We start from the raw sequence: 52960 nt of genomic DNA on the forward strand, positions 1-52960 counted from the left end.
GCACTTACGACTGCAACCATCATTTCTATTTTATAATTCCCTAGTTCCCCCTGTGATCAGTTAGGAGAGGTTTGAATAGTGAGTTGAGATGTGATGAGATGAAAGTTAAATAAAATATTATTAGAATATTATTTTTTAATATAATTTTTATTTTGGGATTTGAAAAAAGTTAAATTTTTTATTATATTTTGTGTAGGAATTTAGAGAAGTTGTAATTAGATGAGGTGAGTAATTGAGAGAACCTCTCAATCGAGTAATGCTACATAAAATCGTAGAGTGTGCAAGCGCCGCTCAATCGCTTTGAAAAATAGTGGAATCTACTATTAAAAAATTAATTTTTTTTCATGTGGTCCCGTATTTATACTTATTTTTTTCAAAATGATTGTACGACACTTGTACATTTCACGACTACAAATATTATTTTTCATATATATATATATATATATATAAGCTCTAAAATAGGAAACTATGATAATAGTATATTTGTTTTACACCAACATTACATGTAGGAAAGAGAGTAAGTACCAAAGAAACCCAGAGAGCATATTCATAGGAAAATAATATAACCGAATCTACATGTGAATACCTATGAAGTTTTGGCAAAATACTCGCCGCAAACAGAGGCAAATTATGCCATCTTACAGAGAGAGAGAGAGATAAAAGTATCATGCGTGACACCCAAGTTGACAGTACTACTTGTTTTCTCATGTTCTGCTTTCCATCTTTATTTACACGCCAACCTTTCGGCTTTCTATTCTATTAATCTTGAGGTTAGTTGTTTATATCCTATGTTTGGATAGGGAGTTGAACTTAGATTATTATCTATGAATAGTAATAAAAAAATTATGATAAAATATTAAATAGTAGTTAAAATAATGTGAAAAGTAATGATAAAATATTGAACAGTGGTGGAGTGATCTCTCCACTATCTAAATACAGCCTTAGGCTGTGTTTGGTTGCAAGACTCAGCTGAGCTCAATCTAATTTTAAGCTGAGTCTAACATCCAAATACTCAACTCTCAAATTATTAAATTCATCTCAACTCAAAATCTCATTACACGTGGGATCCACAACCTTTTTCAACTTAACACATCTTTATATATAGGACCCACAACCTTTTTCAACTTCACATAAAAAGTATTAAACTTATTTTAACATCCAAACACACTTTAAACTCAATTTAGATGGGTCTCACATAACTTCATCCACTACTTAACTCATTATTATTCATAAAGAACTGAACTCAGCTTAACATCCAAATGCAGCCTTAGAATATTTGAAAGTATCTGTGAATAGTAGTGGGTTAAGATATTTAAATGAGTTTTGTGTAAGAGTGTTGATTCCATTGAAAAAGTGAATATATAGTAGTGAGTTTGGATGTATAAAATAAATTAAGATATATTTAAGTTTTCATGAGAAGTTGAAAAAGTGGTAGATCCCATCAATTGAAATGAATGAAGTTGTGTTTAGGATTGTTAGTGTATCTACACAGGACTCTGTTCAAGATAATGATCTTATCTCCAATTCAAATGTAAAACCAGATTTACTCAAAGAAGATTAGCAAAGTCGATAATAGTGGCTTATCTGTTAGTTATGGCTTATCCATTAGTTGTATCTTTATTTGAATTCAAATGTATTGTAACTTAGTCCTCCTCATTTGTACTTCTATAAATATATCAATATACTTTTAGATTGGTATCTTGCCAAATCCCATTTTATTTCATTCTGTTACTTGGTATCAGAGCCGTCACTAGCTCATGCTCTTCGATCCTCTCATGGCTATCCAACTTCTACAACCTCATGTCCTCAATTTTTCATTCTCAACTGCTCTCAACCTATTTCTATGAAGCTTGACAACAGTAACTATCTTCTTTGGCTATCCCAATTTCTTCCTATACTACGAGCAAATGATTTGATGGGTATTATTGATGGTGCTGAGCCGTGCCCATCAAAGTTCTTACCTGATGATCAAGGTAAAGACACTCTTAATCCAGCCTTCCTCCTTTGGAATAAAAAGGATTAGTGTATACTCACCTGGATTAATGTTACCTTGTCTGAAAGTGTTCTTTTGATTGTTTATGGTCTTAACACTTCACGACAAGTATGGATTGTTCTTGCAAATAGATTTGCTTCTCAGTCCTGTTCTCAGATTACTCACTTGAAACGGCAACTACAAAACTTGAATCAGGGCTCAAAGTCCAGTATTTATTATCTTCAATCTGCCAAAAATTGGGCAAATCAATTAGCTGCTGTTGGAAAACCCATAGATGATGAAGATTTGATCTCTTTCATTGTAAGTGGTCTAAATCCTTCATTCAATTCCTTCATTACCTCATTCTCTTTTGCCACTCGAGAAAATCCTTTAACATTCCATGATTCTTAAGATGAATTACTTGGCCATGAAATGCTTCTAAACTAATAAGTTGCTACCTCTACAACCACCTCATCATACTTCTCGGTCACATCCCTTTCCTCATTTTCTACAACTACCAAAACTCCTTGCCAAATCTGTGGTAAGAACAGCCATCAGGCCCTGGACCGTTTTCATAGGATGGATTATGCCTATCAAGGTCGTCATCCTCCTAATCACCTTGCAGCTATGGTGGCTCAGACTAATGCACAATTTGAGGATCAATGGATTGCAAACAATAGTGCTAATGTTCATATAACTAAAGAGCTAGAAAACTTGACTTTTCAACAACCTCTTCAAAGTGATGAAACAACAGATGTTGGCAATGGTGGTGGCCTTCACATTGAAAATACTGGTTCCTCTATTCTTCAATCTTCTCTCTCAAACTCGAAATTTTATCTTAACAATATTATGCATTGTCTACAGGCAACAACGAATTTACTGTCCATTAGACAATTTTGTCTTGACAATCACTGTTATTTTATCCTAATTATTTCCTATTTTCTTGTGAAAGATCTTTAGACGCATGCAATACTCTTGACAGACAGAAGTGAGAATGGACTTTACCCCTTCAGTTGCAAAATAAGTCTCTCAAGCATAAAGCCACCTTCTAAGCATTTTTTGGTGTTAAAACATTCTCGTATGGATGACATTCTAGATTAGGTCATTGCTCCTATAATGTACTTTCCAGAATTATTCAAGATTTTCCTTTGTCTTTGTCTTCTAAAAATTTCAATAAAAATGTAGTTTGTCTTCTTGCCAATTGGGTAAATGTAAACGATTGCCTTTCTCTCCTTCTTCTCAGGTATCTTCTCATCCATTACAACTCATACACACAGATGTTTGGGCATCTCCTGTCCTATCAATGAGTGGTTTTAAATATTATGTGTTGTTTTCTGATGACTACTCTTGATATTCATGGATCTATCCACTTCACACTAAATCTGAAGTGTTTGATCATTTTGTTACGTTCAAACTACTCATTGAAAATCAATTTTCAACCACAATTAAACAGTTGCAATCAGATGGTGGTGGCGAATATAACTCTATCCCTTTTCAATCTTTTCTCACTAGTCATGGGATACTCCATAGGAAAACATGTCCACATACATCTCAGCAAAATGGTTTAGCTGAGAGAAAGCTTCAACACATTCTTGAAACAGGTCTAACCCTACTTGCTCATTCTGACTTATCAAACAAATACTAGGTTGATACTTTTCTCACTGCTACATACATTATCAATCACCTTCCCATACCAATACTTGATAATAAATCATCATTCTTCACACTTTATAACAAAGATCCAGATTACACCATTTTTAGAACCTTTGGTTGCAAGTGCTATCCTCTTCTTCGTCCATATGGCTTGCACAAACTTGAGTACAAATCTAAACCTTGCATCTTTATAGGTTATCACAATGCTGGATACAAATGTTTAGATCCTGTCACTAACAAAGTTTTCCTCTCTCGCCATGTTGCCTTTGATGAGACTTCTTTTCCAGTCAAGGATCAAGCTTCATCTCTGTTGCCATCCAAGATAAATGTATCGACTGATACTCCATTCACACTTCCTATAAGTATGTCTTTTCCTATATCTAACAATGCATCTTCACATTCAGACTATTCTCATAAGTCTCCTATTGACTTGAATTCTCATTCCACATCATCCTCATTTCCAGAACCTTCCATGTTAGCCTGTCCTATTATCACAGATCACAACCATAGCTCTCAATCAGTTTCTGCACCTTCAGCAGAGTCTTCACCTGAACCTATACCATATTTTTCTCCTTTTCCCCCACCTTTACCTCAATCCTCTCATTCCATGCAAACTAGATTTAAAATTGGTTCCTTGCATCCTAAACAATTCCCTAATTATAAGCTTGTTTCCTCTACAGGCCATCCCTTGCATTCCTTTCATACTATTCTCCAAGAGGTCAAACCATCTTGTTACACTAAAACTATTCGTGATTCACGATGGAGGGATGCTATGAGTCAAGAATTTTCAGCTTTGCAGCTTAATAGCACCTGGACTTTGTGTCCACGACCATCAAACCACAATGTTATTCGAAGTAAGTGGGTGTTCAAAATAAAACAGAAGCAAGATGGCTCTATTGACAGGTTCAAGGCTAGGTTGGTTGCTAAGGGGTTTGAAAAACAGAGTGGTATCAATTATAATGAGACTTTTAGTCATGTTATTAAACCTTCTACAATTCGTGTGTTACTTAGCTTAGCAGTTCATTTTGATTGGCCAATTCATCAGTTGGACATCTCTAATACATTTCTGCATGTTCTTCTTGGAGAAGATGTATATATGGAACAGCCCCAAGGGTTTGTTGACATATCCTTTCCTGATTATGTTTGCAAGCTACAAAAGGCTCTTTATGGTCTTAAAAAAGCTCCACGAGCTTGGTTTATACGTCTATCAACGTTTTTGCTTGAGCTTGGTTTTACAACATCTTTGGTAGACATTTCACTCTTTCTTTATCATCACAATCATGTTACAATTTATATCTTGATTTATGTGGATGAAATTCTCATCACTGGAACACATCCTGGCTATATAACATCCTTGATCAAGCAGCTTCAACATGAGTTTTCATTGAGAGACTTGGGTAGTCTTGGTTTTTTTCTTGGCATTTAAGCCACTCGGACCTGCTTAGCTCTTCATCTATGTGAAAACATGTACATCTATGATCTTTTGAATCGAACTCACATGTCTAATGCCAAACCAGCTAAGTCTCCATGTGCTTTTGGTTCTAAGCTATCCAAGTATGATGGCACAGCATTGTCAGATCCTACTGAGTATCGACAAGTTGTTGGTGCTCTTCAATTTTGTACTATCACTCGCCTAGAGATAGCCTTTGCTATCAAACAACTTTGTCAACATATGCATGATCCTACAACTGCTCACTAGGCTGCAGCCTGCAGCTAAGCGAGTTCTCAGGTATTTAAAGGGTTCCATTGATCATGGTTTAATTTATACAAAAGGCTCACTACAATTATCAGGTTACTGTAACTCTAATTGGGTGGGCAACCTTGATGATTGTCGATCAACCTCTGGTCTGGCCATTTTTCTTGGCCCTTGCCTCATTTCATGGAGTTCAAAGAAACAATCAATTGTTTTCTCAATTATCCACAGAAGCTGAATATCATTCCCTTGCACTCACAACTGCTGAACTTTTTTGGCTTCGTATGCTTTTTAAAGAGCTTAAGCTCCCTCTTACATTAGTCCTACTCTATGGTGAGATAATGTTAGTGCTCTTGCTCTTTCTTCCAATCCTGTCTTTCATACTCGAACTAAGCATATTGAGGTTGATTATCATTTCATCCGAGGAAATGTGTTTTTTTTTTATATAGGAAATAGACATCATTTCATTCATTTATAAGGAAGTTACATCTGTGACTCAAGGTACAAGTCAAACTAAACTCTTGTTGTAAGCTTCTCCGTACACAAATATTATGTGACGGACATTGTCTGAACTTCATAAAACTCTCAAAAGAGAGTATTAATCTCTGTATAAAACAGAGATTAAAAAAAACCAGCATCCAAACTCCATCCACCAAAAGGGGGAGTATAGAAAAACACCCATCCTCCTGACCGGAGGAGGGAGGAACCCACAATGCTATGGACATAGGTCCAATAGCCTATTTCACTTTATATTTCCTACAAACAAAAACAACAAGTACCAACAAAAAAAACACACCGACATTAAGTCGGAAACACAGAAATAGAAACAACAAAACAACCATCAAACATGCAGAAACTGAAAAGCAGTAAAGGGAATCGGTGGTGCGCATGAATGACACGCGTCACTCTGGGGAGGAGCCAATCGGCCGGTCGAAGCAGTGCCAGTGAACTGGGCCCTAAGCTGCCGCACATGGCACCGACGTAGTGTGATACGCGGTGGCTCGAGAGTACCACGCGTTCTCTGAGATCCGCGCGTGGGTGCGACGCGCCACTCCGAATGGCACCCAAAATGGACGGCTGCAAGATCGGCGGGTGAGAGTTCTCCCGGTAGTGCGCGTGTAGGAAAATGGTCATCGAAGAAGTTCAGATCGACTACCCTCCCCTTATTCGGCCGAAAACTTGAAAAAGCAAAAAAATACACAAAACTCGTCGGAGACGACGGTAAAGAGGGAGGAGAGGGAGAGGAAAAGGGAGCCGAAACTCCCCCTCCCTCAGCTGTGGTCGGACGAGAGAGTTTTAGAGAGAGAGGGTCTGGCTTTTGAGTTTTAGAGAGAGAGGGTCTCGGAAGTAAAACGGGAAAGGTGTTGAATGGTGATATCATGCTTAAATATATCTCCTCTGATGATCAAATTGATGATGTTTTGACCAAAGGACGTAGTTCTACTCACTTCTCTCGTTTGAAGTCCAAGCTAATGATTGTTGCTCCTCCCATCTGCTTGAGGGAGGCTGTTAGTGTATCTACATAGGACTCTATTCAAGATAATGATCCTATCTCCAATTCCAAATGTAAAATCAAATTTACTCAAAGAAGATCAGCAAAGGCAATAACAGTGGTTTATCTGTTAGTTATGGCTTATCCATTAGTTGTATCTTTATTTGAATTCAAATGTATTGTAACTTATCTGATCCTCCTCATTTGTACCTCTATAAATATATCAATATACTTTTGGATTGGTATCTTGTCAAATCTCATTTTACTTCATTTTGTTACAGGGATGAGGGTATTCTCATCCATACAAAAATATCTTAAAAGATCTCAGATATTCTCTCTACCCAAACGCAACCTAGCTAACTATTTTAGAGGAGGCAACAAAACAAAAAATAAGGGGATAATTTGCATTATTATAGGTTTTGTTTATGATTTCACATCATTGTAGAAGTTGTGACAATGACGAGGAGAGGAGCAAGTAGATAATATATTAGTTCTCAGTTCACCTATAAATTAGGGTACCAGCTTGTCAAGAGATGAGATCAAAACAATTTAAATGTGAAGCTTCAAGAGATAAAGATGGTTAAAGAAAAACCCAGCTCTAGTACGTCACAAGCATTGAAGAAACCCTCTAGAGGGTTGAAAAGCTTTTTGAAGATTTTAGTAGTACTGTGCTTAAGCACCTAGAGAGCCTTTGGGTTGTTTTGGGCGAATTTGTATATCTTAAAATTGAAATATTCTTTTTGTATTACTACAATTACTTGCAAAAACAAAGTTGTGACAATGTTATATATATATATATATATATATATATATATACACACATAATAGCGGATGGAGTCGTACGTTATTATAATTGGGAGTGCTTCAGAATGAATTTGGGGATTACTTTACATTCGATAGCGATCGAGTTGAATACAAAATTTTACTATAAGAAAAATGAACGTTTATAACGAGTTATTTGTAACGAAAATAACTATTTATAACGAGAATTAATTCATTTTAATAAAAAATAATCATTTTAACAAAAATAACAGACAACAATGTGAACAAACAAACACTTTTCTTGTAATGAATTTCTTTTTTTGTTTTAAAAATATTATTTTTCATTTGTCATCTTCTTTCATACTTATTGACAACACACATTATAAAGTTATAGAGAGAGGAGGGATTAAGAGGGTAGCCGCCGTCCGGACCCACCTAACTAATTTCTCTAAATGGGAAGAAGATTTGTAGTACTCATCCATAAAATCAATTCAATTTTTAGAGAAGCTAAACCCTAATGCATGCCCATATCAACTAATTGAGTAGGGTCATTAGTAGCTTGGAGATCTCCTGTATATGAATTTATGGATCGTATAAAAATGCATCTACAAAGAGATCATCACTAAGAAATAAAATAATATATATATATATATATATATATATATATAGGGGCCCCTCTAATTAACCAAATAAAAAACGTGCAGTCTAATAAAAACATCCACAAATTAAGTACAATTGAAAGTAAAGAATATGAAATAACATATGGTTGAATCGGTGAAATATTGATAGGAGGAGACATTAATTCAACGGTGAATCCCTTATAAGGACATAATTAGTTGCATCATCCACCTTTATAAATTATAAATGGTAGTAGTTTTATATTTAAAGAATTACAATTAAGAGAACTGTATCAATTTATTATATATTTTATTTAATTTTGCATGCAAACGCTTTGCACATGATGGTAATCAATATGGACCCCTGACCAATGTACAAGAATCATGAAGATCTGGCGTGGATGAGCAAATTATATCCATGGTTGGAGTTGGCCCGGCCTGTTAAGTCGTCATCATCATCTCAGATTATGGAGAGAGACGTCGAGAGAATTTCTTTTAAGAAATAAGAGGGCAATTGAGAATTATTATAAGATAAATACTATATAATGCATCATCATATACGAATGATGAGTAGAAAAATAGTTCTTTTGAGAGAACTGGATATCTATTTAAGATGCATGCTTGCTGGTTTTCTTCCTTTCATTAATTGTATATATTTACAGACGGCACACCAGAAAAGAGTTGTAGAAATGGCATCAATCACTCGAAAGATGCATGCTGACACAAACAGCTTCTGAAAATACAACGGTATTCACAGAACAGAAAACTTCGAAAGATGGTCAAAATCCAACTGCAAGTCGAGTATCTGAACGCCACTTGTTACAATAAAGAAACAATCACAGCATTGTAAAAGACTTTTAGTCGCCAAGCCAACTTAAGAGATATGTACAATCAAATGCCTCCCAATGGGAATGACAGCAGTTATTGCCAACATCCCAGCAATTATTGCCACGGCCGTCGATGGCAAACGCTCCAGCAATCTCCTCACTGACTCATTTGTTTGGCCGACATAACTAGTAGTTTTGGTACTTGCAATCATCCAAAAACCGCTTCAACTTCTAATAACGGGACCCCTGTACAGCCCCCTCTGGACCACCAAGTTTTCAGGAGGTTGAATCTCTTCCAGCCAAGCCACTTCAGAAGGTTCTATACCACATAGTTCATCAATATCTTTAGGAGAACAAAAGAAACAGAAATGGTTAGTTCAGGGCATTAGAAGTAAACAAAGCATTTATCTCTCACGCAGAAAGAGGGATGGGGAGAGATGATACCTGGTAGATCTCTCCTAGGGGATTTCCTGAAATAAGAGCAGTGCCGGCCATCTTCCGAGGAGTATGGGGGTGAAAGGATATCGAAGATAGCGCAGGGAGTCAAGGCTTTAAAACAGTGAATATTGCCACCGCTGCTTGGATGTAGGATTGTTGTATCACAAGGTGCACTCATCTCACAATCTCTAACAAGTTTAGCAGGTCTGGCTGCAAATTTCCACTAATCCACAATCAGTGAATCCTACTGATCCACAGTCGGTTCATTTTCAGTTACAGGTGGACAAATATTTTATTCCCGGCAATCTATCAATACCGAAATCAAACCTCTATATTCTTTATCTGAGTTTCTTCCATAATGAATGGTAGTTGAAGATATATCTATATATATATATATATATATATATATATATATATATTTTGAAGTAAATACTAAAAAATTAAAGATACAGTTTATCAACAAGATGAGGAGCAAAAAGAAGACATAAATAACAAGTATACTACTGCTCGAGTAAGAGTAAGAAGGCATTCATCATACATGGAAACAAACAAGGTGACAAGGATGAGAACTGAAGAAATAAGTTTTAATCGTGGAAAGCATCAAATTGGCTGAATAAAATATCCAAGGATCCTATAAAAGGAGAGAGTACACTTTGTGACTTTGCACCCCAAAACAGTTACCCTTTTGCAATGTGGTACCTGAACTACTACTTTTGACACATTGCATCCTCAAGCTATTAAAATATTATAATGTGGTTATAAAAAAAATGTTGTAATGTGGGCATTCCGTTAAGATCCAACCATAGAGATTGTGTCATGTCACCAATTTCTCGTCCACATTAACATACAGGTAATAGACAAGAAAAAATTAATGGACATGCATTAGAATGGATTCAACCAAGCCAGTTGCACAGAAGAACCTCTGCACCATGGAGCAGAATGAGAGAGACTATGATTGATGATATCTTGAAGGCTAAGTAATTTGCGAAGAAACAAATTAGACATGAATAAGATTCTAATATATGGTATTGATTAAGGAGTTATCCATTATTAAACTTGTTTCATTTTCACTTTTTCAGGATTTTTCAAAAGGCAACAAGTGAGATTTTTATTGCACAATAATAGCAAGATGGTGATACCCTATTGATATTAATGATTTTACTGTTTAAAAAAACAACAGATCATATTATTTTGACCAAAATATTTATATTACAAATAAAAGAGGAATATCAGTCCAAATCACCATCACAGAGCCATAATGTAATCTTGAAATACAATAAGGTTATTTAAGATGGGCACCTTGAGATAGATCTGCAGAACCTGAACCGGGAATATCAAGCCAATCATATGACCTCACGTGTAACGAGCCATAAAGAAGCTTGCTCAACACAGTCATTCCAGGATGATTATGAAGCGGTATGATAGAGCCAGGTAGCATGCAGAAAATTCCAATCTGAGACAAGGTCCAAAAATTTTCCAAGTACAAGTCACAATCCAGCTTTGATTACAAATACCCAATCTACTCAACCAAAACCAAGTGTAAGAAAATCATTAAGTTCCAAATGTAAAATATAATCGTTAATGTCCTAACATGATTCAAATTGCTTACAGACAATTTGGCACATTCATGCAAGTGCAGATATTTAATTGGTGGTGGCCACTGATGACAGCCATTAGGCCCATTACGCCCTTTTTTCCCATTGCTACCTTTCACAGAAGCTTTCCATTGACGTGCTAATTGTGCCTCCTGCTCGAGACCCACATTAGAAGGCTTCAATTCATCTGGAATGGCATTATATGGAAGCGTTAAATCACAGTACGATAAACTTGGCTTGGACCAAGTGCAAGTAAACTAGGTTCATGAAAACGAGACAAATATGATTCAAGTTTCTTAATCCTCCTACCTAAACTAGAACGAACTTTTCGAAGAGCTTCTTCCGATACCGGACCATCATTAGAGAATGACACCTTGCAGGCGTCATATAGCTTCTGAACAACTGGCATGGTATGAAGAACGTAGCAGTCTAACAATGAATTGATCTGAATATCCCAGTAACTGAATTCTTAATTATCGGTAACCAAAACAGTGGAGTAGATCAAGCATCTAAATCATAAGAACCAATTGGGTTGCTCCGGGTTAAGCAAGTGCATTAAAAAACAACTTTCTTTCTCTGCAACAATTCCAAAATCCAGCCCTACGTGAACCCAAGGGACAGCAATAGATATGCATGGTAGTCAGTTAACCCCGTCCAAGGTTAGCTCAAAGCACCTAGCAAACCAACGTAACGAAAGCATCATGTCGTAAATTTCTGAAAATATTAGAAACAACTCTAGTTCATACGTCTGTTTTCTCTCAAAATGGGCAGACGTACAATGAAGAACCATTCTTAATGCTCCAATTATAATCTCTGAGAAAAAATAAAAGATATTACTCCATTTGATATGTGGTGGAAATTAGTATTATCGAAAAAACCGGGTCAATTAAACGACCCAAAATAAATAAATAAAAAAAAAATCAGATGAGCTTTCTTTTGCCTTATCTTTCTCAGCAGCCAAAAGCCCACGAAATTACTCAAACATATGAAACAAAACACCGTCAAAGTTAAATTAGAGGGAAAAAAATAGACTCAATCCCAAGAACGGGTCAGGCATATTCAGAATTCTTAAAGCTACGAAAGCACCGAAGACAAAGAAATACTCGAGAGAGAGAGAGAGAGGGAGGGAGGGAGGGAGTACCTGAGGTTCTTCTCTGAGACAGAGATCAGAAAGGACTGTCTGTGAGGAAGAAGACGGGAGTTTCAGGAGAGAGGACTTTTAACAAGAAATGAAAATAATGATGCCATTCTGAAACGACGTCACTCAGCTAATGAGCTTTATAGGTATATGTATAGCATGGCCAAGTGCAATGTTTTTTCTGCGGGGGAGCGGCCCTATGCAAATGATGACAACTTCTGTTTGATTTGCGGCGGATCACTCATTCACCCTTCTCGCTCTCGGTGGGTAAATTCATTGAATCTCTTGGATTAAAATTTATTATTCTTGAGAAACTTGGACCAATGATATTCAATACTATTCTAAAATGTCACTCCTTAGTTTCATTGAAACTATCGAATAATATCACATATAAGTTAAGCTATACGTATTCTTTAAAAGAAAATGAGGTCCTATTAGGTGTAAGATGAGAAAGGCTCAACCTACTGGATGAACTTATCATGAGTAAGAGGGAAAAGAAGGAATGAACAAGACAAAACAGCAAAGCGTCATACACACAAAGGGAGATGATGAAGACCCCGTTTGGTTGTTAAATTTATTTGAGTTCAACTTAATTCAGTCTAATTTCAAGTTAAGTCTAATATTTAAATACATAACTTTCAAATTGCTAAACTCATCTTAATTCAAAATCTCTTTACACGTAGGACTCACAATATTTTTCAATTCAACACTTCTTTACACTTGAAACCCATAACATTTTTCAACTTCTCAATACATCTAAACTCATCTTAACATCTAAACACATTTAAACTAATTTTAAGTGGATCCCACAAAAATCATTCTACTATCTTAACTCACTACTATTCATCAAGAGCTCAACTCAACTCAACATCCAAACTCAACCGAAATTACATAAAGTTGACATTTCTCACCAACCACTCCCAAAGTCTCAATAAAGGAGGTTTTCCTACTTAAGAAATGGGGATCTTATCGGAGAGAAACTTCTGGGTGACTCTAGCTAGATTACTCAAAGAGCTTCTACAACCTCAACCTGAGAAACTTCATAAATATAACATTAAATTTTAAAATCCTATTATTCATGTATAATAATAATCTAATAACATAAAATTAATATAACATTTGATATAACATAAAATTAATCTTATAAATCTTAATATAACATTTGATATGACATTATCATTAAAAAATTTAATTTTATAAAATTAAATTAATATAACATGAAACTTTAATCTTAAACGTGAACACTTTTATCATACGTTATTAATATAAACTATATATATTAAGGATAAATATATTTTATAGCATAATAAATTGTAATATGTATTCTTTTTTATAAATATATTTCTATACATTTGATTGTATACACTCATATAAAAAGTGTATGTAGCCATCATATTATCACTAACATACATAATCAAATATATAAATAAGTTAGACAGTAACATATTATCACTAGCATATTATTACTAACATGCATAATTACATACTATGTCACTATATGATTCTATTATATATATATATATATATATATATATATATATATATATATATATATAATACTAATACTATTAGTAATCCACTATATATAAATAACTATATATTATCATGATAGTCTCTAGTATTAGTCGTTATACGAATGCTATATAAAGTTAGTCTTCTCTCTTTTTTTTCTCTCTCTAAAAGGAAGTTGAGGTGAAGTGGGGTCCATCGAGATTCTAACAAAATCAGAAGAGGTTGGGAGTGGAGGGCCAACATAACGAATATTTTCCATTATTTGCAAGTGATTGAACAAGGTAGTTACTGAGTTGTTTTTTTTTTTTTTTTTTGTGGCGAAAGAAGGATTACGGTTGTAAGTATGGGATTCTGGTGGTGAGAGTAGGATTTTGGTGGCGAGAGTGGGATTCTGGTGGTGGCGAAGATGGACGAAATTGAGGATCGATGGGAGAAGTTGAAGTTGTTGAAGGAGGAAGCTGTGAATATTGATTTTGGTGACGTTGAATCAACAGAACTGAAATACAAAGAAGAAGTGAGTCTGGTAGGGAAAGTCTGGGTAGAGAGGAGAATCAATAAGGTCGTGATCGAAACAATGATAGCAAAAATATGGAGGACTAGCAGAAGGACAAAGTTCCATGAAGTGGGTCTGAATGTTTTTGTGGTGGAGTTTGCTAATCAAGCGGATAAACAGAGAATATTGAAGGGGAGACCATGGCTATTCGACAATCAATTGTTCAAGTTGTTGAACTTTGATGGCTTTACACCTCCACAAAAGATGTAGTTCAATACCGAAAGATTATGGGTCCAACTGCATGATTTGCCTTTAAAATGCATGAACAAGGAAAATGGGAGATCCTAGGTAGAACAATTGGCAAGGTAGTGGAGGTTGATACAGAGGAAGATGGGAAGGATGGAGTTATTTCTCAAAGTATTAATTGAAATAGATCTTCACAAACCACTGGCAAGAGGGAGGGCCATTAATATGAAGGGGAAAGCTTACTGGATCCCTGCAAGGTACGAAAAAATTCTTCACTTATGTTTTAAATGTGGATGTATTGTACATGAAGATTCGGGATGCAAGGGAAATATGGATGGTGAGTATCAGTTTGGTGCATGGTTGAGAGCAGGGGTAGAATAAAAAATAAGGAATGATCGAGGAGCTTGGAGAGGGTTACCAAAAAATATATAGAAGAAAGAAATAGTGGGGATAGTAAAGAAAAAACAGATAAGAAAAGGTTAGAAAAAGAGAGGGAATGAGCTATGGGGGAAGAGGTAGAAATGGTTCCTGCTATTCAGGAATGTGAGCTTAACAAAAGGGTGAGTAGTGAGGACAAAAGGGGGAGGTTGTGCATGAGGAGAAGAGTAGCTCAAGATAGATGGGAACGCAACTTCTGAAGTAGAGAGGGAAGAAAGGGAAGAGGTGTTGTAAGTCAAGAAAAACTTGGAGAAAGGAAAGGGGGTGGATGGGAGCAACTAGTTGAATGAAAATAATATTAGAAAGAAGGTGAAAGGAGTATGGAAAAGAAGGGCTAGGGAACAAGTTAAGAAGAGTGAGTTAATTATTGACCTATCACCTATAAAGAGGCTGTTGAGATCTGGGGTTGATAAAGAAGAGGAGGAGAGAGTGGGTAAAAAAATAAAAGGGGTGGAAGGAAGTATGGCTAAAACAATGGAGGGAAGCTTAACTGATATGGTGGAGGTTGTAAAGCAACCCCACCTATTATTATGAAAATCTTGAGTTTGAACTGTCGAAGGCTTGGGAACTCTCGGACATTTGAAAACCTTTGGCACTTGGTAGAGGAGAAGATGCCCAATGTTGTGTTCCTAATGGAGACTAAATTGAGGAAAGCTAAATGCGAGAAGATTAGAAGAAGGTTGAAGTTTGAAGGTTGTTTGGTAATTGAACCAATAGGATTGAAGGGTGGGTTGATGCTGCTATGGAAACAACTTTTAGAAGTAAAGGTGGTGAACTACTCTAAATGGCATATTAGTGCTTGGATAAAAGAAGTTTATGGAAATGCTAAATGGCTACTAACAGGGTTTTAAGGACAGCCAGAAACCAATATGAGAGAAGAGACATGGAGATTTCTAAGCTCATTAAAACCACTAGATGATAAGGGGTGGTGTGTGGTGGGTGATTTCAATGAGATATTAGTACATGATGAGAAGAGAAGGGGAAGCAGAAAACAGAAAGACATACGGCTCGTTTCAGATAGGTTTTGGAGTTAGGAGGGTTTGTTTGATCTGGGGTGGAGAAGGGACAAATACACATGAAGTAACAAGCACGGGGATGAGTCTTTTACAAAAGAAAGACTTGACAAGGCTGTAGCCAATCTAAAATGGAAGGAATACTATGCAGAAGGGTGGGTGGAAGTATTGGTGGCAAGGTGTTCAGATCATAGACCTATCCTGTTGTGTATGAACCAGAAATTAGAGAAAGTATGGAGGCATAAGAGATTGTTTAGTTATGAAGCTTGTTGGTCCTTAGAAAAGAATTGTGAAGAAGTTTTAAAAACAGTAGGGCAAAAGGGATTTCAAGGGGTGGGGAACCATCTATGGGGGTACCTCATAAGTTGAATGAAGCAAAAGGAGCTCTGTTGAGATGGAGTAAACAAATAGTTTTTTATCAGAAAAGAGCTTTGACAAATAAGACTGCATTGTTAAGGGAGTTACAAAAAACTAAGGGTAGCCATAATATTGCAAAAAAGATTTACATAGGGAGATTAGGGTCATGTTAGAGAATGAGGACTTGAGGTGGAAGCAAAGAACTAAGGTGAATTGGTATCAATTAGGGGATAAAAATACAAAGTTTTTTCATAATTGTGCTAATCAGAGGAGAAAGCATAACAAGATTCTATTGATAGTAGATGAGCATAATAGGAGACGCACGAGTCCAGAAGGCTTGGAAGGGGTTTTCAAAAGTTTTTTTGAGAAATTGTATACCTCCTCAGAACCTAAAAGGGGAGATATTGAGGACTGTTTGAAGAGCATGACACCGTGTGTTACAAGAGGGATGAATGACCATCTTTCAAAAGCTTACACTCGAGAAGAAGTAAAAGAAGCAGTAAGACATATGGCTCCTCTCAAATCCCCAAGACTCAATGGATTTGGTGCCTGTTTCTATCAGAAGTACTGGCATTTAATTGGTGTGGAAGTCAGCAATTTTGTGTTGGCTTGGCTGAATGGTAACTCCTTTAACTTCCCTTGCAAATTTCACTTATATAGCTCTTATCCCTAACATAACAGAACCCAAAATGGCTAGTGATTTCAAACCCATCAGTTTGTGCAATGTAGCTTATAAGATAATGGCTAAAGTGATGGCTAATTGACTGAAGAGTGTTTTAAATTATATTATTTCCCCTAATCAAAGTGCTTTCATACCTGGGAAGTTAATCACTGATAACATTATGGTAGCATATGAGGTTTTACATACTATAAAAGTGAGAAAAAAAGGGAAAGTGGGGAGTGTGTGATATGAACCCGCGGGAATGAAATCCCTTGAACCCACAATCAATTTGAAAACTTTCCAAGAAAGCCAAAATCAAGTCAACGGATGAAGAACCTAGACCCAATGAGAACTCGTTTCAAGAACCTAGATTATATTAAAATCTAGACCCGTTGAAGAACCAGTCTCAAGAACCCAGATTACAAAGGAGGAACGCCAAGGTTGTGATTTACCTTTGATAAGTTCAAAAGTTCAATTAAGAACAAGAGGAGTAAAACTCAACTCACAATGAATAAATTCATCAAATTTCATAAACTTAAAATGAGGGAACATAGAGTATTTAAACCAAACCTAATTAAAACCCTAGCCAAAATAATGCCCCAACTTCCAAAAATACCCCTGAGTGAACAGTGCCGTGTCTACAGTACGGCGCTGCAGTAACTCGGCTATAGTACTAATCCTCTAACCCTAGTTCAATAAAATAATAACTTTCCCAACATGCTCTTGCATAGGCCCCCCTTAAGTCCTTCACTTAATAAACTCAATTATTGTAAACTAATAAAATAAGTCATTTAAATGAATCAAACAAGTTGAAAGCCTTCAAGTGCCCAAAGCCTTTAAGTCATGTTGTTGCCCTCTTCTATAGCATATCATATGAATCAAAAGTTGATCTCCATCCTTCAAGCCCATCTTGAATATTAGGCTCTTGCTAAACTCGTCCCAAGTGGATTGCATCAATCCTTGCATTCTCTCATTAATCTTCTTGGCTCATCTAGAAATTGCAAAGGATCTTTAAGACTAAGCCCATCTTAGTTTCCATCATTCGCTATCAAGCTTGACATGTCTAAAGCTTATTATAGAATTGAATGGTCTTACTGGCAAGCAATTATGGAAAAAATGGGTTTTTGTAATAAATGGATAGAGCTAACCATGAAGTGCATGTCAACTGTTTCTTATTCAATTTTTGTTAATGGTAAACTAGGTGGGAGAATAAAGCCCTCAAGAGATTTAAGGCACGGAGACCCTTTGTCTCCCTATTTGTTCATCCTATGTGCTGAGGAGCTTAACTCTTTGTTTAACAACTCAAATCTAAGGGGAGAGACAAGGGGAGTGACTGTTTCAAGAGGTGGAACTCGAGTAAATCATTTACTTTTTGTTGATGACTGCATACTCTTTGGTAGAGTTGAGGTAGAGGAATGGGTTAAAATCCAAGGTTTGCTATGGCAATAGGAAAAAGCATCTGGTCAATTTTTAAACAAGGATAAAACAACTATTTTTTTCAACTCCAATTCAAGAGAGGAAGACAAAAGGAGGATAATGGAGGGAAGAGGAGCAGTGATGAAAGGAAATTATGAGAAATATCTGGGGCTGCCTGTAGTTGTAGGGAATTCAAAGTACAATGCTTTTAGAAGTATAAAGGAGAGAGTGTGGAAAAAGATAAAAAAAAAAATTGGAAAAATTATTTCCTGTCAACTGCAGGGAAAGAGGTTTTAATCAAAACTATCATTCAAGCTATGTCCACTTACACAATGAGTGTGTTTCAACTTCCAAAGCAAATGTGCAAGGAGTTTAATGTTATGCTTGGCAAGTTTTGGTGGGGTAATCATCAAAAGGGGAGTGGTGTACGATGGTGCTGTTGGGAGAGAATGAGGAAACATAAAGGGAAAGGGGGTCTGGGCTATAGGGATATAGAGAGTTTCAACATGGCTCTTTTGGCTAAACAGGGGTGGAGGTTGCTATAGAATGAGACAAGTATGACTGCAAAGATCCTGAAAGATAAGTATTTCAAAGATAAATCACTTCTAGAAGCAAGATTGGGTCACAGACCATCATATTTGTGGAGAAGTGTGTGGAATGCAGTGAGTCTTTTGGAGAGGGATTGAGATGGAGGGTTGGGAATGGGGAAAAAATAAAAACTTGGGGACGAAGATGGCTGGCAACACCCTCATCTTTCTCAATACAGTCTCCAGTTTCTGTTTTGGATAATGAAGTAATAATGTGTGAGCTGATGCAATGTAGATGGGAGTAGAATGTACCATTGATTCGAAGAATTTTTAGTAAAGAGGAGGCTGCTCAGATTTGCAGTATACCATCAAGCAGCATGGAGATGGATGATAAAATAATTTGGGGACCATAAAAAAAAATGTCTATTTTTTGTAAGGAGTGCATACCATTTGGACATTGAAAGGAAGTAGGCCAATAAAGGAGAAAATTCAAGGCATCAAGAGAGGGATTAAAGCTAGGAAAGTATATGGAAAATGAATGTTTCAGGGAAAGTTAAGCTTTTTCTTTGGAAAGCTATCAATGAGTTCCTAGCTACTAGGAAAAATCTGTTTTTGAAGAAAATAACAGACAATCCCTATTGCCCCATTTGTAAAAGAGATAAGGAAACAATTATGCCTATGGTTTGGCAATGCCCTACAGCTTATGATGTGTGGTCAGAATCGTCGAGTAAATTGCAGAAGATGAAGATTGAAGAGTCTAATATGCTGGCTTTGTGGGAAAAACTTATAGAAAAGATGAATGATTCAGAAATAGAGGAGGTAACTGTTGTGATGAGGAGCCTATGGTTGAGAAGAAATAAGAGCATTTTCGAAGATAAATTCAAATCTCCAAGCCAAGTAATAAGAATTTCTAAACATGATTTGACAGAATATCAACAGGCTCAACAGACTGATAAGGCAAGCTTAAGAAGGAATGAAGAGAGTTGTAGCAAAACTATGAGGTGGGAAAAACCAAGATCAGGCTATGTTAAAACTAACTGGGATGCAACAGTAGATAAGAAGGAAAGGAATGTGGGCATAGGAGTTGTAATTCGAGATGAAGATGGGAAATGTTAGTTGTTGTGGAGGGACAGAAGTATGATGTTGATCAACCTGCTGTTGCTAAAGCTTATGCTCTGTGGAAAGCACTGGACGTATGCAGAGAACTAAATTTTGACAAGGTATTGTTAAGGAAGATGTTGAAGTAGTTGTCAAAGCTGTTAACAACGCAAGTGAAGATTTATTATTCTATGGAAGTCTAATAGAAGGCATGAAATAGTTACTAAAGCATAGGAAAGATTGGATAGTACAGTTTACTCATAGAATAAACAATGAGGCAGCACATACATTAACAAAAGAAAGTTTATCTTTACGGTCTGAATTGATTTGGATGGAAGATATACATGATTGTATTCAAAGAATTGTAGAGAATGAGAGTTATTGTAATGACTAATACAAAGTGATCAATGAAGATAGTTTTATTTTAGAATAAAAATAAAAATACTATATCACTATATAATAAACAATTCAATTATTTCAAATTATAAAATAAAAATAATATTACAAAAATAATATTCTAATAATATTTTATTTAACTTTTAATTTTTATCTCAACTCATCTAATCTCAGCTCAATATCTCATCTACTCAATTTTAATCCTTTGACTGAGTTGGGGTTCTTATGACACGGCTTCCGTTTGTTGATGTTGTTTAGCATACAATTGAGACATAATTCTTAGCAGTTGGTGGAGTCACGTGGAAAAATTACGACATATCACTAAAAAACTTGGAATTTGAGAGTGTGAGAGGGTCGGTTGGGATTTCATGAATTGAATTCGGTTGATTATTACATAGTTTGAGGATACCGACAGATAATATTATATCTTATCGTAGGATGTCATGATAATTAAAATTTATATTTATGTAAATAATTTTAATTATATACAATGTAGTGATAAGATGAGAATTTTTTTTTTTTTTATGAAGAGCCAAGAATCACCTGTCCACGAGTGATCCCGTCCTGATTATATTAATAAACCCTCACTTATGGCGGAGGAAAACCATGGTTACATACCAATACCCGGCGTTACAATATAAAAATCCGAAACCAGATATTAAAAAAACCTAGTATATCTAGAGAAAATTACAAAAACAACCTCCTCACCTGCAAAAAAACCATTAGTACAACAAACATATACAATAAAATCTAACCAAACCAACACAACAACTAAATAGAACCAGATTTTTAATTCTGACAGCACCTCAAAGAAGGTAACCCAAGTTTATCCAACAGAAGTAAACCTCGAGGGACCCTAGGCAATTCTCCAGCCATATTCCAATCCATATTAAGACCAGCTGCCCCACTCTGAACCAACCAGTCAGCAACTTTATTACCTTCCCTATAAACATGCCTAACTGTGCAAACCATCGAATCCATAAGAGCAAGAGTATCCTCCCAAAAATCTTTCAAATACCATATGCCACATCTTCACCTATTCCACCAAGAGATTACCACTTGAGAGTCTAATTCTATTTCCACAAAAATAATCCCTAGATTTGTACAAGCTTTAAGACCCTGCAGCAATGCTAACAATTCAGCTCTATTATTGGAACCAAAACCAATATAAGAATTAAAAGCATGAACCAAGTGACCCTGATCATTTCTAATAATACCACCCACCCCCAAAGGTTCTGGATTTCCTAGACTACTACCAACTGTATTCAATTTAAACCACCCTGGAGCAGGTTTTTGCCAAGTCACAATTTTAATAAACTGTCTCACAGGGACTTTAGAAGAAATATGCAAAGCATGTAAAATCTGAAGATCATACATAGAACATTTTTTTACCTTTTTCATATCATGGCTACAAGAGCTCATCCAATTTTTGATCATTTGCCAAACCACACTAACAGATTGAATCCGCCCCTCCATACGGGCAGTGCATCTTCTATGCCAAAGATGCCAACTAATAATCGACGGAAGTAACCCCACAAGAATCCCCACTTGAGAATCAGTTGACGCACGTCTTAACCAAGCCGTCACTGTCTCCATCCAAGTATGACCAAGAGGTAAACCAAAAATATTAGCACAATAACACCATATATTAAATGCAAACTCTCCTCCAAACAAAACATGATTTTGGTCCTCATACTTACCTTCTTCACAGCAATCACAACGAGAGACAATCGGGACCCCAATCCTTCTAAGACTATCATCAACACTCAAAACTATGTTCCATGCCCTCCACATAAAAACCAAAATTTTAAGAGGCAACAACCTATGCCATATCCATGGATGCCAATCCAAAGTAGAACCTCTAATTCTAATACAATCTCATGCTGATTTAGTAGAAAAATTTCCACTCTCATGTTTAGTCCAGATTAACACGTCCAAACCCTCCTTACAACCGGCTAAAGCTTCAACAATATCGTCAACATTCTCTTGACCAACTAAAGAAATCAAAAGGTCCATATCCCAACTATTATTCAACATACACTCCTTTACTGTAATCCGTGGATTCCCCATCATCTGGACCTCTTCCAATAAAGGACCCCTATCTTTCCATTTATCATACCAGAAAAAAATATTCCCCTCCCTCACTTTCCATCTTGAATTATTAAGCACATCGGGAATACTCTTCATAATCATTTTCCAAAATCTAGAATCTTTTTTAGTATCAATGAGAGACCAAGGAGAAGATCCCACATATTTTCCTTTAAAAAAATTTGCCCATAAGGATTTATCCTGAATTAAATTCCATGCAAGCCGCATATGCAATGATTTTTGCATGTCCTCTAATTTACGCAATCCTAGGCCCCCTTCCTTTTCTGGCTTACAAATATTTTCCCACGACACCCACTTTTTTTTACTTTTACCATTAACCTCCCCCCAAAAAAATGTACTCATCATACGATTTAGAGCTTTAATAATTGATTGAGGAACCTGCAAAACAGCAAATAAATGTAAAGCCATACTAGAAAGCACGTGCTGAAGAAGTATTAGACGGCCACCTGATGAAAGTATCTTCATGTTCCAACCACTAATTTTTTTCCAAACTTTGTTAACCATTTCCTCCAAATGCACATGCTTTAGACGCCACAATACAATCGGAACCCCTAGATATTTAAAGGGAAAGGAACCTTCTGAGAACCCTGTCAGTCTTTTTAGGGCTCTCTTACGAGCAACAGAAATTTTTGAAGAAAAATATATGGCTGTTTTCTCTTTATTAATCATCTGACCCGACCATGTTTCATACTTTTCAAAAACCAACAAAAGTTTCTTAACAGATTTTTTTCCCTCATTCAAAAAAATCACAATATCATCTGCGTACATAAGGTGTGAGATCTGAGGAGTACCTCTAGGTTGGGAGGAATTACCAATCTTATGTGATGACACACTTTGCTTCAAAAGACGAGAAAGGACTTCCTGAATAATAATAAAAAGATAAGGCGATAATGGGTCCCCCTGACATAACCCACGACCACCTTGGAAGAAACCTCTCATCGTTCCATTAAGCAAAACAGAATACCAAATATTCGAAATGCAAGCACGGATTAAATCACAAAAAGAGGGAGAGAATCCAAAACAGTGAAAAACCTTCAACAAAAAATTCCAATCTACTCGATCGTATGCTTTAGCCATATCAACTTTAATCATAATATTTCCTCCATAAGTGTCCTTATTCAAGGAATGAACCATTTCCTGAGTAATACTAATATTCTCAAAAATATTCCTCCCAGGTATAAAGGCTCCTTGTTCAAGGGATATTAATTTGGGAAGATAATTTGCCGGACGATTTACTATAATTTTTGAACAAATTTTATAAAAAACCGAACACAGACTTATAGGCCTAAATTTTTCAAAACCAGTGGGCACATCTGTCTTCAGAATTAGCACAATAAAAGAAGCCAAAAAGAACTTTGGAAGCTTTTTGAAAATAAAAAATTCAGAAACGGCTGCGAAGACATCCATCTTAATCACCTCCCAACAAGTTTTAAAAAAACCTGCTCCAAAACCATCTGGCCCAGGAGAACTGGTTATAGGAATCGAAGAAAGAGCCTCCTTTACTTCATCCAATGAAGGGGTACGACAAAGACAAGTACAATCCTCAACATCAATAACTGGTGAAATCAAATCTGATAAATCCGGAAGTACTCGTGACTGGTTAGTATTTTTAAGAAAATCCGCAAAATACTCAACAGCTCCATTATGAATTTCTTCTGGCGAGTTAAACTCTACCCCATCCGGAGTTCTCATCCCTTTGATTCTTTTACGTCGTTTATTAGCTAACCATACATGAAAAAATTTTGAATTACGATCACCTTCCATATTCTATTTTATTTTAGCCATTTGAGCTAATCTGATATCTTCCCTACGTCTCCAAGAATTTAATTCATCCGAAGCCAGCACGAGCTCCCTCTCGACATCAATATCCCACTCTCTTTGCAGACAACCTTCCAGACCCTCAACCTTCGCTTCCAAAGATTCAATATGGGTATTAGTCCTACCAAACACTCGCTTATTTCATTCACGAAGAGCCACTTTCACCTTTTTAAGCTTACAAGCAAGAATGACAAGCCCCGTCCCAATCACCGGCACATCCCACACCTGCTTTATAAAACCAATAAATTCTGGATGCTCAACCCACATTTGCTGAAATCTAAATGGAGGAGGACCATAGGAATAAGTATCCTTAAAAAATTCAACCAACATAGGGCAATGGTCTGAAGTCGTCCTTGATAAGTACGAACAAGACGCCGTAGGGAACAAAGACAATAAATTTGCATCCAATAAAACACGATCCAGCTTCGCCCAAGCTCTAGCTAAACCACTCTGGCCATTACACCAAGAAAAATTACTACCTTGAGCACTTAAATCAATTAAACCACCTTCATGGATCCATTGGTTAAAATCATCCATCGCCGCTATTGGCCTAGGACGACCACCCCGTCTTTCCAAATTCGTACGAATAATATTAAAATCGCCAGCAAACAAACAATGATCATTATTCATACTATTCCACCTCAAATCCTCCCATAGAACTCGCCTATCCATCATATTACACTTTGCATAAATAAAATTACCCAAAAATTGAAATTGACCCTCAACTATCCTTAGAGACAAAAACTGTGAGGTCATCCGCATAATCTGTACATTTAAATCATTCATCCACAAGACCCATATTTTCTCACCAACTTCTTCATTAGAAATTACATTATCAAAATGAAGAGTCCGCATGTATGATTGAGCTTTAACAAAATTTTGGAAAGTCTTCATTAAAACAATCATCTTGCAATTCAACTTTCTTTGCAGTATTTTTAAACGACCTATAGAGGAACCTAGTCCCCTAATATTCCACACCAAAATAGAACCTATCATAGGGACAATTTTGTGGCTCGAGTAATCACTCGATTAGAACTCCTAATTTTCTGAAATTTTTTTTCCTATATTTCCTCTTCCCAGTTTCTTCCTCTATGTCCGAATGATACTCCTTATCCTGCGAAAAAACTTCTGCATGAATATCAGGTTCCGGATCCGATAAAGACCCTTCTTCCAAATAAAAAGCATCATCAGTCCGCTGGGCCTCTTCCGTAATCATTGTTTCTTCCTCCGCCAAATGCTCTGTTTCCGTAACCTGCTCTGTCTCTCGCGTGACTGCCTTCGATTGCAAACTAGCATCCGTTTGCCTCACCTCAGCAAGACTCTCCGTATTTACTGCCTCTCCAATTTCTATGTCCACTACTAATTCCTCTATCATCAAAGTAGAATCAGGGGCCCCTAAAACCAAATTAACATCCACGTATTCTGCATCAACTTGTTCTGCATGATTTCTTGGAAAGGCTAAAACCGAAGACCCAAGAACCAACTTAGATTGATCTTCCACCCCAGGTTCCTCCGTAACTGGTTCTTTAGGCTCTTCCAATACTGTTACTCTAGGCTCTTCCCTATCTGGTTCTTGATCACCATCTGTTGGTTGTTGCCGAACCCACATTTTCTTTTCTGGTTTCTGTTTTCTAGCCCGACATGTACGCACATTGTGCCCCTGAATTTTACAAATGGAACAGAAAGCAGGCAGTGTTTCATACACAATCTCCTGCTTTCGACTAGAACCCAACCCCGGCATGCCAATCCAAAAATGTGAAATAGGCTCAATGGCCGCATCCATCTCCACACAGAGACGCGCACCATCAGTGCGAGTCGCACAACGTGTGGGGTTATCACGCCTAATAAATCTACCGATTGGAGCTATCAAGATTTTAAGCAATGATTCATGATAAAAATTAGGAGGCAAACCTGGTAAAGCAATCCAAACCGGCACTATTGATGGTTCTTCCTCCTCCTTAAACTCTGGCGTCCAGTGAAAGGCATGATAAGGAATACCGTCCATATCGCATGCCTCCCTTGATAAAGCTTTCATGCAGTCCTCCTCCGAAACCATACGAACGAAAAAATTTCTCGGACGCCTCATGGTTGAAACAACTGGAGTACCTTCCAAGCCCCATCGATTCCGAATGAAGTTTCGAATAGCATCCAAAGATGGCCGGTTACGGAGAAACTTCAAAACTATTGAGAACTTGAATGGTTCTCCCGAACGGAATATCTCCTCCTTGGAGAACTGAAAGAAAAATTCTCCATCCTTGATTTTTGGCGCACGGTGAGACACGGCCAAAGAGGATGAGGAACCACCGAAACTAAATCTACAAATCGTCTACCAACTTCATCAGCGGCTGCCATGCAGCCTTACGTAAATTTGGGAACAAAACTATGCAAAAAAAAAAACTCAATGAGAGTTTTCAAGAAGCCACATCATTTCTTGGAGCATTTCTTGGAGCTAATATTGCTACTTAAAGAGTATAAGATGAGAATATCACTTCATTGTATTTCGGAAATATCTCATAATTTTTGGTTAAATTTTAGGTCTTTTCTTTTTTTTTTTAGTTAGAATCATGTTCGTGTTACTATTTTTTATAAGTTATATTATTTACAAATTATTTCATTTGTTTTTAAAGATAAAATGAATTGAATTGAGATTAAAATTAAAAAATTAAATAAAATATTATTAAAATATATTTTTTACAAATTTAGTGCATAGCACTATTTACAATAAAATCCATTACATTCATGAAATGAATCGAAGTACCAATACCTTCTAATGTAAACTAATTTAGCAAGCTTCCAAATCATCAACGACGTGGTTGGTATACCAACAACTTTTAAATTTATTCGTTTTTTTCTAATAAATATTTAATTTTAAAGAAAAGGAGATCAACTTTCGTCCATTATGCTATTGTCCATTAATTATAAATATTAAAAAAAAAAGAGTTGAAGCAAGATTATAAGCAATGCTACATCAATACGTTACTCAATAATTCTTGGCAATTGTATCATAATTTTTTTTTTAATAATAATATTAATAGGAAAATTTTACTATACACGTAATTTATACTACTCAATTTGTCCTCTTGACGTGACATCAAAATGTGGTGTCATGTGACTTAATAAAAACTTAAAAAATATATATTCAAAACAAAATTTCACGCAAAAATATAAAAAGATGAAAACTAAAATTCTAGATTCTCTTTATCTTTTTATGCATGTGCTTTTAATTTTTTTTAATAAGTGACATTACATTGTCACATCAAGAATGCAAATTAAGTGGTACAAATTAGGAAGCATAATAGCATTGTCTATAATAATAATAATGTATATGTTTGGCAACCACATCATCAATGATCAGTTAATTACGACTAATCAATTCTACTTAATAAAAAAAGATTATGGGGAAATAGTATTTAAATTTTAAGGCAGTACATACCAACATTGCCCAGCTTTATTTTTATTATTTTTTAAAGAACAAAGATATAAGAATTCATTTCCTCCGTACTCTCTCAACTAACCAAATAAACGAGAAAGCATACTCCTCTCTCAACCAACCAAAAAATAATAATAATAAAAAACATTTTCCTTTTCTTTCCTCTCTTTTATAAATGTATTTATTTTTATAAAATTGTTAATTCTTTTAGAGTTTTTAAATTCTATTAATTATTAAACTACATGACTGAGATATTACAACCTTAACAAACTAAATAACTAATAAAAAATAAAAAATTTCAATATAAATCTCAATATATCACTCGTGAGTTAGTTCTTAATTCAAAGTTAATAATTAGTTAAAAAAGTGAAAAGAAATCTTGATCCCCCTACCTTTGTTTTTTCAATTCTCTAAATGATTCCAAACAATGTTAGACCAAGAAGAAATTATTTAGCCACAAAATCATTTCATAAAAATAAATTTATAAATTGATATAGTTTAATGTGTTGCTTTAGCTTGTAGAATTACTTTTATTATAAAATAGATCTAACATATCATATGAAATTATATCAGTTTATAGATTTATTTCTATGGAATCTCTTTATAGTTGTAGTATTTCTCTAGACCAAATAATCTAAGAGTAATGCTACTTTACCTCTCTAATTATACCGCTCAGTTTATCTCATTGACATGACACTATCATGCGATTTCACGTGACTTATTAAAAAATTTTAAAACACAAATATTAAAAGAGTAGAGAGAATTTAGTAGAGGATCAGTCTTCTTCTTTTTGTATTTTTAGACACTATGAAGTCATTTCTCTTTAAATCTACACGGCTTCTAATATCACATAATATTTTATAAAGTGGTTCATGATGGATTTAATGTCACTTAGAATGAGAGTTCTTTATCTTTTCTAATAAATTAAGTGATTTTAATAGGGATTTAATGTCACTTAGAATGTGAGTTCTTTATTTTATAAATTTACTGCAAGTTGGGGATTTGGGTCATAGTTCGTGATTGAGAGGGAAAAATTATGACTACAATGAGGATGAGAAGAGATTTGGGTCATGGTAGAATCTAAAGGCCATTGAAACAGCACAGAAATGCTACTCTGAGATATAAGACAACTGCTCAAAAGTTTTATTCATTGGTCTGTAAAGTATACTACATATCACTAGGGATGCGATTGGAGTTGCTCATGTTTTTTTCTATTATAAGCTTATTGATTTGGAGGATATTCTTCGTTGTATTCAATCTTTGTTATAGATATTTATGGTTTGTTTGGTAGAGAAATCATCTCATCTCATCTCATCTCATCGTTATAATTTTTTTAAATTTTTATATAAAATATAATAAATAATTTAACTTTTTTTAAATTTCAAAATAATAATAATATTAAAAAATAATATTCTAATAATATTTTATTCAATTTATTTAAAATTATTTTAACTCATCTCACCTCTCCAAACCAACCAAATTTGATATGTTACTAAAAAAAAAAATCAGAAACATTCCCAATCCTTGTGAATTGTGATGGCATGCTGCTGGTCTTGACTCTTATATCGTCTGGAAAATAATAATAATGAAAATTTAATAAAATAATAAATATGACGGTAGGAAAGGAGGGAAGAGAGGCGGGCACGAAAGGACGGTGGGCCCAGTCAACGGTTATTAAAAAATAATAATAAAAGAAGGAAAAGCGCGTCCGAGTACACCGCAAGCGGGATAATCATCATACCACTCTCGCGCGGGCGCGCTTGCTTGCACGCGCACTTCCCATAACGAGAAAAATTGCCACAATCGATTACTAGCTCCCGCCGATCAAAAACCTTTGCGACCCACAAACCAAATAAACGAAACTGAGCCCAAACAAAAAGAAAACGGAACACAGCTGGTGTGGGTGACGGGTGTGGCTGGTGGGGGTTAGAGCGAGAGAGAGAGAGACAGAGACAGAGACAGAAAGCAGAGGAAGAGAGAGAGACCCAAAGATGGTCGAAGGGAAAGTCCTCTGAGATCATCCTGAGAAGAAAAGGGCAGTAATTTTTTTTAAAAAAAGGGGAGGAAGAGAATTAAATGTTATTTAATTTGTGATATTATTGTTCGAATCAATATATTTTTTTCTTTGCTGCCTTTTGAAGTCTCGATCTCCCCTACCTATCACCACTCCTAACCTCCATTCATTCGTTTCAACAACATTTTCCATTGTTTCTGCACCCCAAGAAAATTTGCATTATTACCCTCCCACAGCAGTAGCAGCAGCTGAGAAAAAAATCCTTGTTCCCTTGTACTTTTTTTATGGGCTTTCTTCATGGTAAATCCTCTCTCGCCCACTCCTTTTGCTTTTGGACGTTGCTTGTTGACGAGGGTGTTCCTTTTTGCATTCCATAGTTACCCGTTTCTTTCCTTGTTTGTATAAACTTCGTGAACCTGAAGCTCCATTCTTATTGGATTAGCGGTTGAGCCGGGCTATGCTCTTGTCAACGAGAAGGGTGTTGTGAAAATTCATTAAAAAAAAGGATGAGGGACCCCAACATGAAAGCCGGACGCGAGTGCCTTCCCCAATTTGCATCCGTTTGTAATATAATTCTCGCATAGTTTTTAGACATTTAGATTCATAAAGGATTTGTCTTTGAGTGGAAGGAGCTGTTTATTGTTCTTGTTATTGGGTTTTGGTGCATATGGAAGGGGGTGAGTTGTACAAAAATCCTGGCGATTTCGATTTGTGTGTTGTATAGCGTCGTGGTTGACCTCCACCACTGCTGCATTTGGTTCGTTAAGCAATGGGGGGTAGATGGCACCCATATGGATTTGGGTTCTCGTGTTTCATGGCATTGGTTGTTGTTTCGGGTATGAGGGGATGTTTGTCGCTTAACAGTGAAGGTAATTATCGTTTGAGCATCCATGTTTGTCCTTTTATAATATTAATGTATGATGTTGTCTAATGTTTGTTCCAATTTGGAGTGCAAATGCAGGATTGGCTTTGTTGGATTTCCGGGCGAGAATAGATTGGGATCCTGATGGTGTACTTGCAAATTGGAATCCTAATGACGCCGATCCTTGCGGGTGGTCGGGAGTTCATTGCATGGATGGTGAAGTGCAAATGCTGTGAGTCCCTTTTGCATGGATGGCATTGCAAAAGATATTCTTTTCAAGGATTATATTATTATAGTTTTGTTCTTTTATTAGGCTAAGTAATTTCCTTTTCATAATTGTCTGATATATAGCAATTAAGGTAGATCTCAATTCTAGAGGTTTTACGTTCATAAAATTAAGTATGGCAGTATGGCTCAATTTAAGTATCTTAATGTGTTAATTATTATTGCAGGGATCTGAGTCAACTTTCTTTGGAGGGGACACTGGCACCTGAGCTTGGGAAACTTAGTAACTTACGTTCTCTGTAAGGATTCACTGTGTCATGTTTCTAGGATTTGATGTGAAGGGAAAATGACATGCCTCTTTTTGGTTGATTCATGTGAAGGAAAAATCACTGTTCTGTTATTGCATTACATGATAAAGTTTGGTAACTTCAGTCTCAGATAATTTTCTTGTGTGTACCTTTGTACCAGTTCTAGTGATTTTTCATTTTGAAGCAGTATTTTACAAAAATAAGCAATTTGTGTCTAGGAAACTGTTACACATTCAAACTTGGCAGTTTTTACATCTTTAACCTTTCTCAAGGATGTCTTTTAAGTCTTACTCTGAAATGTCTTTAGAACCTACCACTAAGCATTTTTTTTATGTAAGTTCATGTAGTAGAATATGTTGTTATCGTATTGGGTACTTATTGACATTTTGGACTTCAATAATTATGGATTCATATGTCTCTATTGGTAAATGAACTATTCCAGTATTATAAGGGTTCCACCATTGTAAACACTAAATCTAGAGTCTTGTAAAGCAGCTTGATATTTATCAATTTTGCTGTGTCTTTTGAATCTTATTGAAACATTCCGGTTCTTGCTTCCTCTTTTTCTATTGACTATTGACAGTATACTCTTCAAGAACCATTTCTCCGGTACCATTCCTAATGAGATTGGAGAGCTTAAAAAGCTGGAGAAGTTGGATCTGAGGGAAAATAACTTGTGTGGAGTTATTCCAGCAGAAATAGGCAGAATGGTGTCACTAAAACGCTTGTAGGTTAACTTTTACATATTTTATCTGCATTTGATGCTTTAACTTAATGTTCCTGGACTAAATTCATTTTATACCATAGGTTGATTCGTGACAATAATTTTGAAGGCAGCATTCCTTTGGAGATCAGGTGTCTCAACTTGCTATCTAAATTGGAATTTGATGATAACCATTCGGCTTCTGTTGCCACTGGAATCGGCTGTATGATTAGGAAATTTGGACAGTAAGAAACTACTTATTGCATTGAACTTGATGCCTCTTTGAGTGCTTTGCTCCACCCCACTCCCCTTCCCCCTCCATTCTCTCTCTTTCTCTCTTTCCCCCCCATCTGACTCAACAACACAGACACATTACCCCTCACATGGTGGTCAGTACTCTCAACTCTCTATCTTATTTGCTTCTTCTGCAAGATTTGTGATATCAAAACCATGCTTACTAGAAGAATTTTTAACTGAAACAGAAGCTTGGATAAATGAACCCAATGAAGAGCAACTTTTTTTGGTATATAAAATAAAATTGGAAAACTTGTGTCCGTGCTCCTTTAATTTTTTAATCATGTTTTTCACTGCAATTACAAGAGAGGTGAGAAATCTGATGGCCAAAAGGGCTCGTTCTAATAATTTATTTGCTCAAATGAGCTAATTGACAATACAGGATATACTGAAGTAATTAGATGATTAAAATCTCAGAGATGTATAGTTTGTACATTAATGAGACTAAATTTGTTCTAAACTTCTATGCATTTTATTCTCTATTGAATCTTGTTCCTGTGTCACATTTGAGTTCTCATCAATCTGAACCCAATTATATGTGGGCACTGGGCACTAAGTACTTCATTGTGACACTGCTGCTGGAACGATTTGGAGCATGCAAGATATCTGAAGAATGCAGAACTTAATCATACACTCGATATATATTGAATTTCAGTTATAATTAATGGATGCGAGACACATTCTAAAACTTTGTGCCAGCATTTGGGAGATTGACCAGCATGCCGTGCTAAAAAATTTCTTCTAGTTGATAATGTAGAAAGGTCTACAGTTCTCTCCTAGATTTCTGATTCTTCTTTACATTGCCTGTGCAGTGCTGGACAGAGAAACTCAAAACTGATTAATAAGGCAGACTCATTTATAATCCCAATTAAAGGAGCTCTTGGGCGTTTTATCCATATCCTGTGTATGTCACGGTATGGAGATATGATTTTTGTTTTACCATCCTTAAATTACACTGGTTGTCTTTCATGTTCTTTGTATTGAGACTGTTGCTTTTCCATTAAGGTTCAGGTTTGGAAAGGACACTCCGAATGGGAAAGGAGAGAGTTGCTGCAGCAGTCTACCTAGTGAGTGAAACAATTTACCAATCCTGGTGCAGTGAACACGAAAATTGTGCTACTGAATCACAAAATGACCTTGTTCCTTTCATTAAGCAGGTTCATCTGAGCCACACATGGTCCATACTGCTCAGAAGTTTGTCAGTTTTGCACGGCGTAGACTACTTGAGCAATCCACTAACCTTGCAGCTGCACCTGCTAGTGATGGACCCCCCTCTGGACAAATCATTGCTCTTCCAATTACCAAGAGTAGTGGGGCTTTACCAGCTGTACCGCATGAAAAGAAGAAACAACACTCCTCACCCGCACCACAGTCTTCACCTGCTGATCACGAACAGTCTTTCCAAAATCCAAGTGGTTTTGTTCAAGCGCCAGCCAATCAACAATCTTCTAGTGGTGGCACCTCTGGAAATATGTGGAAGTATTTCATTTCTATAGCTGGTGTGGCCATCTTACTCATTGTTGCTGCAACTGTTTTCTGCATGTTACGAAGCCAAGCAGTGGCAACCATAGGTCCTTGGAAGACTGGATTGAGTGGACAGTTGCAGAAAGCATTCATAACAGGTGATATTTTGACATGAGATAGGAAAAAAACTATAACGAGCACAATGAGAAGAAAATAAATTTTTTTATAAGTAAAAAAGAAGAAAAGAATATAAATAAATAAAAAAGAATCTGAAATCTAAATTAGCTGGTGGAACTATCAATTGAACCCATTATCACATGGTTTAGCGTCTAGGGGTTTAACACGATGGTATAGAGTGAAAACAATTAAAAATGGAATGTAGTTTATCTCTAAGACAAATCAAATTGTTGAACTGGTGTATGAACTTCAAGGCTCACCCTTAAAAAGTCATTTGAGGATAGTTAGTTATGTCCACAGATATTGAATGACTCTTGTGTTTTATGAAAATTGAAGTTTTGAATAGATCACCATCACTCATTACCGAGATGGTAACCTTGTGAATATAGAATAGTAAATGGAAGTGCCACAGATACATTAGTAGTGCCGTATGATGGTCCCATCCAAATCTTCATTAGATGCACTGCTTTGGAGCATGGAACTTTTCAACTTCTTGTGCTATGCAATAAGGGTTCGACAAAATCCCAATGGTCTTCAAACATAGCTGGTGTCTTAACCATAAGCTTATGATGTCCTTCTATTCTTTCCAGCTTATATGGCAAGACTGATTGAGGTGCATATATCAAATGCAGGGGTTCCCAAGTTGAATCGATCAGAGCTGGAAACAGCCTGTGAAGACTTCAGCAATATTATTGACACTCTGGATGGTTGCACCATTTACAAGGGAACACTGTCCAGTGGAGTTGAGATTGCCGTTGCATCAACTTTAATTAAATCTTCCAAAGACTGGTCAAAGAACTCAGAGATGGCATACCGGGAGAAGGTCTCTTGCTTCCGTGGTCACTGGAAAATTTTGGAACAGTGTCCAACACATTTGCACTTGAATCTCAAGCTCTTATTTTCTTCTCACTTTATTGATTTATCATTTTTCAACCTGCTGTAGATTGATACACTGTCACGGGTGAATCATAAAAACTTTGTCAATCTTATTGGCTACTGTGAGGAGGATGAACCGTTTGTTAGGATGATGGTGTTTGAGTATGCCCCAAATGGAACCCTCTTTGAGCATCTGCATGGTAGCACTCTTTAACTTATATCTACTGTAACTTATATACTTAAGTAAAATATTGGTGGCTTGCTAACTGAGAGGCTGAAACATTTCTCCTGTTTTCAGTTAAAGAACTCGAACATCTTGACTGGAATGCAAGGATGAGGATTATTATGGGAATAGCATATTGTCTTCAATATATGCATCATGATCTAAATCCACCCGAGGCACATTCTAACCTATGTTCAACCGCTGTCTATTTAACAGATGATTATGCTGCTAAGGTGAACTTTCTTTCTAACATTCTGATTGCCTTCATTAAATTTTGATCGTAGTGTAATTTACTCACTCTCGCGCTTTCTCAGATTGCAGAAATATGTTTCTTGTCAGAGGCTGCATCCAAGTCAAAGAAATTAGGTGAAGACGAAAAAGAGAATTCAGAATTGCCCCCACTTAATGATCCGGAAACAAATATCTATAGTTTTGGAGTATTGCTCCTCGAAATAATTTCTGGAAAGCTTCCTTTCTCAGAAGAACAAGGGCACCTTGTTAACTGGGTAAGGATCCCCCTTCCCTCCATAGTTTGTTCTGTGGGGCTAAGTCAGTATTGTACAGTCATTCCTGAAAACGTTTAGATAAATAATTTATTACGAACATGCCAGGCTGCTGAATATTTAAATGACAAGCGGAGCATCAGCTACATGATTGACCCAACACTCAAGTCCTTCAAAAATGATGAGCTTGATGTTGTCTGTGAAGTTATCCAAGAATGCATACAACCAGATCCAAGGCAGAGACCAACAATAAAGTGCATCATTGCCAAATTGAGGGAAGTGATTGCTATTTCACCTGATCAATCAACACCAAGACTTTCTCCCCTCTGGTGGGCTGAACTCGAGATCTTATCTGTGGAGGCGACTTAAGTCCTCTCCAACTCTCTTCCGTGTGCTGTAAGTCAACGTCTTTCTCTTTGTAGCTGAATGCTAAAGAATAGCCTTTAATCCAGTCCACCTGCACATAACTGAATCCTATCAATATATACTAGGTACTCAATCCCTTTTTTGTCTCTGTTTTCACGTGTATGTTCTTATTAATCATGCTATTCAGATTCTTCTTGCTTCTCCTTCACATTCCTAGCGATTCTAGTTTGCTAAATTGTTTCACAAGTCGTGTGGTGCTGTTTCCCTCCTGCATAATATGTACCGGATATTTGTATATTTATGAAACAATGTTTGAGATGTAAGATATTTACATACATACTACTCGGAAGTCAGTCCAGTGTACGTATGAAAATGAGCCTCTTAATTTGTAGGTCTTTTTCTTTTGTGTTCCTAGGTTGTCGAGAACTGTACCTAAAAAAAAAAGTATTGAGAACTCTGAAAAACTTTAATCATCCATAGCCTGCTTGCTTTTGGGTTGCGCAGTGATCAGCTAATTTGCTATTGCTTGCGTAACCTATCGATGTAGAATCTTATTATATTATGAAGCAGTCGTCATCCCAGTTGAGCTAAGTATGTATGCATTAATATTACCGGTAGTGATGTGAAAATTAGAGCAGAGATAGGAATGAAATCCTTCACGAAACAGAACACAGCATATTCAAAACCGTTTGGCAACTTCATTCCTTCCCGCTATTGCTTTTCGATCGGGGTGAGAGGTTGATGAATGCAGTACGAGCACTGAATGCTTTATAGTTTTTTAGAACATCTTTATTTTTATTCTTTTGTTGATGTCATATATTTTACACAACAATAATTTCACAAATTGGCTTGATCCGTCAAATCACATAAAGTGACATCAGTTTACAGAACTACTTTTGTGTAGTTATTTTGTAACTCGAGTATTTCTTTTCTATTACAATTTATCTGGTGGAGAATTTTTCACCGAATTGGTTTACCACGCTCGTGTCCAACAGGCAATCAAGTCACATTCAATTGACGTATTTAACGTGACTTCAACACGTAGTATTAATCATCTTTGTAATTACTACAATACTTGATTTTTTAACCAAACCCAAAACCTACAAGGTTATTATAATCTGCCTAATTAATATATATGTAATTACTACATGTAAATATTTAACATAACATGTCGTTCTATCTATATACCAAGTCATTTCCGTATAGGACTTCCCCTACCATGCCTCAGATCTCTCCTTTTGCCCCACTGGTGGACACAAAGATGAAGCTTCTTACTCACCGCAAGAAAATCCACAGCCTGCCTTGGCGTCAATATCCCTATCAGCTCCTTGAGCGTGCTCAACCTCAGCCTATCCGCCTCCTCCAAAACCCCCACCATTGCTTGCTCGTGTTTGTCCAGAGCTCTGTCCACTTCCCCGTTCATCTCCCCCACCTGGCTCAACCCCTTTGCAATCCCCACTATGGAATGGTCCGCCACGTCCTCCTGCAAGCTCGCCATCCTGTTTGTCAACTTTTCCTAGGACCTTAGCGTCTTCCCTTGTAACATGTCAATTGGGTGAAGCTGTTTGGAAGAGAGGTAGCCGAGATTGGCACTAGAGCTGCTCGTGCCCTGGAGGAACTCGCTTAGATGAACCTCAATCTCCAACCCACATAGGGCATAAACGAGTCGGATATACTGGGAAGGTCTGCAGCAGGCGAGCCAAAGCAGAGAATTTTCCCAGTTGGTGCACCAGGCAGGAGCAAAGAAGGCAGAAACGTCGTTGTGGGCAAGTTGGCTTCGCTTGTCAGCGTAGTCTTGGTAGTGCTCGATGCACTTTTGTGCGAGTAGGCTAAAGTTGTCTTCATTTTCATTGTTGGGGCAGTGTAGGGTTAGGGTTTGGTGGAGTTCGGAGAGTTCTTGTTCTTGGAGGTTCATCCATTTCAGGAAACAGCAACGGTCCCGCTCCTGGTCATCAGTTGCCATATGAGATGGTTATTTAGCAAATTTGGGCCATTCCCGTGATATTCTCGTTCACTATATATATATGCTTGACACGTGAGGCCAAAAGTACACCTGAACAAAACGAAAAAGGGTGATGATCGATGTCGGGCAGTCGGTTTTAGGAGTCGTCCAGAGTAACCCGCTCCACTTTGCCGCTGGTCCTCTAGTTATATTTTAATTTTTTTTTTCTATTTATATTTTTTTAATAGATTTAAATATTTTTAAAAAATAAAAAAAATATACTAATATATTTAAAATTACTTTTCTAATCATTAAAAAAAAAAATCACCAAACGGTACATTTGAGCGGTTAGTTTGAAACGGCATATTAGCTTTTTTCTTTAGAGAAACTTCTAGGCTGTTGCGCGCCAGGAGCGGAAAAGGATAAAGCCTTCAATCTTCCGAGTTCTAACACATTTATACTTTTGGGTACGAGGAAAAGGATAACTAATGTTTCTTTTTACTTCAAGATTTCTTTATTTTTAATCAATCATATTTGTATTTATAGAATATGCAATCGCTTATTTTAAAAAAATAATAATAAATAAATATAAAATTTACGTAAAAAAATTATTATTTTTTTTAAAAATATATGATGCTTCCAAAATTGATGATTATATCTAATATTACTATTCTGACCAGCACCCTTGAAGCTTCTAACAGAACATCTTTGATCAAATTACCATATGGAAGACGGGGGAGCCGACGAGCCCCGAAAAATGGCAGACTGAGCTTCAGGTCTGGTCATGGAGTCGGGACTTGCAGCGTCTCAGTTTGTGAACACGTATAGAGGTGTCCTCATCTAAGCGTCATAGCTTTTAATCACTACGCATTGCCGGATGCAATATATGTACACAAGTAACTTTACACGTACAGCTGTCGAGCAGCTTTTTAAGAAATAGATCCTAATTCCTACCAAAAAATGCAATTTTTTTCTGTATACAGATCATTGTTACACATTAAAAAAAAAATGTTGGGATAGATAAAAATTATGTATTCTATATTTCTATTTCTTTAATATATTTTCAAAACAAGACGCAGTACCGTCTCCTTTTTCCCAATGCAAGGCTATTTGCACTGCTTTAATTTTGAAATTCCCAATAATACATTATAACATCATTTATGAGAGTAAAGTCTAGCTTTTTTTTTTAGATGAATTGAGATAAAAATTAAAAATTAAATAAAATATTATTAGAATATATTTTTTTAATATTATTTTTATTTTAAAATTTGAAAAAGTTAAATTATTTATTATATTTTGTATAAAAATTTAAAAAAATTGTAATAATTAGATGAGATGAATTGAGATAAACTCTAAAAACAAACAAGGTGTAAGTAGCATGCATATATTCTCGAACTTTTTCGAACCAAAAAGAGGAATTGAGCTCGAGGCAGATAGAGCTCAGGAGGACCTCTTTCATGCGTTTTCTTGTCGCCTTCCGGATTCCTTGGTTGGCTGCTGAATTAACTGTTTCATATTGATAATGTATAGACATGACAAACTTTTGATATTTATTGATTAGAATGATCAACAGAGGGCTCTATCATGACCTATATAGAGGATATCTCTTATATTACCTTCATGGTCAAAAATTATACAAAGATGCCAGTGTAGACATCATTCATCGATGATCAACCACCAACTCAAAACGTAAAATGAAGGAAGAAAAATAAGATAGATTTGATCAGTTTCGATCAACCTCGCTAGCAGCATGCACTTAATTAGATTCTTAATATCCAAAGATAATTTGGCATTCAACATTGACTAATTAATGATTGTCTCATCCACTAATTAATAGTTATCTAAATTATTCTAGTATTGTTCCACAGTTTTCAAAGAAAAAATCGGTGGTCCGTCCATTGTTTTGGATGTCTAGAAAGAAGCAGATCATAATCTAAAGAGAAATACTTTAGACATAACGATATTATATAAAAATAAATTCACAAATTAATATGGTTTGATGTGGTGCGTTAAATTATAAAATTATTTTTATTGTAAAGTAGATCTAATAGATTACATGAAACTACATTAGTTTGTAGATTTACTTTATGTAATCTTTTTGTGTATGTAACAGTTCTCTAATTTGAAAGTAATATATCAACAAAATCGTCATTATGAAATCTAACATTAATGTATCAAGTATAACAAAATAGACCACGAAACATTTATTAAACACTTACCACCAGCTTGTGTTTGTTGATAAGAAAAATCTACCACTAAAATATTCTCATTGTGAATCTATATGAATTCAATTTGAACTGATATCACTGAGTGAAATCATGATTGAGTAGAAGATTTAAGAAGCACAATGCTAATTTTTGCCAACTCACTCCTTTGAAATTTATGCAAGATCCATTTGAAATGCTTATTCAACATGCAACTATTTATCAATCTTTTCGTCAATCATATCATGATTTGCCAGCTTGAATTATGATCGATACACCGCTATTTGCGTTAGACTACAATTTTGTTACGCATTCCTTACAATGCACTGTTTGTTCCATACAAATGAATAGTCTACGTGATTGATATTAAACATGATCATAATAAGGATAAGGAACAACTAGCTAGCACACATCAGTCATCACGCACATGACATAAGAGATTTTGTCAAAAAAAGGGTAAATGGCCAAAATGATTAAGTACAAGACTTCTGAAACCTTAAAATATAAAGTATGCATGGAAGTAACAGAGATTGTGATTTCAGGAGGAAGGTTGAGAAAAGAGCAGGCAAAATTGCTTCTATGTATTTCTGTATATCTTGTTCTTTTCATTACAATAGAGTATAGCTTTGTATAGCAATATACAAAAGCGTGGAAATAAGGAAATCAAATCCTAACAAGGAAGGTACAAATATTTTAATAGAATTACAGCTCATTCATTTGCATTTATTCTAGGAGATTCTCTGGTCCCTAATTTCAACCGAGAAGATTTTGAGGAGCTGTGATCATCTGTGACTTGGGCAGCAGAGTTGTATTGCTTTGGTGGCCTATTTTGGGCAGATTTCAACCACCCCACGCGAGCACGCGCAAGATGGAGAGTGGATAATGAGAACTCCCATCTTGAGCAAAAGTGATGGGAACCAAAGTGGGCCTAGACTTAAAGATTCATTGCAAGTTCTAGGTGGGTCAATTATAAGGTTAAGAGCCAAGAAGATCATGGAGGCAATGCAAGGATTGGTTCTTAAAATGAGTTCTTATCGGGTATAGATTCTCCATCAGTTGACTTGATTTTGACTTTCTTGGTGAGTTTTCAATTTGATTGTAGGTTCAAGGAATTCTATTCCCACGAGTTCATATCAAAAAGAGAAGACAATAATGGAGATGGAAGTGCTTTGGTGAGTAAGTTAGCCAACTGTGAGCTTGAAGAAGTATAAGCAATAGAAATGATCCCTTCTTGAATTTTGTCACGAATCAAATGGCAGTCTAATTCAATATGTTTGGTACATTCGTGAAAAAAGGAATTAGCTGTAATGTGCAAGGCAGATTGGCTGTCGCAATATAAAGTAGCAGGCTGTGAGTGCATAACTTTGAGATCAGCAAGAAGATATTTGAGCCATACAATCTCACATGAGGCAGTTATCATTGATCGATATTAAGTTTCGGCAGAGCTTCGAGAAATGGTAGTTTGCTTCTTGGATTTTCAGGAAATGAGAGATTGACCAAGAAATACACAATAACCAGTGGTGGATCATCTTGTATTGGGGCAAGAAGCCCAATCCGAATCACAATATGCAATGAGATGACAGGAAGAGGATGCAACGGAAAACAAACCTTGTGTTGGAGAATTCCTGACATATTTTAGCACCTTATATGCTGCTTGAAGATGGGGGAGACGAGGGGCTGCCATGTATTGGTTGAGCAAGTGAGTTAAGTAAGTTAAGTCTGGCCTTGTAATGGTCAAAGAAAGGAGTCTGCCAATAAGTCTCCTGTATAGGCTTGGGTCGTCAAGCAGAGTACCTCCATCTTTTGAAAGCTTGAGATTAGAGTCCATGGGTGTTGTGTTTGGTTTACAACCAATTAGACCAGAATCATGCAATATATCAAGTGCATATTTGCACTGATAGAGATGAATATCAATGGAATTTCTCACCACTTCCAGACCTAAGAAATACTTTAGTGTGCCGAGATCTTTAATCTTGAATTTGGTGTGCAAAAAAATCTTGAGGTCTGAAATAGCTTGAGGATCATTAGAGGCCACGACTATGTCATCAACATATACGACTAGTGGAAGGAAAGAATGTCTAGATTGCTTGGTGAAGAGACTATAATCAACTCTAGATTGAATGAAACCAAAGCTAAGTAAGGATGATGAGAATTTAGCATACCATTAACGAGAAGCCTGTTTAAGGCCATATAGACTTCTTTTCAACTTGCACACTTTGTCTTTCCGTTTAACCAAGTATCCTAGAGGGAGTTTCACGTAAACCTCTTCTTCTAATTCTCCATATAAGAAGGCATTGTGAACGTCAAATTGATGAAAAATCCAGCCTTTAATAGCAGCAATAGCCAAGAGAGTTTTGACAGTCACAAGTTTGGCAACGAGGGAAAAAGTTTTGTGATAGTCAAGTCCTTCTTGTTGTGTGTATCCTTGGCAATGAGACGTGTCTTGTGTCTTTCAATGGTGTCATCCGCATGGTATTTTATTTTGTACACCCTTTTGGATCCAATAGCAGTTTTTTCTTGAAGAAGATCAATAATGTCCCAAGTATTGTTTAATTCAAGAGTAGCAATTTCACTGTCCATTGCTTTGTGCCCCTCAGAGGATTGGACAGCTTGTTTATATGATGTTGGTTCAGATTGTTTAATGATGGAATAAAAAAAATGGCATGTTGGGGTGATAATTTTTCATGTGAAATGACAGATCAGCGATTGTCGAGTAGTACCTTCTTCTTGGGAGCAGATCAGCGAAGGGGAAGACCCACCAACTTGTTGACAGTAGTAATCCTGCAGGTAAAAAGGTTGTTTCTTGGGTCTTTCAGATCGTCGATGAGCTGTTTGGTGTGTTTGGAAAATGTGAGAAGAGGAAGAGGTGGATATAGGTGATTGAGGAAGAGGTGACTGAGGTGGGGAAGTGATATCCGGTGGAGGAATAGAGTCTAAACTATGAGGAGTGGTTTCTGGTTGATGAATTGGTGAAGGAATATCTGGTGGATGAATAGAGTCAAAGCCGAGAGGATTGATTTCTGGTTGGTGAGTTGAGGAGGTAAAATCTGTTGGAGGTGTAGTGTTGAGGCTGAGAGTAATGGGGGGATTGTGAATGGAAATATCAGTCTTGTACGAAAAAACTTGTTCATAGAAAATAACATCACGAGAGTTAAAAACAGATTTGGTTTGTAAATCTAATAATTTATAACCTTTTACTCCAAATGGGTAACCAAGAAGGATGCATTTTCTGGCACGTGGGTCAAACTTGTAGCGATGAGTTGTTAAAGTGGAGGTATAGCATAGGTAGCCAAAGGTTTTTAGGTGGCTATATGATGGTTTTACTTTGAAAAAAAGTTGGTATGGTGTTTGATTTTGGAGAATGGGAGAAAGGGTTCGATTAATTAGATAAGTGGCAGTCATAACACAATCGTTCCAATAGGGAATGGGAATGCCAGATTGAAAACGTAATGCTCTAGCAATGTTCAAGATGTGTTGGTGTTTACGTTCTACAATTCCGTTTTGTTGGAGACTTTCAACGTAACTTTTCTAATTGATTATACCTTTTTCTATATAGAAATTTGTCATGGCAAATTCCACACCATTGTTTAACCGAATGGTTTTGACTTTTGTTTGAAATTGTGTCTCTGCAAGAGAGCAAAAAAATTGAAGAAATGGTCAAGTTTGTGATTTGTTTTCGATTAAATAAAGCCATGTTGATCTTGTGAAGTCATCAATGATTGTAAGAAAATATTTGGATCCATCATAGGCCATATGAGAACAAGGTCCCCATATGTCACAATGGATTATATCAAAAGGTTATTGTGCTCATGTTTGACTAATGAGAAATGGTAAACGGTGCTGCTTTGATAAATGACAAGTATCACATGGAGAAATTTCATTCATGAATTTTTGATTTGTAAGTCTTTTTGTAACAATAAAAGGCAGGAATCAAAGGGATGTCTCATTCTACAATGCCATAATATGTGCTCATAATGAGGGCTAGAAACAGAATTAAAATGGAAAGGTAAGTCTAAGGAGGTGGCAACAAGGGTTTGAGCAGGTACTGCTGTCAACTGTAAATGATATAAGCTATTATGAGCCTCACCCTTCCCAATCGTGCTCCAAGAGGAAAGGTTTTACACAAAACACTCATTGGTGAAAAATATGAAACAACAATTGATGTCCTAAGTTAACTTTCTGGCTGAAAGAAGATTAAAAGTAAATGAAGGGATGTAGAGAACATTTTTCAAAATAATGGTAGGGGTGAGCTTAACCGTGCCATGAGTGACATGTGCTTGGTTACCATTTGGTAATTTAACATAGAAAGAAATTTTGGTTGGTTCTGAGGTGTAAAGGGAGGTGCCGCGATGTGATCTGTTGCACCCGTGTCTATAATCTATGGAATTTTTGAAGATAAAAAAGATAAATTAAAAGTCGAGAGACATAAGGGAATACTAGATATGGCTGAAGATGATGGATGAGTAGATACTTGATTAGCTGAAGGTGTTGGGGTCTGAGATTGCAACAAAGCAAGTAGATTGTGATATTGCTCTTGAGTTAAATATGCTTTGGACCATTAGTGATCTGGTTTTGGTCAGAGATGCTAATTTGGTTAGCAAATGAATCCGTGAGCTTGGTCCGATTGTGAAGCTTGTGGCCTAGTGGGTAGCCATGTAGCTTGTAGCACTTATCAACAATGTGTCCAACAAGATTACAGTGAGTGCAGATAGGTTTTTCCAAATTAGGATTGGCTTTAAAACATTTTTCCAAAAAGTGGCCTGAAATTTTGCAACAAGTGCAAAAAGGTCTGTCTCTTTTTGGAAAACCAAATTGTTTTGTGGGGTCTTTGTTGTAGGTAAAATGGTTTCTGGTTGCAAAGGCAAATGAATCAAAAGGGATGGGAGGATTGGAAAGTTGTTTATGCTTTTTTTCTTACTGGACAAGGGCATATACTTCACTTAAACTTGGTGGTGGTTTAAGTCAAATAATTTGGGCCTTGATGTTAGTGAAAGAATCATGAAGTCCAATGAGAAACTTCATCATCTAGTCACATTGCTGGTTGGCAATGACAATTTTCATACTGCCACTTGTGCAGGTTGGTATGGTTTCAAAATTCACGAGTTCATCAAACAAGCTCTTCAATTTTGAAAAATAAAGGTTAACTGAGTCGTCTCCTTAAGAGAGATCATTGATAGATTGTTTCAACTCATAGAGCCGAGGACCATTGTTTTGCGCAAAACGTTGTTCTAACTGAAGCCAAAAAGCGAGAGCAGTTTCAACATACACAACATTGTTCTTGATTTCCAAGGACATAGCATTTTGTAGCCAAGCTACAACCATGTCATTGCATTGAAGCCATGGTTCTAACAAGGTACTAGAATCAGATGGTTGAGAGAGAGTTCCATCGATAAACCCTAGTTTCTTCTTGATATGCAGAGATCTGCGAATGGTGCGAGCTCAAGAGTGATAATTATCGACAATCAAAAGATGATTTGTGAGTAGTGTGCCCAGGCCATCGTTGGGATCGAGAAAATAGGGGATGGAAGGGTCTTTGGGGTTGAGGTTAATGGCTGCCATTTTACTGGTTGTGATACCATAACAGAGATTGTAATTTCAGGAGGAAGGTTGAGAAAAGAGCAGGCAAAATTGCTTGTGTATTTCTATATATCTTGTTCTTTTCATTACAGCAAAATATAGCTTTATATAGCAATGTACAAAAGAGTGGAAATAAAGAAATCAAATCTTAACAAGAAAGGTACAAATATTCTAACAGAATTACAGCTCAATCATTTGTATTTATTTTAAGAGATTCTCTAATCCCTAATTTCGCCGAGAAGATGTTGAGGAGCTGTGATCATCCGTGACTTGAGCAGTTGAGTTGTATTGCTTTGGTGGCATATTTTGGGCAGATTTCAACATGAAGAATGCCATCATCCACTTCTGATAAGAGATTATGTCAATAAAGAAAGTCAACTATAAACAAATCTTGATACTCGGTTCTACTTTAGAATGATGTTACTTGCTAAAATGATTAAGTATATAAGTTAGGACGCATAATGTTGACTTCCCGTGCACTTCTCTGAAATTCATGTAGAATATCTTTGAAAATATAATACATGTAAAGTTCATCACGCATTGCTCAATGGATATTATGGTCATGTTTGGATTGAGAGATGAGATGAAATATGTTGAAATGATTTATAAATAATAGTGAGATTTATAAGGTAAAATTTGTGAATAGTAATATTGATTAGTAGTAAGATGATCTTTTAATTCAAACCGGTTCTATGTGACTTAATAGAGAAAGTCAACTAAAATTGCAATGTACAATGTTACTTGTAAAATGATTGAGTATAAGACTGAACAATTACGTACATAACTTCGCCGACTCACTCCCTCAAAATTCACAAAAAATACCTTCAAAGATAAAACATGTAATATTCATTTTTGTGTTGCCGAAATGGTGGAGTGCTAGATGAAGAAATCATGAAAAGATCACATTGCCGACTTTCTGTCAAATGTCTACCTTTTCACATGACATAACCAGATCTTTCCCTTGATCTTCCGATCAACATGCAAGGGTTTCTCTCCATATTCCTTTCAATCTTATCATCTCCACCGAAACCCACGTTTATACGCTTCCAATTACTTCAGACACCTCACCTGTAGTTGACGGGCACTCCAAGCGACCCACAGCTTTTCCTATTCAAACTACACAAACTAATAAGAATTCCTCCCTCTCGATCAACAGGGCAGATCAGTTTTTATATACAGTAGTCCTGTAGTACTCTAAGAACAACACATTCTCTTTCACGAAAACAATATTGCTGTGCTTCTTTTTTGTCTTCCCAGCGGTTGTCAGTTTTCTTCACTCTCTGTGTGAGCAAGGCCTCACTTTTCATATTCAAGAGAGAGATCAGAGAGAAGTGGGAACCGATATTTCTATAAATATTCACGGATGGCATTGGGTCAAATCCGAATCTGTGAAGTGATAAGGATTGACAATATTAATTGACATCAATTAATTGCATTACTGCTTATGGGAAAGAAATTATGTTGCATTATTCAAAATCTCCACACGACTTACAAGATCTCCGATGATTCAAAGCTCGTGATAACCACGTTCACTCCCTTTGATCATATCTTATAATGCACGGCATCTTTTCTACATATCTTCCTGTACGGAAGTAGGTTGTAGAAGGAAAATGATAGTTATGGAAAACGAAAGCCCAAGGATTCCTCATTCCTAACCTTTTGGGTGGAAAAATTGTGCATTGATTTGTCCACCTAGCGTCCAGAGAAAATAGACATGGAAGTACGCAAAAGCAAAAGCGTCGCTGTCTCTATCCAGACACCTCCTTGAATGGCTAAAATTACTGTTGTTGGCACATCGGTGGCAAAAAGGCAGCAATAGATCGTGATGTATATGACTTTTTGCACCTGCTAGCTAACTGCCATTCTTGCTTGCCAGGCTCACGACCTTTCCATTCCAAACTTTTTCTTTGATTTTTCCTAGCAGGCTCTGGATTTTATCTTAAATTTGGCACGTGGCTTTTGATTGTTGTACTTGTCATCGTCTGTTTTCACGAAAATAGAAACACCTCAGCATGACTTGTGAGTTAAGAAACCTCGGATATACAATTTCAAAGAACCGATGTTTACAGATTATCTGGTTTCCTTTTATGTCATTAAATTGACATCCTGATGATTCAAAAAGGGTCCCACAGCAGTCACTTTCTTGTCCACTTTACTGCTAAAAAGTAATGTACAGTTAGTTATATGACATTAATAACATATGGCGCATGCTGCGAAACACTGCCCCCACATATGGTGCCATTCATAATATGTCCATGCAAGCACTAATCTATATTAATAAAGGAAACCGTTCGAGTTTTTCCAGAATGTGATTGTTTTGTATGCAACCCTCGTGACAAGAAAGGCCTACACCCGATAATGTGAAAGCAATCTCTCAAGTGAATTGTGTCAATACAACGAACCGTTTCTTGGCCAGACTGCAACAATATTATCAAAAGCTAAAGGCAACAACTCAATCCAATTCCACTTTCTAGTTGGCATGTTTGGCGAAACTCGTATCTATCATAATGATCAAGCCAAGCTACTGTTGGACCTATACTCCAACTATCATAATGATCAAGCAAGCTACTGTTGGACCTATACTCCAAAATGATTAGTCAAAATTAAAATTCGAGTCATAATCACAGCGGTAGAAATGAGCGGTGAGAGTAGTATTGTCCAAAAAATTAACCAAGAAAAACGCCTGCCACATCTATCTATGCTATAACCCCAAAAAGACTTTTAATCTGAACCTTCCCTATAATCACTTATAAAGCTTAGTTTCACCTAGTAAGTAGCTAATGCAGGTGCCAGGACTTAACACCCATAACTACCTTTATAACCTACTCAGTAGTCTATGTGGGTTATTCGTATTCCCAAATGTGAGACTCGGGTTATTACAAAAGGAAAAGGTAAGAACTTTTCTTTCTTAGACAATAATTTCACTCACCACCTACTATACTCAATCATAGGCATTATGTCTACATCAAGAACTCATGATATTTGCTCGCCCTCATCCTCAGTTTCCTTAATCAAACATCTAATGACTCAAATTGAAAATACATCTCTCCAGTTTGTAGTCAAATAGCCACCATACTACTTGGCTACTGTAAAAAAGAAAGACAACAAAACAAGAACAAAACCAAAGATCTCTCATTTCAGTAACTAGGGATCCCATGGAAAATGTACAAAGATAGAGGTCCATGTCCTAATGTTACTAATTCCCATCGAGAAATAGCAATCTAGCTCCTTGCAAAACATTTTAGTGAAAGCAATGCCCTACTATCAGATGACAGGGTTTCTGCATGTATTTTAGCAGTATGAGATAATTGGAAAAGCAAGAAAGATTACATGAATTGTTTCGAGGGATGATTATCCACTTCTATAAATCCCAGTACAAAAAATCCTATCAGATTTTACTAGCATCTACTTACGTGCACTTGAGGATGTCCCTCCTGATCACCATCATTTACCAAATTTAGGTGATATTCCCTTTCATATCACCACCATTTCACCAAATTTAGGCAATATTTCAGTTCCTTCTTTTATTAGTTCAAAAGGTAACCAAAGTAGCCCCATTAGATTGCATGACAATTCATCTTGCACAACTAAATAATTCAGAGCAATCCCTCAAAACATGGTTGTACAAGTCCCCAACCATAGGAAAGTGGAAAGTGGAAAGTGGAAAGTGATATAGAGAAGCACTACAACCACAAAGAAATTTCACAAAATTAAACTCACTAACATGGCTTCATGTAATACGTTATATCTACTTTACAATAAAAGTAACTTTATAAGTATATACCACATCAAACTATGTCAATTTATGAGTTTACTTTTATGAAATTCCTTTGTGGCTAAAGCATTTTTCTTCTTGTCATGAAGAGCAAGTAAAAGGTAATATCAGCAGACATTAAATAAAAAATTAAAAAAAGCCCTGTACAAAGCAGCTCTAAATCAGAATGTCTGTGCCTAAATTGCACTCCAATGTCAAAGTTTCCATATCAAACCTTAGTGCTTAGCGTCAACACCTTCACAAAATTAAGCTCCACTGCTCAAAAGGCCTCCATTGATTGATACATATCCAACTTTCCACAAGCCCTGAGTAAACCCAATAAAATTTCCCAATCATTCAAAGAAATCCTTACAATGGCTATTTCATGACATCCACTAGTTTCACACGAAGAAATGCAATTATCCTCTTATCTTTTGGTCAATTTTGCAAACATGATAAAAACGGAACAAGGAAAATCTATTGAGTCCAGGATTCCAGCTCAAGCATCTAAGTATGGTCACTTCTATTAATCAACCATTCAGATGAGGAATGCCTCAAACTAATCCTTAAGTGCATTGTCTATATTCAGAATGACAGAATTCTTATCCATGTCATCTTTGCCAGAAGAGCAAAAAGCAGCCAAACCAATCGGAGACATAATATAGCCCGTCAAAGAAATAGAGCTGCACAATGAACTTAAAACAAAAAAGAACAGTTTTGAGAGGACTCGCTTCTCTAATTGTTAGCATAATGGAATGAACACATGAAATGAGAATTTCTAGCAGTTCTCTACCTCGAAAAAAAGGGCAAGGATGAACAGTCGAGTAAAAATTATGTATTCCATTCTTTGTAATCTAATTTGGGATTCTCGAAACAAGATTAGAACTTAAATTATAGATGCATCTAAAGCTCCATCTAAGTAACACAAAAGAACAATCGAAGAGAGTAGCGAAAAATATATGTTTATATATTTGCCATACACAAGATTCAGCAAAAGATAGGGAGAGACAAAGGCATACCCTTCTCCCTTCTTTCCCTCTCTTTCTCTCTCTTCCTTTATCCTTTATTCAGTATCCGAAGGTAGAAATGAAGAAGTAACCGAAGGTAGAAATGAAGAAGTTTCCGAAGGTGTTTGGAATGAAGCAGATGAAAACGAACAGGCGGCTTCCTCTAACATCAAATTCTGCATACCGGGTCTCAATTCTCTATTGCAGAAGTCCTCGTATTCTCCTCTATCTCCGCCTTTCTTCTTCACCTCCACCACCACCAACGACGGCGTCAACTCAAAAATTTCGGCGGCAATGGTTAACGGTCCCTTCACGCCCTCCCTCGACCCCTCCAAGCTGACCCGGCAATCCTTCTTCCTCACCGTGAAGCTCACCAGTTTCGCGATTTCCTCCAGTTTCGATATAATCTTGGACACCGGTGCGCCCGATACGAACCTCGCCTCCTCTCCTCCCTCCTCGAACAACCCGGAGAGATCGAACCCGCGCGAGAACGATATGATGTCGAACGCGTTCAAGCTCGCCGGTCTCGGCAATGTATTCACCCTCCTTGTAATCCTCGTATCGAACCCTGAGTCCGAGTCCGATTCGGATTCGTCCGAGACCGAGTTTTCATTCTCATCCGCCTCCTCCTCCTCGTCCACGACATTACAAAGCTTGTCATCCTCGATATAGAACTTGATGAGTTTAAACCCTTTTTTAAACCACTTGTTCTCCATGATCTCCGGGATTGTAATCCGGGTTTCCGGATTTGTATCCAGAAGAAGGGTAAGGAGCCGAGTCAGCGACGGAGAGAACCATCTCGGACATCGAAATTCGCCCTTGTAAATCTTTTTGTACATAGCCATTATGTTCTGGTCGTGAAAGGGCAAATAGCCGGCCATCAAAACGAAGAGTATAACCCCACAGGACCAAATATCCACCTTCGACGCCTCGTACCCCTTCCGAGCCAAAACCTCGGGCGCAACATAGGCCGGCGTGCCGCAAAACGTGTGGAACAGCCCGTCCTGGCGAATCTGGTCGGAAACGGCGCTGAGACCGAAATCGGAGACCTTGAGATCGCCGTTCTCGTCGAGAAGAAGGTTTTCGGGCTTGAGGTCGCGGTGGAAGACGCCGCGGGAATGGCAGAATCCGACGGCAGAGATCAATTGCTGGAAGTACTTGCGGGCGACGTCCTCCTTGAGGCGACCCTTGGCGACCTTGTTGAAGAGCTCGCCGCCGCGGACGAACTCCATGACGAAATAGATCTTGGACTTGGTGGCCATGACCTCGAAAAGCTGGACAATATTGGGGTGGCGGACGCGGCGGAGGATGGAGATCTCTCGCTTGATGTGGGCGATGAGGCCACCCTTGAGAATCTTCTCCTTGTCGATAACCTTGATGGCGACGCTCTCGTCGGTCTTGACGTTGCGGGCATGATAGACCTTGGCAAAGGTGCCATGGCCAAGGAGCTTACCGACCTCAAAGCGGCCGAGGAGTAAGGCCTGAGCTTCCTTCTTGGTGGTGGTGGGTTTGTGGTTGGTCATGTTGTTGTTAGCCATTGCGAAATCAAAAGAACGATATGAAAAGAAAGGGTGTGTGGGGATTTATGTTGGTGCTACGAACATCAACATGGGTCGGTAAGAGACCGAAGACAGAACAAAGAAAGCCTGCGTGGGTTTTTGTGGGGATGCGAGTGGCGTACGTTTTAACTGTGGCAGAGAAACTGGAAGTCGGAGATTAGTAAGTTTCGGTTTGGAGAAACAGATTCCTTTTTAGTTGAAAGGACTCAGTGGGTATATACTGTTGTATAATATATATATTCCCTCTTCTATACCTTTTTTTTTCTTTTTTTTTTTTTAAAAAAAAATAGGAAAATTAAAATGATTTGTAATTCGTATTAATTAAGCAATATGCATGGTATTAACAAGAAGCAAATAATGGTGAAAGATACTACAAAATGATAAGACGTCATACTCAAATACATGGTTTTCTTTTTACCATATTGTTATTGATATTGTTCGTAGGGCAGTTACCATTGTTGTTCTCGTCATAAAAAATAAAATCATTATTTACATATTAGATTATTTGGTTGTTTACATATACTTTGTATCGTTTCATCGATGAGTCATTAAACTTTTTTTTTTAATAATTATATTATATAAAAACATGTACATAATTTCCTTAATTAAATTACTTTATGGAAAACTCTTCTTCCAAACGAGTTTGCACACCAAATCACGTATTAATACTGATATGTAAGGCATCCATCCGTTTAATGAAATAGCGTAAATTGAAGATTGAAATAATTTTCGTGAGATAAAAGATCTTCTCTTCTTTCAAAATTTTTCTTCTTTTATTTTTTTAATAAAAAAATATATTTTAGGGTCGATACGCGATTTAGTGTACCAAATTACTTGTACCTAACAAAACTCTTGATTTTTCCTTATCACCTAAATATCAATTAAATTAAAGAATTAAACTTTATATGAGAAAATACATGATGATTCTCTTATCACTAATAGCTGATTTTGGTTATACAAAATTAACTAATTTTATCTCATGTAATTTTTATAATTTTTTTAAACTACCATATAAATATAGTAAATAATTTAATTTTTTAATTTTAAAATTAAAATAATATTAAAAAATAATATTAAAAAATAATATTATAATAATATTTTATTTTATTCTTAATAAAATATCTCCTCTTATCTCGTAACTCTTAACTCTGGAACGAGACGAGATAAGTATGAGTACAGATCACTCCAAACAAATTCAAAA

The 52960-nt window shown here is 36.5% G+C and overlaps 7 protein-coding genes across 13 annotated transcripts; 1 reads left to right on the forward strand and 6 right to left on the reverse strand.

Moving 5' to 3' along the window:
- Positions 1-8792: 8792 nt before the first annotated feature.
- Positions 8793-12333, reverse strand: LOC121266122 (plant cysteine oxidase 4-like). Of its 2 annotated transcripts, none has more exons than XM_041169854.1 (6): positions 12191-12333; positions 11359-11723; positions 11064-11236; positions 10754-10907; positions 9461-9664; positions 8793-9359 (listed from the first exon to the last, which is right to left on the reverse strand). In XM_041169854.1, the coding sequence occupies exons 2-6, from the start codon at positions 11456-11458 to the stop codon at positions 9241-9243; spliced, it is 750 nt and encodes a 249-aa protein (XP_041025788.1). In that variant the 5' UTR covers positions 11459-11723; positions 12191-12333; the 3' UTR covers positions 8793-9240. The 2 variants fall into 2 exon arrangements, with proteins under 2 accessions (XP_041025788.1, XP_041025789.1); XM_041169855.1 differs by having other exon boundaries at positions 11359-11862; positions 12191-12313.
- A 12079-nt stretch (positions 12334-24412) lies between these two features.
- Positions 24413-25126, reverse strand: LOC121264817. The gene has a single exon (XM_041168121.1). The coding sequence runs from the start codon at positions 25124-25126 to the stop codon at positions 24413-24415; it is 714 nt and encodes a 237-aa protein (XP_041024055.1).
- Positions 25127-25292: 166 nt separating this feature from the next.
- LOC121264819 lies at positions 25293-26327 on the reverse strand. Its single transcript, XM_041168122.1, has one exon. It carries the CDS (start codon positions 26325-26327, stop codon positions 25293-25295), a length of 1035 nt encoding a protein of 344 aa, XP_041024056.1.
- A 3177-nt stretch (positions 26328-29504) lies between these two features.
- On the forward strand, positions 29505-36817 carry LOC121264732 (protein MALE DISCOVERER 1-like). Of its 4 annotated transcripts, none has more exons than XM_041168030.1 (14): positions 29506-30584; positions 30677-30809; positions 31030-31101; positions 31694-31837; positions 31918-32058; positions 32920-33021; positions 33113-33174; positions 33265-33729; positions 34381-34571; positions 34692-34824; positions 34923-35080; positions 35162-35353; positions 35459-35746; positions 36605-36817. In XM_041168030.1, exons 1-13 carry the CDS (start codon positions 30485-30487, stop codon positions 35717-35719), a joined length of 2154 nt encoding a protein of 717 aa, XP_041023964.1. In that variant the 5' UTR covers positions 29506-30484; the 3' UTR covers positions 35720-35746; positions 36605-36817. The 4 variants fall into 4 exon arrangements, with proteins under 4 accessions (XP_041023965.1, XP_041023964.1, XP_041023962.1 ...); XM_041168028.1 differs by lacking the exon at positions 36605-36817 and having other exon boundaries at positions 29507-30015; positions 30138-30584; positions 35459-36039; XM_041168031.1 differs by lacking the exon at positions 36605-36817 and having other exon boundaries at positions 29505-30584; positions 33119-33174; positions 35459-36039.
- Positions 36818-36878: 61 nt separating this feature from the next.
- Positions 36879-37217, reverse strand: LOC121264739 (protein DELAY OF GERMINATION 1). Its single transcript, XM_041168042.1, has one exon. It carries the CDS (start codon positions 37212-37214, stop codon positions 36909-36911), a length of 306 nt encoding a protein of 101 aa, XP_041023976.1. The 5' UTR covers positions 37215-37217; the 3' UTR covers positions 36879-36908.
- A 15-nt stretch (positions 37218-37232) lies between these two features.
- Positions 37233-37679, reverse strand: LOC121264740 (protein DELAY OF GERMINATION 1-like). Its single transcript, XM_041168043.1, has one exon. It carries the CDS (start codon positions 37677-37679, stop codon positions 37233-37235), a length of 447 nt encoding a protein of 148 aa, XP_041023977.1.
- Positions 37680-49312: 11633 nt separating this feature from the next.
- On the reverse strand, positions 49313-51842 carry LOC121264736 (CBL-interacting serine/threonine-protein kinase 12-like). 3 transcript variants are annotated; one of them, XR_005940551.1, is made up of 3 exons: positions 50213-51842; positions 49924-49929; positions 49313-49520 (listed from the first exon to the last, which is right to left on the reverse strand). XR_005940551.1 is itself a non-coding variant. In XM_041168038.1 (2 exons), exon 1 carries the CDS (start codon positions 51736-51738, stop codon positions 50257-50259), a length of 1482 nt encoding a protein of 493 aa, XP_041023972.1. In that variant the 5' UTR covers positions 51739-51842; the 3' UTR covers positions 49313-49519; positions 50213-50256. The 3 variants fall into 3 exon arrangements, 1 of the variants encoding a protein (XP_041023972.1); XR_005940550.1 differs by lacking the exon at positions 49924-49929 and adding an exon at positions 49714-49718 and having other exon boundaries at positions 50212-51842; XM_041168038.1 differs by lacking the exon at positions 49924-49929 and having other exon boundaries at positions 49313-49519.
- Between the last annotated feature and the right edge of the window lie 1118 nt (positions 51843-52960).

This window comes from Juglans microcarpa x Juglans regia, chromosome 5D (genome assembly GCF_004785595.1).
Source record: "Juglans microcarpa x Juglans regia isolate MS1-56 chromosome 5D, Jm3101_v1.0, whole genome shotgun sequence".
NCBI lineage: Eukaryota > Viridiplantae > Streptophyta > Magnoliopsida > Fagales > Juglandaceae > Juglans > Juglans microcarpa x Juglans regia.

Excerpts from the sequence above, each read along its gene's own strand:
- LOC121264736 (XM_041168038.1), bottom strand. The coding sequence starts at position 51,738 with ATGGCTAACAACAACATGACCAACCACAAACCCACCACCACCAAGAAG.
- LOC121264817 (XM_041168121.1), bottom strand. The coding sequence starts at position 25,126 with ATGCGGACTCTTCATTTTGATAATGTAATTTCTAATGAAGAAGTTGGT.
- LOC121266122 (XM_041169854.1), bottom strand. The coding sequence starts at position 11,458 with ATGCCAGTTGTTCAGAAGCTATATGACGCCTGCAAGGTGTCATTCTCT. Across the intron at positions 10,908-11,063 it reads ATGAATGTGCCAAATTGTCT|ATTGGAATTTTCTGCATGCT; the intron begins GTAAGCAATTTG and ends ACCTTGTCTCAG. Across the intron at positions 9,360-9,460 it reads CCCTAGGAGAGATCTACCAG|ATATTGATGAACTATGTGGT; the intron begins GTATCATCTCTC and ends GTTCTCCTAAAG.
- LOC121264819 (XM_041168122.1), bottom strand. The coding sequence starts at position 26,327 with ATGGTTTCGGAGGAGGACTGCATGAAAGCTTTATCAAGGGAGGCATGC.
- LOC121264740 (XM_041168043.1), bottom strand. The coding sequence starts at position 37,679 with ATGGCAACTGATGACCAGGAGCGGGACCGTTGCTGTTTCCTGAAATGG.
- LOC121264739 (XM_041168042.1), bottom strand. The coding sequence starts at position 37,214 with ATGGCGAGCTTGCAGGAGGACGTGGCGGACCATTCCATAGTGGGGATT.
- LOC121264732 (XM_041168030.1), top strand. The coding sequence starts at position 30,485 with ATGGGGGGTAGATGGCACCCATATGGATTTGGGTTCTCGTGTTTCATG. Across the intron at positions 32,059-32,919 it reads ATGATTAGGAAATTTGGACA|TGCTGGACAGAGAAACTCAA; the intron begins GTAAGAAACTAC and ends TTGCCTGTGCAG. Across the intron at positions 34,572-34,691 it reads AGATGGCATACCGGGAGAAG|ATTGATACACTGTCACGGGT; the intron begins GTCTCTTGCTTC and ends AACCTGCTGTAG.